At 40.4% G+C, this 72,089-nt stretch overlaps 2 protein-coding genes across 3 annotated transcripts; one reads left to right on the forward strand and one right to left on the reverse strand.

Moving 5' to 3' along the window:
* Window positions 1-1,659: 1,659 nt before the first annotated feature.
* VAMP4 (vesicle associated membrane protein 4) lies at window positions 1,660-31,855 on the reverse strand. 2 transcript variants are annotated; one of them, XM_082652821.1, is made up of 9 exons: window positions 31,714-31,855; window positions 30,948-31,182; window positions 28,789-28,908; window positions 22,860-22,906; window positions 19,285-19,335; window positions 10,895-10,995; window positions 8,876-8,955; window positions 5,933-5,984; window positions 1,660-3,885 (listed from the first exon to the last, which is right to left on the reverse strand). In XM_082652821.1, exons 3-9 carry the CDS (start codon window positions 28,852-28,854, stop codon window positions 3,857-3,859), a joined length of 426 nt encoding a protein of 141 aa, XP_082508947.1. In that variant the 5' UTR covers window positions 28,855-28,908; window positions 30,948-31,182; window positions 31,714-31,855; the 3' UTR covers window positions 1,660-3,856. The 2 variants fall into 2 exon arrangements, with proteins under 2 accessions (XP_082508947.1, XP_082508946.1); XM_082652820.1 differs by lacking the exon at window positions 30,948-31,182.
* An 11,830-nt stretch (window positions 31,856-43,685) lies between these two features.
* Window positions 43,686-57,561, forward strand: METTL13 (methyltransferase 13, eEF1A N-terminus and K55). Its single transcript, XM_082661170.1, has 8 exons — window positions 43,686-44,089; window positions 45,487-46,246; window positions 47,528-47,727; window positions 49,176-49,371; window positions 51,863-52,030; window positions 53,341-53,556; window positions 55,742-55,873; window positions 57,089-57,561. Exons 1-8 carry the CDS (start codon window positions 43,937-43,939, stop codon window positions 57,361-57,363), a joined length of 2,100 nt encoding a protein of 699 aa, XP_082517296.1. The 5' UTR covers window positions 43,686-43,936; the 3' UTR covers window positions 57,364-57,561.
* The last annotated feature ends 14,528 nt before the right edge of the window (window positions 57,562-72,089 follow it).

Genomic DNA, 72,089 nt, shown 5'->3' on the forward strand with positions numbered 1-72,089 from the left:
CTACTATCTCCTGGTAAAGGCAAAAGACCCACTATTATGTCAATCGTGCCATCTCTGCAGTGAGGAATATGGACACCAACACTCACTTTATGAGCAAGCACACCGGTGTCTTTGTGGTTTTCCTAGGCACACTCATCTGGCCAGGTGCACAGCACTATGCTGGGTTGGTCATGCTTTCAATTCCTACTGACCTGTCCCAAACAGCTCCTTAAATAAAACAGGAGCAGGAATAAAAGTTTGTGTCCCCCTATCCCTTATTCTACTTGATTTCCAGAAAGTCAGAGTAAGACAAACTTATACAGAAGGCTCAAGTCCCACATCAGTCTAAGAAATGGTTCCACTTTGTCTACAACATGGAAGAAACAGTGGATGGATTGAGAAGCAGGGCGCCTTCCAGCTCCTTCTGACTCAGTGTCTTTACGTTGCAGCAACTTCCTACAGAAACATCAGCACTACGCTGCATTCTGAAACAAGTGTATAAATGCTTCTGGACTGATCCATGCATGCTGTTACTCCCCACTCAGGGAAAAATAAAATTGACTCCAATCACATTTCCATGTGAAAACACAACCTTAGACTAATATGAGTTGGTTTTCCTAGACTTAGGAATACTGACGCAATACAGTTAGACATCTTCTAAAGGCATTCATTCTCAACATGAAAAGATAATTTCTTGCATATTTTCTAATTGTAGTATATACACATTTAGATGTAGATAGTGTGGGCAACAATGCTGACAGGCCATTAAGCATGTTTAAGATTGTTCTGATGAGAAATTTCCATTTTTTTTTCTTCTCAGTTTGTACACGTATAATCATTTCCAGGATACCCACATGCTACCCAGAATTGAAAGATGCTCAATTTTTCTATTAAAAAAATGAAGTTATAATTTTCTAGTGCAGAGTGACTGCACAGGAAGACTACCATAAGCAATCTACAGGAGCGCTAACGGAAGGTATTTCTGTATTTGATGTGTACTAATTACCCTTCTTCCATTTTAGATAACGTTCCATTTTCAACAATGAACTTTTCTTTAGTCAAGAAATCCCCACGTTTATAAAACCTGAGAGCAATTTCCAGTGAGCTTTATCAGGATAGAGGGGCCAAAAGACCACAGGTATTACTGGGTTATAATCAGTAGGAGGAACTAATTAATCAGCATTATCATGAAACTGCTGCAGGGCAATAGGTTTCAGTAATTAAACATAAATCACGAGGGTATGTTGCAGGCATTATAAAAATAGTGACCTGATTTCACTGGGTATCGACTAGTATTTACAAAGCTACCTGAATTTTTCTGTTGCTCTGCATTGCTGTTAAATAACGAGAGTTCTGATGGTGGGGAAACTTCATTTTTCAAGTGCAGGATGATCCGAGCTGAATAAGAATGATTAAGGGAGGGGAGGAAGGTAGGCCTGGCATCAATTTGAACAAATTTTTCTTTTTCTGAAGGCTCATGTCTCCAAGGTTATGATAATAAAGTCATAAACATGCCAGCCACTTCAAGGGTCTCAGGATTAATGAAGACCAAGAAAGATGAAATGACAAACTGTGAGCCAAGCCACCACTAGTGCAAAGCTCTAACAGAGTAACATATCCGCCACCAGTATTCTCAGCAGCAATATATTTAAATACAAAGAGAACTACGTATACATGGTATTGTCATATAAATATTTCCTTTATTTTTCATGGTTAAAAATTTTTTAAATTTTATTTCTTTATTTAAAAGCATACTTTATTAAAGAAACACTGGAAATGTGGATTCTTCTTGAGAAATAATCTTCCTCTTCACCGACAGATATGAAGAAACCAGATTTCTATACCAACAAATGGAAAATTAACCACTGGTGAGTCTAGTTCCAATCCCAAATCAAGGACACACATGTTAGTACTGATTCTGTCCACTCAGTTAAAACACTCCCATTCCTGAAGTACATTAGCTACTGAAATTCTAAAAATGCTCATTTTCCTGGGTATCCTCTTTTGTCAAAGGGTTTATTATTTATTATGTTATTTACAGTAATTGACATTTACGAAAAGTGGAGAGACCAGAGAAAACACTCCAGAGAATGTAAAACCTTTATCTCTTTTTAAATGTTCTTAGCAGACTATAATACTAAGCGATTATATTTAGCTCTTCATGACTTGAAGGTGTCTTCAATACCTCTTAATCTGCTTTCTCCCTTCAAATTCTTTCCATTCTAAAGAGAACATTTTTGCATCTTAGTACTAATCCTGTAGAATTAAAAAAAAAACAAAAAAACAAAGATTCTATGTTTCATACATTTTGAATTAAAATCACCAAAGCAATAAGGATCATTTTTTTTCTTATTTAAATACTGGTACTTTCTATTATCCCTATTTCAAATTTAGAGTTATATATACATTGTGAAGATGTCCATGTACACAAGTTTCTGCAGAACCTCCAATTTTATTATAAAACTTCTTCCTCACACATATTAGAGAACTATGTATGTTCACTTTCACATGTTTAAACAACCCAAGAAGGGTGGCATATTTTAAAGTTAACAACACTTTTTATCATAAAAACAGACTGAGATCAATGGTGACTCTAGCATTTGGTTACTCTGACTGACTGATTAGCTAGGCTCCTGACTTTTTATATTCATTATTGTTGGCTAATGTGACACTGGATTGTACATATCACATGCATTTTCCAGGAGATAAAGAGGGAATACAAAAAACGCAAATTCTAAGCAGATGATTTTGCTACTTTTAGCACTTCTGGTAAAAGGGCTAGTTGAAGTTAAACAAACAGGAAAGCTATTAACAAAAAGAAAAGTAGGGGACAAGATACCTGTGGATTTCATTTACTCACATTTGCACTGGTCCTCCTTATTGGAGGCTAACTGAAAACAGACCAGACCATGACTTCTAGCTTTATGTTGGTCACTTTCAAATACTCCAATGACACTCTCCAATAATTTTATTATTTCCAGTTTTATGACACCATACTATGCTTTTCACACTGTTTAAATTTCCCATTTCTATAATCCAAATGCCAAAAAATTACTACATTCCCTTATACAGTCAAAAATAGGTTTACTGGAATGTTGTTAGTTATAGCTGAAGGCAGCAACATTTACATTTAGCTTTTGTTACACCCATAAACATGTGAAAATTGCTTGCAAAGCAATTGTAATATGAGAAGAATCTTGCAAATATCAATGGAATGGTTACACACGTCTTTCGGCATAATGATTTGGTACTCTACAGAGGCTCCCTGATCACCAGCCTGACCCCCACCTTGATGCAACAAATGCAAGTCCTTATGCCATTAAAATAACAGTATGAAATATCATTATCATCAGTGTTTAACTATATATACAAATAATGAACTGGCAAGTATCTAGTTTCAAATTAGACCTTTGGAATATGGCAAAATCGAGGCTGGTTATCTTTGCCTTAAACATAATTTTTTTTTCTTTTTTTTTTTGCGGTACGTGGGCCTCTCACTGTTGTGGCCTCTCTCGTTGCGGAGCATAGGCTCCGGACGCGCAGGCTCATCGGCCATGGCTCACGGGCCCAGCAGCTCCACGGCATGTGGGATCCTCCCGGACCGGGGCACGAACCCGTGTCCCCTGCATCGGCAGGCGGACTCTCAACCACTGCGCCACCAGGGCAGCCCCGCCTTAAACATAATTATTAAAAGCACACTTTGTTGGAAGGGAAGAAGATAATGGGATTCTCAATGCTCCAATTTGAAGTGATACTTGCCTCTTAATTTCTTGAAAAAGAAGCTTTGAAAGTTATATACATGGGTTTCATTTAAATTATGCAGCAATCTTTTATTATTATTGTCCCAGATTTTGTTTAATGAAGATCTGTCATCAAATCAAGTACGGTATTTCACAACTATAAGAACTGCAAGAGAAAAAAATGAAAAAGAAACATCAAAGTCAGATTCATATGCTATGTTAGAAACAATACTCCTAAATGTAGCTGTGTCCATTTTGAAAATAGTTAATGAGGACAACTTTTATCTGAAATGATAGATAACAAATGGGAATGGAGAAGCAAAAATATGAAACAACCTAAATGTCTAACATTAGAATTTTGATCAAATAGATTAATATATAACCATAGATTAAAGCAGCTAAAATACTTTTTAAATATTTAATAACATGGGAAAATATTCACAATATATTTATTAGAAAGTATACATATGATCTTAGTTTTTGAAAAACATGTTTATATATTAATAGGAAAAGACTTAAAGTATATACAATAGTTATATTAATAGTAGCTATCTCTGTGTGATAAGAGAACAGTTGGATTTTATTTTCTTCTTTATGTTATTCAACATTCCATGGGTTGATTCTTGGTACTGGCAGTAGTTATGTTCTATAAAGTCATCACAAACACTGAATGAGTAAACACTGAACCACTGCTCTGAGGGGAAACACAGGCTTAAATCCCTGCCAGCCTCTGGCTACAACATTTTTGACAACCAATCCATACATAACCTTGTTTTACATGTTTCTGTGTGAAGACACCTTATTTACTATATACTGTTGGCTTATTAACACTGAACTCCTGTCCAACAGTGCTGTCACTCACGCCTGAACAAAGCTCATCTAACACGTGTATTTCCTCCATAAGACACATCACAGCCTTGCTGTGCTCAGCAACACTAGCCAGCACTGCAGCACCAGTATACTTGGGGGCCTTTTTAAACAGCAAAAGCATCAACAAGACACACAAAAATGTGAGAAACTGTGCACTAACATTCGCTTCTCTGACCGCATCTGCCAATGACTCTGAAAGCATTGGGGTAACTGATCAATGTTAGCTAGTAGGTGAAGTCACAAACACAGAATCCACAAATGATGAGGACTGACTTTTTCTTTAGAACAAAATCTTTTTTTCTGTTTAAAAAGAGTATCACCATGGAATTTTTCAAATGGCTATTCTGAGATACTTTCCAAATCTTTATAAAATCCCTGTAAACAGAGATAAAGAAGCTTTGGAGAAAAGGAGATATTAAAAATGATCTGACCAAAGAAAGACAAATATATGATATCACTTGTATGTGGAATCTAAAAAGTAATACATATGAATCCATATACAAAACAGAAACAGACTCACAGTCATAGAAAACAAACTTCTGGTTATCAAAGAGGAAAGGGGAGGGGGGAGGGACAGATTAGGAATATGGGATTAACAGATACAAGATACTATACTTAAAATAGATAAGCAACAAGGACCTACTATATAGCACAGAGAACTGTATTCAGTATCTTGTAATAACCTAAAATGGAAAATAATCTGAAATAATATATAACTGAATCATTTTGCTGTATACCTGAAACTAACACAACAATGTAAATCAACTACACTAAAAAAATTTTTTTTGAATGATCTGATTTTAAAAAGAATATTAAGGGGAAAAAGGAAGGGCAAGAGTTATGTTTCAATGACTGAAATGAAGCTCAAATCCAAAAGAAAAATTATCATCTGGAGAATTTATCTGGATTTTCCTTCAAACACAATATTATGAAATGCAAGCTGCCATATCTAAAAGTTAAAAATAAATAGAAAATGTGTGTTATGGTCCTGAGCGTTAATAGTAGCCATATTTGGCCTCAAACAAATCACTTAGCCCTGCCTTTGCAGGGGTAGGGGTGGAGGGTAGGACAGAGGTTCTCTTTGAGAATCTGATGAAAGATAGATATACTCTCACCATAAAACTGTACATATACACATTCACATAAAATTTTACATACAATTTATGTGCATTTTCAGAGAGCTACAGATTCTAGGTTAAGAGCTCCTTACTGGAGTCAGAAGTCATTACTCAATCCTGACATTAGTCATACTAGGTCAACTGAATATAAATTAAAAAGGAAATTTAAATGAACTTCAAAACAAATGACACCCCCTCCAAATTAATAATCCAGTAAATACTTACTGATAATCACTAACAAAACGATAACAGCAACCAAAGCCATGATGGCTTTTATCTACAACACACAAAAAGGCATGAGAAAGATTAATGTCTGACTTGTTAATAAAGACTATCTGTTGTGCTTTTTACCACATTACACTAACTCATCATTGGACAGGCTCATTCCTTGAAAGGTTTCCAAATTTTTTCTCATATGAACTTCTGACTATTTGCATCTTTCTGTAATAATCAGAGTTCCCCAAATTTGAGGGTTTTGGCTTGCCTAGATTTTATTGTTTAAGGCTGCAGAGTAAACAGTAATAATCAAAGCCTTTATGGGCCTGCTCTTTTTTGTCTATGATTTCTCACACATTTCTAATCTAAGACCAGGAAAAGAACAATATTTTATCAACTCTGTTCAGAAGTGTCAGGATATTATGAATAAGATTAGCATCCAATACAGATGGTTCAATATATATAGAATAAGGCAGCATTTTTTATAGCACTTATTCTCAAAGTATATTAGAATTCTGTTAGTTTTTGCTCCCCTTACTTTCTTCTTAGCATTTTTATCTTCATTTTGAGGAATATAGTTTATACTTTTCGTGAAGAACCTCATTTAATAAATAACTTGCCTAAGAGCATTCTGTGTGTCAGTTTCACAGTCGAGAAGAGAAACCTTAAGATTAGTCCTTAGCTAGTTAATATTTTAGGTCTACATCACCTCTCTCCATAAAATTGTCACATTCCTCATCTAATCCTAAAATGCATAAATTATAAATTGACTTGATTTTCCTGATGAATTCAAATGAGTCTTGTTTTCACCAAACATTTTCATAGATAATTGATTAAGATGGTTCATTCAGAAAAAAGATACCCAGTTATTATAAACACATAAAACACTCTGATGAATATCACAAACAGCAACTAGAAGTAGCTAATGAAATGTTTCTAAAATAAAACTACTGGCTGCATTTTAGTGGCATTACACTCATGATGAGAACAAAGTGACCAAGAGAATACATGGAGGCGTTCCAATTTGAATACCAGGTGCCTATTAAAATTATTAATTATGATAACCAAAAAATGTAGAAAGTACTTTACACTGTAAAGTACTTTAGTGACCAAGTGATCCAGAGAATATATGGAAGCTCTGCATCTTTTTTTTAAGCTGAAAACATTTCTAAAGTAATGTGGAATTTTACAATAGCTTTTCAACTTTACCAAAAATATATCTTAATTTGCCCTGTTAATTTGTGCTAGCCTTAACATTTAGAAGATTTAAATGGAAATATCAATACCAATTTTAAAATACCTAAATAAACGGAGTTTCTAACGCTGGCCAGGAAACGTTTACAACCAAAAATGGCAGCAATGTATTCATGCATGTCCAAAGTTCTCTTCTTCCAAACAACATAGACAAAAATCTGTTTCTCATTAAACACATAAGAGCCTCAGAGCCCCATAAGATACTTAAGAGAGGTGTCACTGATTCTCTCTCCTCACCCATTGGATAATTCTGTTCACTTACTTATTTTTAAAGTCAGGTTTATTAAAATATACTTTACATACAATAAAATTCACCCTCTTAAAGTTCATTTTGATGCGTTTTGACATACATACAGTTGTCAACCATCACCTTCATAGTCAAACATAAGACATTTTCATCACTCAAAAAGTTCCCTCATGCCCTGCTGTAGTCAATCTCCACCCCTCCATCCTTAGCCACTGGCAACCTCTGATCTCTTTTCTGTCCCTATATCCCTTTCCTTAGCTCTTCCCAAATAATCATTATGAAGTTAATCAAGAAAATGGTAGTGATATAGAGACTATTTAAAAATATAAATTAAAAATAGAATTCAATTTTTCCCCTTAAAAGCATACTATTACTTTGATGTGGACCCCGTAAAGTACAAAATGAAACTCTTTAGATATAGCTAAAAAAAAGCTAGGCAAAATGCACATTATCATTTTGTTAATGGCCACATGAATGAGTCATGTGGGGAGAGGAGGTAGCTCACGGACCTTTTGTTCTTCCAAACTAGTCTGCAGGATAGAAAATTTCTATAGAAATAGAAAATTTATTCATTAAAGAAAAACAGAAAATTTAAATTCTACATAAGGGAGCAATGAAACTTGTTTCTTTCCCTAAGTTCTACTTCTGAAAGTAAGAGGATTCAACAGGTCAACAGACAGAAATAAGCAAATCCAAGGCAACTCTTGAATGAAATCCTTGGCATATGTCCACATCAAGTTTTGAAAGTTATTGCTAAACTTGAAAATGAGAGACTAAAAACAATGTGGTATATCCAAGGTTTTCAACAAAGCCAAAAATGACAAATTTTTATTTTATATCTTATTTCTCCTATCCAAGTACTAACCAGGTCTGACCCTGCTTAGCTTCTGAGATCAGGCAGGTTGAGGGTGGTATGGCATAAGACTGTATCTTATTTCTCTGGAATAATGAGGGACAGTGGGATTTTCTTTTTAGCCCCATTTGCCATATGGATTCTGACACATTAAACTGCTTTTATTTTTTTCTCCATCCAACAGAAAATTGTATTTTTCTCTGGCTTGCTTTCTGTCTTTTAAATATCTCTATGTAATGCTATAGGTTGCTCCAAAGAGGTACTAAAAATAAATTACAAGTTAATATTTCTTACAAGATAAATCTAGAGGAAGCTAAATTATTAATAAAATGTGGATTACTCTCTAAGAAGAAATCCATGAAAACATCCTTTTAGGCACTGCTTGATTCCTTTAGTTATTTCTGACCCATAAGATATTAATTCAACAAATATTTACTGAGTTCCACCATGTCCCAGGTTCAGAAGATATAATAATAAGCAAGACAGCTGTAGTCCCGTTCCCCACAGAGCTTATCCCCTAGAGGCCCTTTTTTCTTCATGTCTTTGAATACCACTGGATATGCTGACAGACCTATCCAATATCTTCCAATTTACTTACTTTGCATCCACGCCACCACATTTGCCTTCGAAGTTGTTTGGATCTGTTGCTAAAAGCAGTTGCATTATCCGATAGGCTTTCTATATCACATAGAGGATGGAGAGAAGGATTAATCAACATAACAGCACTCTTATCTAGTCACACAAACATTAATTTCTACTTCTGCAAATCTATTCCCTTTTAAGCATGAAAACATCTTTCCTTTCCTCTATCCACAAACTCTGGCATTCTGTATTCTAAAAAAAAAAAACAAAAAGTAAAAAATGGCTGCAGGTCAGTTTGCTCAATCCACTTTTACAATAAGAGTAAGAGAAGTCTTCCCAGGGCCTCAATGCTTTCAAATAAACTTATGAATTCTGGTAGAAATACTCTGTAAAAATTCAAATACTTGGCACAACTATAGAAAAAAAAATTTACACATGGAGAAGGCTAGGTTCTTAGAAGATATCAAAAGTGACTGATTTTGAAGCAAAACAATATATTTTTTAAGTGTTTAAGTTTTTTGGTTAAAAAAGTCTGTCAAGGATTAATCAGATATTCACTCAGCCATTCATCATCTAAAAAATATGTGAGTGCCTAATAAGTGCCATGGACTGTTATAAGAACAGAGACTAACATTTGTCAGTAAAGAAATGTTACTAAATCATCAGAGAAAGCATAAGATAAAAATATTAGCTATGTGTGAAATAAGTTTGAAAAGAAGTGATTAGACCTATCCTCCCTGAGATCAGGAGAAATACAAAGCACATCAACGTAACAGGACAAAAGAAAAAAATAATCTAACTCTTCAACAATGAATTTTAATCTTTCCATTCTCAACTGATCAATTAAAGAAATAATACAACAATAAGATGATTCAAAGCAAAGGGAGCTACATACAACTCAATAACAAAAAAGCAAACAACCCAACTGAAAACTGGGCAGAAGACTTAAATAGACATTTCTCCAAAGAAGACATACAGATGGCCAACAGGCACATGAAAAGACGGTCAACATTTCTAATGATTAGAGAAATGCAAATCAAAACTACAATGAGGTACCACCTTGTATCGGTCAGAATGGCCATCATTAAAAAGTCTACAAATGACAAATGCTTAAGAGGGTGTGGAGAAAAGGGAATCCTCCTACACTGTTGGTGGGAATGTAAATTGTGCAGCCACTGTGGAAAACAGTATGGAGGTTCCTCAAAAAACTAAAAATAGAGTTGCCATATGATCCTGCAATCCCACTTCCAGGCATATATCTGGAGGAAACTATAATTGAAAAAGATACATGCACCCCAATGTTCACTGCAGCACTATTTCCAATAGCCAAGACATAGTAACAACTTAAATGTTCATCAACAGATGAATGGATAAAGAAGATGTGGTACATATTACAATGGAATACTATGCCAGAAAAAAGAGTGAAATAATGCCATTTGCAGCAACATGGATGGACCTAGAGATTATTATACTAAGTGAAGTAAGTCAGCAAGAGAAAGACAAATATCATAGGATATCACTTACATTTGGAATCTAAAATATGACACAAATGAACATATCTACGAAACAGAAACACTCACAGACATAGGAAACAGACTTGTGGTTGCCAAGGGTGGGGGGTGGCGGGGTGGGGGAAAGGATGGATTGGGAGTTTGGGATTAGCAGATGCAAACTATTATACACAGAATGAATAAACAACAAGGTCCTACTGTATAGCACAGGGAATTATATTCAATATCCTGTGATAAACCATAATGGAAAAGAATATGAAACAGAATATATATATATATATATGTATAACTGAATCACTTTACTGTACAGTAGAAATGAACACAACATTGTAAATCAACTATACTTGAATAAAATAAATTGTATATTAAAAAAATAAAGTAAAGAGAGCTAAAGTTAAAAACATTAAAACCATAAATGCCATTTTTCCTAAGTCAAGATTCCTAAACTTTGGCTAGAAAAATGCAAGAAGTAAACTATCAAAATACAGATTAATAACATCAAGAATTATATGAAGTATCTGTACCTGATTTGTCCTGTAGTTCATCTAGTCTCTCCCCTCTTTCTATTACCTTTGTAATATTTTCTTGCATGACATCAATGACTTCATCCACCTGGTTCTGAACACTAGTTTAAAAAAAAAGATTAAAAAATAATGCATTCTTCTTTTGAGAATTTTACAGTTTTTGAGACTTTCATTAGACATGATAGAAAACAGCAAGTTCTCAGAGTTATTCAACTCTAAAATGTTTAAGTTTAAGGCTTGTAGCAACAGTCCTTCCATTTGTGGGCTTGATTACTCAGGCAATTAAAAGACAACATGATACAAATAAAGTAATATTTAACTTATAGTTTATTCTTAACCCTGTTTCTTCAAATTAAATATACTGTCAGAATGCTCAGTAACTGCAGAATTTAGCCAAATAGCTTGACTCTATGTAATCCGTTTCATTTTCTTTTCAATAGGCCACTGAGGCATCACATAGACACAGCTATAAGCTACTTTTGCTATACATATAGTTCACACACTAAGGCTAACAAAAGTTTGCCCAGGTATGTTAAAAGCCTATGAAAAATATTCAGTTTCCAAAATGGAAAGGTACAGTATGCTCTAGGACACTAAGGCTCAGTGGGTATAACTCTTCACAGCTCATCAGTTTCCTCTTAAACAGGGTTTAAAACAATGAGCAACACTTGGGAGGGTTTTCAAGCACCCACGAAGGAGCAAAGAGGAAACATTTTTGGTTGTTCTTCAAAATGAAAATATGATTTTCTTCTTTATATCAAGTGATGAGAGCCTGTTCCAACCAAACTTCAGACTGTTCAGTGAAGATTTTTTTTTTAATAAATTTATTTATTTATGGCTGCGTTGGGTCTTTGTTGCTGCGTGCGGGCTTTCTAGTTGCAATGAGCAGGGGCTACGCTTCGTTGTGGTGCGTGGGCTTCTCATTGCAGTGGCTTCTCTTGTTGCAGAGCATGGGCTCTAGGTGCATGGGCTCAGTAGTTGTGGCGCATGGGCTTAGTTGCTCCGCGGCATGTGGGATCTTCCCGGACCAGGGCTCAAATCCGTGTCTCCTGCATTGGCAGGCGGATTCTTAACCACTGCGCCACCAGGGAAGTCCCATGTTCAATGAAGATTTAAACTAAATTCAAAAATTTAATAATTGGACCTCAGCTGCCTACTCTCACTCAGAAGTTACCCCCAGAGTACATAAACATAGAAATGATTAAGTGTCTAGTTTTCCTCTGTTGCTTCAATCATTTGACAAATGTCTAGTTTTCCCCTGTTACTTCAATCATTTGACAAAATGTTACCTTAAATTAGTTTATGGAATAAGTCATGCCAGAGCAATATTTAAAAGGAGAAATAAAATGAACTCACAGTTCTTATAACTCAAAAACTGTTTAAAATATAAAAACTGTTTAAAGTGAATTACTAGCAACTATAAGTAGATATATGTTTTAAATAAATAAGGATATGCAATTATTCTTTCTAGTCAGGGAAGTGTATCAATTTATCAAATATCACCTAGGAAGCTTTTAAAAAAATTTCACAATACACATCTCCTCACTGCCCCTCTACTCTATAGTGAGTTGGGAGTAAGGCAGGACATGTGTAATTTTGAAAAAGAGTTCTATCCCTTCCCTGCCACGAAGATATATCTTCAAAAAGTTTGCTTTAAAAACAAATGAAGGCCCATTTAGACACATACGGGTTCGTAAGAAGCATCCTCAGATTCAAGTAGAATTACTACGTTTGATGATAGTCACCCCCCCTCCCATGTTAAAAGCACCCACTGATTATCCACACATAGACTTCAGGGTTCATCATAGCTTCCTAGAGTTCTGTGCCTCTCACACAGTATTCTACTAAACTGTATAAAACTGAAGCACAACTAAAGTGGGACATGGAGAATTCCCTTCTGCCCACACAGAGCTGAAAGAGCCCCCACATGTCTAAGAGGTCTTGTTGCAACTCCTAAGCAGACAGCTAAAGATGTAAAATCTTATACAAGAACAATGGCACAAATACTGCAGCAATTTATTCAATAAATAATTAAGAAGAGCTTACTATGTACTGTTCTAGGCACTAGGAAAACAATACTGAACGAAGCAGACAATAATTCTGGCTCTCATGGAACGTATGCTTAAATGTGCAATGAATGCACTTCATTAACCTTCAGAGTTGTTTAACAGTCTGTGTCTAACCCATTACTGTATATTGTTTACAGCATTTAACACTAAGCGAAAGTATTTATTTATTTACATGCTTATTTCCTGTCTCTCCCCATTAGAAGGTAAGTTCAACAAATGCAGAGACCTTGCCTACTTTGTTCACTTTTGTAGCCCCAGTACCTGTAACATTGCTTGGGAAAGAGTATGCACTTAATACTTAACAGCTGAATAAGTGAACAGTTTGGGTATAAGTCCTGCAAAGCACATCCAGCTACTTAAGAAAGAGTTATAAGGCAGATATAAGAATGTAGAGGTCTCCATTTAACTATAATGGAAGCAGAGCTATTGTTTATCAAGGGCCAATCTTGAAATTCCTAGGTAGTTATTTTCCATCATATGCAAGAGATAATAGCCTAAAGTAAGGTGCAGCACAGTGGAAATGGACAGAATGTACGGCAGCACCTACACATAATCAGATTATAGCTATTATGGATATTAATATACCTATACTACATGTGATTTTAAAACAAAACCAAAATAACTGAAGGAATCATTATGGTCCCAGAATCCCTATAAGCAAGACTCCATGAATAATACAGGCAGATTAATTGGAATAGAATTCATAAAATTACAGATTAAGTCTTACTAGATTATGATAAACCTAGGGGTATTACCTCAACAACATGACACACATGTAATCTCTATGGCTAATGGAAACCACCCAACATTTTAATTTTTCCTGCCAAGTGATTAATAAATTATTGTTACTTTCTCCTTCACATATTACTATCCACTGGTATAACCCTCTTAATCCAGCTACTGTATAACTGTCATTCAATCTTAAGATAACGGAACATCTCATGACTGTGCTTCTATATTTCAAGATATTTTCATGCCCAGAACACAACTTTTATAGGAAAAAAAAGGAAGAAAATCATCTACTTATTTACTTTAATATAAAGGATAATTTTTAAAAAAACAAGTGGAAGGGGACCTCTCTGGTGGTCCAGTGGTTAAGACTCCACGTTCCCAATGCAGGGGGCCCAGGTTCGATCCCTAGTCAGGGAACTAGATCCCACATGCCACAACTAAGAGCCCGCATGCCACAACCAAAGATCCAGCAAGTTGCAACTAAAGATCCTGCATGTGACAATGAAGATCCCACGTGACGCAACTGAGACCCGGCACAGCCAAATAAATAAATAAATATTTTTTTTAAAAGTGAAAACATATTTCCCCATGATTTCTTACATTTTCATAGTAGTTACAATACTTTGATTTCTACTTTATGTTGGTCTTATCCTCACTATTATACTGTAAATGCCTTAAAAACAGAGATTGTCCCACTCATCTGTTTCCCAGGTCATGTGAAATGTGCCTAGTAGAAAATAGGCATTCAACAAATATTTTCTGATCTGAATTAAGTATTTCATTTATTCAAAAATATATATTAAGGAGTTATTATTATCCTACGCATTGAGGATACTGATGTGAATGTTTTGATCCTCAGCAAGATTACAGTCTAGTGGGGAGCACTGGTAGCTACGATTATATTACCATATGTCAAGTGCCATAATGGAAGGAAACACATGGTATCAGTCGTGCAGCCTAGATGAATCCAGCCTGGACCAGAGATGGCATCAAGATCCTGCTGCTGAATTTTGAGAGGTTAAGAGTGAACTGGGCAGAGTAAAAAAGGTGATGGATGGTGGGAAAGTTCTAGGCTAAAGGAATAACAGGAGGGGATATTTCAGGAACCAATGATTACCTGGATATGGGTGATGGAGCTGGGGCAAGAAAAGGGTAGAGAACTTCTAGATTTATAATTTGAGCAACTGAGTAGATGATGGTCATTAACTGAAATAGAAAATTAAGAACTCAAAGAAAAAGCAAGTTTTTGAAGGAGGGGGTGGAGATTTATTTCCTGTTAGAGTCATATAGTAGAAGAAAGGACACAAGAGAGAACATACTCAGGAAAATATCAAGACATGTAGAGAAAAGACATTTTAACATTGTTTTAGTAATTTATTTATTTATTTTTGCTGTGTTGGGTCTTTGTTTCTGTGCGAGTGCTTTCTCTAGTTGTGGCAAGCGGGGGCCACTCTTCACCGCGGTGCACAGGCCTCTCACTATCGCAGCCTCTCTTGTTGTGGACCACAGGCTCCAGACGTGCAGGCTCAGTAGTTGTGGCTCACGGGCCTAGTTGCTCCGCGGCATGTGGGATCCTCCCAGACCAACTCGTGTCCCCTGCATTATTAGGCAGATTCTCAACCACTGCGCCACCAGGGAAGCCCTTAACATTGTTTTAAATCCTGCTTAGAGTCTGACAGCACTTGTGTTCCTGAGATGTCTCTATTCTAATTATCACCACTACAGGGAAGCCGCGTGGTATAGTGTAGAGAGGCCAGGCTCTGGACACAGACAGATCTGGGTTTGCAATTCAGCGTTATCACTTACTATGTATGTGGCTTTGCAAGTCATTTTGCAAGCCTCTTTGAGCCTCATATTTTCTCACCTTTGAAATGAAGATGATAATCTTTCCCTTATGAGAATTAGATGTGACAAGTGTGTTTTAAACACTTAGCACGGTTCCTAACACTTAGCATGTGTTTAATGTCAGTGTTCTTCCATTAAGGAAAAAAAAAGCTCATGCTCTGCAACACACACTCATCTGTTATTTTATAAAGAAAATATTTATTTTCACAGTTAACACCCCCATCTTGTGGCCTCTTAAGGTACTGTTGACAAAAAGTTTTAAATATGTGCTGTATTTTTGCACATATATATATACACACACACACATACATATATACTATATGTAGTATATATGCTGTATTTTTGCAATTATATATATACACATATAGTATATATGTACATATATACGTATATATGTACATATATACGTATATATGTGTATATATGTGTATCTGTTCATCATAGAACATTCCTTGGGGGAATAAAGTTAAACTTGCTGGACCAAGGCTATAGATAGGAGATTTCCTACTTGTGGCAGAGAATGTCTACAATTCATTGGAGTGGCATTTATAATGCTACTATTTAATTTAAAAGCAAAGGAAACATTCCAAAGAGAATCATAAATTTTTTATATAGGCATGTGACTATTTAAAATCTTTCCCAAAAATCTTCCCTGAAAAGTGACATTGGAATACTAAAGAACCCATTAAAAGGACCTACTGTATCAGCACAGGGAACTATATTCAATATCTTGTAACAACCTATAATGGAAAAGAATCTGAAAAAGAATACATATATATGTACAACTGAATCACTGTGCTGTACACCTGAAATTAAACATTGTAAATCAACTTATACTTCAATTAAAAAAAGAAAGTGACACTGGGCATTTTTGTGGGATTAATCTGCTATCAACATGTCAGTCAAATGCAGACAAAGCAACAATGTTGCTGATCCACACATCAAAAAAACACCCTGGGGCTTCCCTGGTGGCGCAGTGGTTGGGAGTCTGCCTGCCGATGCAGGGGACGCGGGTTCGTGCCCCGGTCCGGGGGGATCCCACGTGCCGCGGAGCGGCTGGGCCAGTGAGCCATGGCCGCTGGGCCTGCGCGTGCGAAGCCTGTGCTCTGCAACGGGAGAGACTGCGGCAGAGAGGCCCGCGTACCGGGAAGAAAAAAAAAAACCACCTTGTATGGAAACGTTACACATTAAGCGGTGACAACACACCTTAAAGAAACTCACCAGTGCTCCCAATTTTAGTTACTAAACAAATGCCAGGAATCTGTCCTTGGGCAAGTAGCGTAGCAGGTTGTGCTCCACCATTTGGGGCCACTTTGGGCACATGCCTGAGTCATGCCCTGGTTAGATAAACACTCATGGGGTTGTGCCAAAGGTTAATTTGTGTGTTTTGATGACTGACCATTTTCTGAGTACGTATGATAAGCCTTCAGCTCTAGAGTAAGAGCCATTACACTTCCTCAATAGTGCCTTACTGTTCTAAAATTCTGTGATCACCAACGTTATTATGGTAATTTAATATGCACATATACACATTCACGTGCATGTGTGCTTGGCACTTACTAACACAGACATATCCTGCAATGCCCACTCTGTACAACTGGCACTGGTTTTGTACAGCTGTACAAAACTGTACAGCTGGAAAGTCAGCTGACTTTCTGTACAGCTGGAAAGTCATACTCAAAAGACTCACTGGGCCACACTCAGTACCAGGCTCACTCTGCAGAGGATGTCAGACAGGAAATGAAGCACATTGGCAGGGAAAAAAACAGGTGTGTCATCAGTGGAGTCCTCTTCTCCTGTGGCAGCTGAGGTATATATGTGGGTGGATAGAGAAGTCACTCTGGCTCAGAAGGGCAACCGTTCTGCCATGGCATCCTCGCAAACTTGAATGCCTTGTGATCCTTCCAAAGATGAGGATGAGTGGCTTCTGAGGCCATCTCCCACTCACCTCCCCATCTCCCCTAGGAGACTGTCATGAGACAGTTTCTTATCACCTCCCAGGTTCTGATGACATATAAGGCTTTCGGCAGGATATACCTGCAGACTATAAAACCACTTAGCTGCAGGCAAGAACTGGCTCCTTTGTAATAGGGCATCTCACTTTTCATACTGTAGCCACCTGGACCCCTCTATTTTGGTATCATCATTTTTGGTGTTTAGGACAAGAACCCAGGGAGCTGGCACCTTTGGCTACTCTTCCTTTGACAATCTATGTGAGTAATAAACTGTCTGAATCTCAGTGGCTCATTGTATCTTTACTGGCTGAATCAGACACTTGAAGCAGCAGAGACTCTCTTCTGCTGGCCTTGAAGAAGCAAGCACTGTGGGTTGTACAGGTGCAGGGAAGTGCATCCTGTCAACAACTACCTGAGCTTACTCAGGAGCTTCAGATGAGATCAAAGCCCTGGCAACACCTCAATTTCAGCCTTGTGAGACCCTGCAGAGGGCCCACCTAAGCAGTGACTGAACGCCTGACCCATGGAAAACGTGAGATGATGAATGTTTGCTGTTTTAGGCTGCTAGGTTCAGGGTAACTTGTTATACAGCAATAGAAAATGAAAACATCCCATTTAGTAGTCAAATCAATTTGTTGGTACCTTGCTTCTGTATTACAGAATCCATTAGCTAGGATCAGGATAAATGTGGACCTATTTCTTCACAACAACCACTACCTGACTAAAGCCCAAGTATCTAATGAATAACTTTTTTCTTTTTTAAACTGTGGTTTATTATTTATTTATTTATTTTTGTCACATCACGCAGCATGAGGGATCTTAGTTCCCCCAAGAGGGATCGAACCCATGCTTCCTGCAGTGGAAGCGTGGAGTCTTAACCACTGGACCACCAGGAAAGTCCCTCATCAATAACTTGATATCCCATTACAGTACCCTTCCCACTATGTGCCATCTATATCCAGACTTAGGGTAGCAACTACCCCTCCTTAGATCCTGAACCTGGGCCATTCAGTTTATCTTCCAGTTTATCTTTTATAGCTCGGTACGTTTCCGGGCCTATTTCACTGCTCCATTCATTCCTTCTCCCTTCTTGCCAGGACTCATATGATTCTAATGTTAGATACATTCACTACAGCATTATCCACCAGCTACCATCAACAATATATACAGAAAAGCTCTAAACTGAAAATTAATGAGCCATAAAACTTAGATCAATAAATGGATTAGGATAAGTAATAGATATGAACAAATTCTGGAAGTATATAAACAAGATACTGTACTTCAGAAAACTAAATCTATTATATTACTTTTATTATCATGCTGAAAATGGGAATCAAGCTATAGATTTAAAACCAAAATAGACCTTGAGATTATGCTAAATAAATGAATTTGATATATAATAATTAAATTAAGAAAACCAACAACCAGGAATTGCATCTCCTTAGCTATAATTAAGAGGTAAATTTGTGAAAATGAAAAGAATGACTGGGTTTTTACAACCTAGTAGTAATATTAGTCTACATCAAGGCTCAGCAAATTTTTCTGTAAAGGGCCAGACAGATAATAGAGAGTTTAGATTTTGTGGGCCATAAGGTCTCTGTCACAACTACTCAAATCTGTCACTGTAGTTTGAAAGCAGCCAATATATCTATAGGAATGGCTGTGTTTCAATAAAACTTTACAAAAACAGGTGGCAGCCAGATTTGGCTCATATGCTGTAGTTTGCCAACCCCTGGTCCTTGTAGAAATATGATAATCATTTAAACAAATGAGTGTCTCACAAACTTACTGCTTAATTTTTTCATTTCTAGGTCCAAATCTTGGTCCAGATGGTCCCCTTCTGAAAACAAAACACCAAGTACATATTAATGAGAGCATTAAAACAAACCCCAAAACAGAAAACACACACACTTGCTGAATTCTAAACATGGATCATTTATCATAAGGAACCACATATTACTGGTACTGATGGAACCTAATGATATTTAATCATGTCTGTACTTCACTGGTACTTAGTGCAGGCCATCACAACTTAATTCTTCTGAATGTTATCACTTTTAATATAATTGTTAGTTATACACAGGTAGTTTTAATCATTAAACTCTGAAATACCATAAAACTAAAGTGCCAGTGACTATGAATAACTTTATGATCAATTATAGAACACTAGAAGTCCAACTACCTTGAATTTAGGCTCTAATGAAATGCTGATTTGGGGGATGGATGTAGAGAAAAATCCATTCAAAACACTAAAATTTTTCAAGTATGTTTTTTGATTACTCATCTTAAAACTTAGCAACATAACTAAAGGGAAATTTAAGAGTCTATGTAAATATTAACATTTCTCAAATTATTATCTCTCCATTATAGTCGAGTGTTGTATCATTTAAACCAATCCATTTTAATAATCTAAAAATTAAAATTTTTTGATGTTTTAAGTAATTTTCCATCTTCTGATGATAGAAAATAAGGTATAAACCATAAAACTCAAAAAAGAATAGGTTCTGTACCAATTAAACACTAATTTCCCATTTCCCCCTCCTCCCAGCCCTTGGCAACCTCCGTTCTACTTTGTGTCTCTATGAATTTGATTACTCTAGGCCTCAGATAAGAAGAATCATGTAAAATGTATCCTTTTGTGACCAGCTTCTTTCACTTAGCATAATTAATGTCTTCAAGGTTCATCCATGTTGTAGCATGTGTCAGAATTTCCTTCCTTTTTAATACTGAGTACTATGCCATTGTATGTACATACCATATTTTGTTTATCTATCTTTCCACTGACGGACACTTGGGTTACTTCTACCTTTTGGCAATTATGAATAATCCTGCTATGAACAGGATTATTGTTCATAATAATCAACAGGTGTTAATTAATTTTTTTTTTTTTTTTTTTGCGGTATGTGGGCCTCTCACTGTTGTGGCCTCTCCCGTTGCGGAGCACAGGCTCCTAACACACAGGCTCAGCGGCCATGGCTCACAGGCCCAGCCGCTCTGCGGCATGTGGGATTTTCCCGGACCAGGGCACGAACCCGCGTCCCCTGCATCGGCAGGCGGACTCTCAACCACTGTGCCACCAGGGAAGCCCGTGTTGATTAATTTTTTAAAAATTATTTCAGAAATTTTATTAGCTCTGTCTCCCTTTCAATACATAGACAGAAACACAGGGTGTGGTAGTGTGCCGGTTTTGTCGTCAGGCCCTTTGGAAGATGTACAGCATTATTTGGGAGTGAACCTCCAGTGTACAGTTAGACTGAAAAGTTTTTGTTTCTCACTTACATTCGCGTGATCACTTGTTTAGCCAAAGCATCTGACCTTTTCAATACTGAGTCCTTTGTTGACAGGTAGCTGTTGCTCTAGTCTAAGGCTTCTCACTGTAATTGGCACTATGAGCAATTAGCTTTTTGACTCTGGAAACCTTGTTACCTGTAGGAAATTATCTTCCCACTTCATCTGACTTTCCTGCCAAAAATGATACTATTTCCTGTTATTGGATTTGATTTCCATCCTGCAGTCTCTTTTTGCCAATTGCTTCATGGCTGTCAATTACTTTTTATAAAATGTTTTATACAATGTTTTTTATTTGGGGAAAAAAAGCCTCTATAAAAAACTCCACAACATTATAGCAAAGTGGGAGGTAAATGTTTCCTCCCAGGCATACCCTTCTGGAGGTATGAGCCTCCAGAGAAAACTCCTGCAACAATATGTCATCCTTCCTGATTTTGCAAATAAAACCAAGGTCCTTTCTAATCAAAACTGCAAAGGACTGACCAGGTTAATTAATTCTGACAGAGCATCAAGACAATCCAACAGGGAAAAGATAATCTTTCCATCAAATGGTGGTGGAACAGTTGGATATCCATATGCTCCCTGGCCCCCCCAAAATGATCCTTCACCCTTAACTCAACCATATATAAAAAAATTAACTTATAATAGATTATAGACCTAAATGTCAAAGTCAAAACAATAAAACTTTTGGAAGAAAACAAAGAAGAAAATCTTAGAACCTTTAGGTTTGGCAAAGATTTCTTAAATAAAAACAATGAAAGGAAAAATTTAATAAACTAATTTCATCAAAATCAAAACTCTGCTCTTCAAAAGACACAGTTATGAAAATGAAAAGATTCAATTACAGACTGGGAGTAAATATCTGTAAAACATATATCTGACAAAGAACTTGTATCTTGAATATGTAAAAAACTCACAACTTAATAAGACAAACTTAGAAATGGGCAAAAGATTTTTAACATGTACATCATCAAAGAAGATATAAGGGGCTTCCCTGGTGGCACAGTGGTTAAGAATCCGCCTGCCAACGCAGGGGACATGGGTTCGAGCCCTGGCCCGGGAAGATCCCACATGCCACGGAGCAACTAGGCCCTTGAGCCACAACTACTAAGCCTGTGCTCTAGAGCCCACGAGCCATAACTACTGAGCCCATGTGCCACAACTACTGGATGCTGCGCGCCTAGTCCCCATGCTCCACAACAAGAGAAGCCACTGAAACAACAAAGAGTAGCCTCCGCTCGCCGCAACTAGAGAATGCCCGCACACAGCAATGAAGACCCAACATAGCCAAAAGTAAATAAATAAAAAGAAGATATAAGGATGGCAAATACACACAAAAGATGTTCAGCATAATTTGTAATTATGGAAATGCAAATTAAAACTGTATGGGATACCACTATACACCCACAAGAGTGGCTAAAATTAAAAGACTGACCACATGCAGTGCTGATGAGGATCTGGAGCAACTAGAACCCCCATACAGTACTGGTAGGAATATAAAATGGTACACAACTTTGGGAAACATACACCAGCCATTCCACTCCTATTTACCCAAGAGAAATGAAAGCATAAGTCCACACAAAACCTGTACATGAGTGTTTATGGCAGCTTTATTTGTAACAGCTAAAAACTAGAAACACCCCAAATATCCATCAATAAGTGAATGTGTGAATGAATTGCAGTATGTTCATACAATGGACCACTACTCAGAAATAAAAAGAAACAAACTATTGATGCATGCGACAACATGGGTGAATCTCAAAATAATTATGCAAAGTGAACGAAGCCAGTAAAAAAGGCATACTGTATGACTCCACTTCCAAAAAAAAATCTAGGCAATACAAACCACAGTGATAGAGAGCAGATCAGTGGCTGCCTGGGACTGGGAGAGTGACAGATTACCAAGAGGTTTGAGGAAACTTTTGAGGTGATGGCTATGTTCACTATTTGAATTTCATGATGATTTCACAGGTGTACAGTGGATATGCCAAAACTCTTATTGTACACTTTATATGTATTTTATTGTATGCCAGTTACACCTCAATAAAGCTGTAAAAAGAAAAACAAAAAACTTACAGAAAAAAGTCCTCTTCTTCATCTGAATCATCTTCCAAAAGATTTCTCTGTCAAAAAAAGAAAAAGACTTGAGTTTTTAGATTCCAAGGGGCTTACAAACTGTCAGGGGCAGAGTAATGAAACAAGTTCTATCCTGGTGAAATTTCTTAACTCCAAGCTTCCAGACACAGGAAAGAGTAATTACAGGTGCTTCACTGGAAGCTAAAAGATATGGAACCACACTGCAGACTTTCTAAGAAAATGCTTATAAGCCTGGAATCCTTTGACTGACCACAAGGTAGAGAGGTCACTGAAGCTGGCATGGGAGTAAGGGATGCAGGCAATCAGGGAGGGGCAAGTCCTTCCTCCTCCCCCTGCTTTCCAGTCTCTCTCTATCAGCAGAACCTAAGAAGAAGCTGGGGGCAAAGGAGAAATGTAGCTGCAGAGTCCAACCCTAGCATCAGAGAGAAGAGTATAGAAGGTAGGTTTGGAGCTGAGAGACAAGGGTTTATTAACTGGCACAGTCCACCTAACAGCTACTCGGCCTATGAATAGCCCTCTACACATATTTGAACTTCCAAACAAAAACAACTTTATACTTTTACCTTATAAGATACAACTGTTTTTATTAAAATGAGGAATGTCTCACCTTCTACCCAAAAGGGGAAGAGATAAAGTTCCAAAAGGAGGCTGAAGAAGAGCAAAACCCAGACCTTTTCAGCATGCAAGAACTCAAACAGTATACAACTTGTAGGCCGAATAATGGCTCCCCATAGATGTCGACATCCTAATCCCCGAAACCTGTGAATATGTTTCCTTGAATGGTAAAAGGAACTTTGCAGAAGTTATTAAATCAAGGATCTTGAGGTTGGAAGATCAATATAGTGGGCCCAAAGTCATCACAAAAGTACTTAAAAAAGAGAGAGGCAGAAGTGTGTGTGTGTGTGTGTGTGTGTGTGTGTGTGTGTGTGAGGGGGGGGGAGGGAGGGAGGGACAGAGGTTGGAAGATGTCACCCTGTTGGATTTAAAGATATAGGAAGGGGCATGAGCAAGGAGGTCAGGCAACCTCTAAAAGTTGGGAAAGGCAAGGAAAGAGCTTCTTCCCTATAGTCTCCAGAAGGAACATGGCCCTGCCAGTGCCTTAATTTTATCCCAGCAAGATCCATTTTGGACTTCTCGTCACCAGAACTGTAAGATAATAAATATGTGTTGTTTTAAGTTTGTGGTAATTTGTTAAAGCAGCAACAGGAAGCAAATACAACACCCATGTACCTTTTCTGAAGTAACTACTTAAGGACTTACACCAGCTAAAAAGAAAATTAAATCAGAACAAAGATCTTAAGATGGAGATTGACATACTCAGTACATCTAATAAAATGTGTGGTCAAATCTAGATGGAAGGGCTTCCCTGGTGGCGCAGTGGTTGAGAGTCCGCCTGCTGATGCAGGGGACACGGGTTCGTGCCCCGGTCCGGGAAGATCCCACATGCCACGGAGTGGTTGGGCCCATGAGCCATGGCCGCTGAGCCTGCGCGTCTGGAGCCTGTGCTCCGCAACGGGAGAGGCCACAACAGTGAGAGGCCCGCATACCGCAAAAAAGAAAAAAAAAAATCTAAATGGAAGATGATTGTGAACTATAACTTGAAAGAGAAAAATGCACAATATAAAGAAAAATTCTACAAGAATCTAAAACTTTTCTCACAAAACCCAAAAGCAGGAAGTGGAGAGTAAAATGAGGAAGTTAAAAGCAAAGTAACATGCTCATCTTGGTGGGGAGAGGAGTGGAGAAGTGGGAAGAGGCCTAGAATGAAAAAGTAGTGTGGAGGGGCATAGTTTTTGGCATGTTGAGAGAGAACACAAATTTAAACATTATTGTTAACATATAAAGTTAATTAAAAATAGAGCGGGAAAGAGAAAGAAAGGGAGGAAATTTTTAACTGCCTAGTGGTCCTGGGGGCAGGGAAAAAGTGAGGAAAAATAATCCATCTAGCTAAATAAGTTAGGGAAAATAGGGAAAACATAAGAAATACAATGAATATCATTATCTCTATATATTATAACAAATAATACACGAAGAGTAAGAAAATGAAAAGAGAATGTGTTCAATATTCATTTAACAACTATGTCTGAGCATCTTCTATGTACTAGGCACTGTTCTAAGTACCAAGCATCAGCTTTGGACAAGACAGACAAGGTCTGAACTCTTACAGAAAAACACCTGATGGTGATGAATGTTATGCAGAGAATTAAAACAGTGATGGGATAAAAAGTGACAGGGTGACTAAATAAGATTAGGCTGTCAAGGAAAATCATTCTTAAAAGGTGAAATTTAGGCTGAGATCCAAACAATAACAAAGAGCCAACCAAAGATCAGGGTGAAGAGCATTCACTGCCAGCAGAGGGACTAGCAAGTGCAGAAAAAGTCCAAATATATCAGTTACCTTAATAGATGTGAATGGTTTGAATGCTCCTACTCAAAGTAAAAACTATACATGATTAGAGTTCAAAAAAATTGCAGCCAATATGTTTATAAGAAATTTACCTAAAATAAATGTCAAATAAAGGATGAAAGAAAAAAGAGAGATGAAAGAGATATATTATCAAATTCTAACAAAAAGAATGTTAGAGTTAGCAAAAGTAATATAAAGAGATTATTTTAGGACAAGCATTAAACAATCAAATAAGATTTTACAATGACAAAATGCACAATCCACCAAGATTTAATAGCAACGAATGTTTATGTGTAACAATATAGTTTCAAAATACATAAAGCAAAAGCTGCTCAAATTATAAGAAGAAATGGATACATTCAAAAATCATAGGAAAAAAAAAATCATAGGAAAGCTTTAACATATCCTTCAAAGATGGAGAAACCAGGAAGACAAAAAAATAAATAATCCAGAACTGTGTACTCAGCAAATGTTATTTTCAAATATCCAAGAAATGAATAAGCAATAAAAGAATTTTAATAAATAGCCCAAACTAGAAATTACACAGGCCACATTCTCTGGACATAATGCAATGGAAATTAAAACAAATAAAAGGAAATTTTAAAACACTCTTCTGTTAAAATGTTAAAAGGTAAATGCAAACCTAACAAACTACTTAGAAATCAATGACACTGGGGACATTACAAGACAAAATCTGTAGAGTATGGTCACAGCAGTACCTAAAGGAAAATGTGACCTTAAATCCATTTATTTATGAAATTACAAAGCCTGAAAATATATAAAATAAGTATTTAACTATTAAGATGAGTAAATTATTCCTAAGTCACAAACAACCCCAGAATTTCTAAAGAAAAAAAATTCATGAATTTGATTACATAAAAATTTAAAACATAAAGAACATACAATATCATACACAAGGTTAAATGGCAAGTAACAGGCTGGGAAAGAAATCTGCAACATACTTTCAGACTAAAGGGTCTGGTATCTCTCTTATATAAAGATCACTGACAAATTAGTAAGAAAAAGACACATTATAGAAAAATCATCAAAGAAGAGAACTAGACAATTCCTAACAGAAAAAGAAATGGCCAATGACCACATGAAAACATGTTCAAAGTCAATAATATTCAGGAAGATACATTACTTCCTTCAACAAATATTTCTAGCTAATAAGTAACAATCATTACATTTACAATACAGTTTATTTGCCTTAGAGGATGATGATACTAAAGTGTGTTTATTATAGTTGCCCAATGAGAAACACAATGAAAACGAGTGTCTTTACACTTATTCACTGAACAAAAAAACACAAGAGCTAGGGATACATTATCAAAAAAGGGTAATGAGATACAATGAGATGTCATTTCACACCCACTAGGCAGATAATAACAAGTGTTGGTGAGGAGAAATTGGTGGTGAGGAGAAATGTGGAGAAATTAGAACTCTCATACACAGCTGGACGGGAATATAAAAATTGTGCAGCCACTCTGGAAAACAGTTTGGCAATTCTTCAAAAGGTTGAACATAGAGTTACTATAATACCCAGTAATTCTACTACTAGGTATTTACCCAAGAGAAATGAAAACATATGTAATGAAATGAAATGAAAATAAAAACTTGTATGTGAACATTCATAGCAGTGGTATTCATAGTAGCCAAAAAGTGTAAATAATCCTAAATGTCTATCAACTGATGAATGAATAAAGAAAGTGTAGTATATTCATATAGTGGAATATTATTCAGCAATAAAAAAGAATGAAGTACTGATACATACTACAACATGGATGAACTTTGAAAACATTATGCTAAGAAGCCATTTACAAAAGACAACATAGTGTATGCTTCCATTTATATAAAATGTCCAGAATAGACAAATCTATAGATTTGTGGTTGCCTAGGGCTGAAGGGATGAGGAGGACGGGGGATGATTGCTAAAAAGTACAGAGTTTCTTCCTGGAATGATGAAAGTGTCCTAAAATTGATGGTGGTGATGGTTGCACAATTTGGTACTAAATACTAGTTACTAAAATCCACTGAATTGTACACTTTTAATGAGTGAATTGTATGGCATGTTAATTATATCTCAATAAAGCTGTTATCAGAAAATGTTACAGGAAAGAGGAACAAAATTTTTAAAAGTTTTATAAAAGTAATTTATAAATTCTTAGAACCAATCAGTTATCAAATTTCATGATCTGATAAACATTCAAAAGGAGGACTCTATTTAAACAGCCAATTTTTTTTTCAATTCTGCTATCTAATATCCTATTTTTACAATAAATTGCAGTAGTATTCAACCAACAATGTAAAAAGAAAGTGCCACAGTTATGGTCTTAGAAGTAGAACTGATTGAAACTGTATATTTTATATTTTTGAGTAAATGAAGCTTATTCTAAAAAGTTTACTAGCAGTTAGTCTGTTGGTGGATTGTATCCCCCTTCAAGCAAAACAAAAACAGACACTGAATAAAGAGTTAGAATAAAGGGATGACAAATGATTCCTGTACTGTATTTCAAGATACTCCTAAATCATAAGATGTTAGACAGAGGTTCTAAGGTTGTGCAGAAAAGGAGCATGTAAAATGAAGTCAAACAGACTATCTGCTGTTTAAGGGCAGAGACCATGCCCTCTAGTTTTTAGCACAATGCCTAGCACATAGTAGGTAGTCAATAAACATTCGTTGCATGAATCAGAAAATAAAGAATGGCAAGAAGATAGGAAGTGAGGGAGGGCTTTAGGTTGCTGGATGAAAAAGAATAGCTCTAGTTCCTTCCCTCAATAAATACTTATTGATTACTTATTCTAAAAGTAGCCTATCTACAATACTCATATCAATGTTATCTTGCAAAATGCTGCATAATTTCTAGATTTATACGATCCTGCACAGAATGTTCTGAAATAAACTAAAAATTGAACATTATATAAAAGCTACTCTGGACTCTGTGGCAACTGCAGGACAAGAATCCTTTATCTGCCATTCCAAAATCTAAAAAGTTCTGAAAACCAAGAGATTTTATAAGCTTTGGAGTGAAAACTCATTTGGAGGAAAATCTTACCTGAATTGATGTCAGCTAATTTATATACTTAATTAGAATAATCAGACATTCCACTGAGAAATATTAATATGTTTGGAGGTGCTGCTCTAGACCCCCAAAAGGCTCTTGTATAATGTGCACTAACTAGCTTTGTAAAATCTGAAAATTTCTGAGGAACTCCAACCACATTTGGCTCCAGAGTACTAAATAAGATATTGTGTATTTGTACAAAATTCCCTTTGAAAGACTAGAAAGAAGCTGGGAACATAATTTGGTCAATAATGGAAATAGAATTTGGTTGAGTCCCAATCTAAGTAACATATATTTTTTGATGTTTACTATGAAGAAAACAAATAGGATTCGAATATAGCCACAAATATTAGATTATTCTAAAACAAATTATTTACAAAGGAAAGAAAAGATATTTTGAATCTTTCTTTTTTAAAGATTAAGATTCTGAACTTACCCTTTCACTTTTCACAGAACCAGTGACATCATCATCATTTAGGTGGCGCTTAAACTTGGGAGGCATCTTTTTTAGTGAAGAAGTACGCTTTTACTTCTCAGCAGAATAAGTCTTCACCACCTTAAGGAGAAAATAAATTTCATCAGATTTGAGACTTTGGGGTATAAGCTAAAGTACTGAAAACAGCGTACAAGGCCCTATATGGTGGGGCCCCTCCACTTCTCTGACTGCAGCTGCTCCCTCTCACCTGCTCCACTCCAGTGACCCTGGCCTCCAAGCTAGGCCTCAAAACACAACAGTTAAAAAGAGAAAATGGAGGTAACTTGTAGAGAACACGTGGGGGAAATTAGCGAAAATATTTTTATAAAATCAAAGAGCAGCTTGTACAGGAGATGGGGAAAATTAGGAGGTTGTCCCCTTGCAAGTGAGACATCAAATGCTTAAAGATTTTAACTTGGAGTCAGAAGACGGCAGAACACTTCTAATTCTCTCACTTTTAGGGAGTTGCTTAAACAATGATTCTGTGTCCTCATCTGTAAAATAGTGATTTCTAGGCTTCTGCATGGAGTTGGGATGGTCAAATGAGATTAATACACACATGCAAAAACATTCTGTCAATTACAACGTCCTGTTCTAATGCAAACACTAGGTGCTCCAGGAAAAGGGGTAAGTTTGGAAAGTACTGGGTTAAACAAAGCCAGGTTTTTTGTTTAATTGGTTTGCTACAGAAAGTCTCACAGTCTTTTATATACTAATTTGCATTATGATTTTCCAGGAAAATGCTTGAATACGCAACATATTCAAAATTTTCTTGAGAAAAAGCTGACAAGCAAATACGAGTTTTCAGCATCTTGGACTAGAAGATGGATGAATAATAAGAATAGCTAAGGTGTACTGAATGTTTTACTATGTGTCAGGCACTATGCTCAGCGATTTACACACATTTTCTTTTACTCACTACAACACTCCTTCAAAGTAACCACAAAGAAACTAAGAGAAAACTAAGGCTTGGTAAAAGATAAGTAACTAATAGTGTTAGTCACTCTACTGATTGAAATATCAGAAACATAGGCCTAAATTATTAATGGCTGTGCATGATCCATTTTAATATTTATCCAATTAGTTGTCTATCAGGTTATACAGTTCTGTTCTAGAAAGACCACTTCCCTGTAACAATCCAGCAGTCCTCTTTCCCTTTCCACGAGAAGAACCTCTAAGATTTTTAAGTGTAATTAGACATTTGTTGGTTAATATCATACACTTAAAAAAGAATAAACAAGCCCAGAGTCCAGTTTCATAAACAAAATAAAGTAAAATTTTAAGTTGACTTCCCATCAAAACAAATTGATACACTTTGATAAGAAATAATTTTCCAAACCAGAAACTTAACCACTTGTAACAAAAACCAAATACTTGCTACCTAAGTAACAGCTCTAGAGTTCTTCATTCTACAATATTTCTGTCACGTACATCCAGCATCTGACCCATTTTATTCCTCATACTTTGATTTCAGAATAATTCATTCATGCAGAAATGTTACAGAATGCATGGAGAAACAGATGACAAAGTAAGCAACCGAAGAACTAGAGCTTTTAATTATACCTGTATTTTATGTATATTTTAAACCCTACAAAGGGTCTGCTTCAATATCCAAAAGCAAATAACAGGCCAACTTACATAACATCTTTATGAAATATACAGTAAAGTTACAAGTTTAATGATGAGCAAACCCAAATTCAGGTCCCATAATCCAAGAATCAGCTTCATGAAGGCAAGAAATCACTGTCTGACAAACATAAAAGCCATCAGCAAAGCAGCAGGCAGATTAATTAACTGTGCTTGAGGAAGCACAGGGTAAATGATGGTATTTGCACCAAATGACTAGTAGAAATAAACAATGCTCAGAAATTAGATTTATACATATTCTACCTAAGAGTTCTCCTGTACAAAATACATATGAATTCAGGTGTTTGTGTCTAGGTATATATGTAAATAAGAGAACCTTCATGATGTATTTCAACATCACCAATACATTTTTAAAATGTCACACACCATACGCTTTTTATGCCATCATCATACGTTTACAATTTCATGTATGTATTTTTTGAAGAGGCAGTACGTTCTGAATTCAATGGCTTTACAAGTAATAAACTTCTAACCTGTTGTTTAGCAAATGTTGGCTTCTTTTTTGCTTTATGCAAACAACAAGCACACCAACCCCCCTAGTATTTCATTTCACAAAAAGCTTGAATCTGGGCAGAGGCTTCCCTTTTCCCAGCCTGCGTTCCCTTTCTGACTCCTCTTCCTCATCTCTCATCAGCAGTCTTGGTTGGTGCAGTTTCACGGAAATAAGTGACTTGGATGGACACAGCCTGGAGATGTTATTCACAAAACCTGTCAAAGTGTAATGATTCACCTCACCTTCCGGTCATTATAAACACAGCGGGGTTGGTGCTCTCTCCCCCAAACCTTTTCATGGTGAAACAAATCCATCCCTCCAGCAAGCAGCTCCGTTCACACCCCCCCTCCCACCCCATCTGTCGCACCAGGCCACGTCCCCCGACATCTCCTAACTCTAGTCCTTTCTGTCCCAAGATCCCCACTCGCAGTCCGGGCTGCCTCCCACTCTTCTCCAATCTTCCCCAGCCCCGCCACTATTCTCTTCCCATTTCCCCAGAGCACCCTACAATTTCCATTCTTCTCCCCCTTAACCGCTCCCCATCGCACACCCCTGTCCTGGTCGCCCTTCCTCTGGGAACCCCCGGTCCGACCCCAGCCTCTTCCCACTCTGGGCTCCCTCCACTGCCCCCGAGGCCGGTCCCCCTGCCCGACGCGGACGTTGGGGGCGGCGGGGCAGGGACTTCGTCTCCGTTTCCTTTCTCCGCACATCACCCTTTCCCGTCGGGAACAGGCGGGCGGCCGTACCTGAGTCTCCCGGGGAGCTCCGGGCAGCTCTCCGGGGCGGGCAGGACTGGGCGGGCGGAGGAAGGAGTGGGAAGCGGAGGAAGAAAGCGGGGAGAGGGAAGACAGTAGGCGCGGACCCGGCGCCTGCCGCTCCGCCGCAGCTGCACCCCCGCTCATCGAGCCGCTCGGCGCTCCGCAGCCTGGCGCCAGGCGGAGGGAGCGGGTCCAGGCCGCAGAGATCGTCGAGGGAGTCGATTCCCCCCTCCGCTCTCTACCTAGAGGCCCTAGCGGACGCGAAGTTTGGATCCCCGGGATGATTTTGTGCTTTAAGGGAGGGACGACAGCCGCGGGCTCCCGAGGTCCCAAGCGGAGGTCGGAAGTTCAGGGGAGGTGGTGGAAGCTCTGAGAAGTCACGCAGGGTGGGGCGCCTTAGGGCTTGCTCCTGGCTGGGGTTGATGAGGCCTTAATAACGTGGTGCTTTGTGCCTGGTCCATTCCCCGGGCTAAGGAAGCCTAGCAGAAAAATGAGGATGGCTCGAAGCCTGACGACCGGCTTCAGCTCGTCTTGGGCCTTTTCTGAAGTAAGGAGATGTGTGTGATCCCTTGTTTATAGCATCAGAGTTAGACTGATGAGAGATCTTCAGGAGAGAGATCTTCAGGGTTACTAATCCAGGCTCTTTATTTTAGACATTAGGAATCTCTCGTCCAAAGAGATTTACTTGACGTTGCACAGCTAGTTGGACAGGTTTGGGACAAGGACTCATTCTTTCCCCTGTATGCAGTAGAGTTCTAACCCAAAATAACCGGGTCCAGACACCACGCAGACACCAGAGCCTTCAGATTTCAGGTGGGAATTCACTCTTGCACGTCCATTCCACTGTTCTCTTGACACCGCCTACCTCCCCTCCCCCCAAGTTAGTAGCATATTTAAGCCTGCAGTGGCTGGGCATAGTAATCCAAAACAATTCCAGTTTCGTTTTTGCTTTCTCTTGTTTCTCTTATTTATCCATTCCTCCCACACACGCCCCAGCTGGATTGTTTTATCATTTTTTTCCTATCCATTTTTTTGCTACATGTCATTTCTACTAAATATCTTTGGGTCCTTTGTTTAATACAGTGTTTTGATTTAGTGCATATTTAAGCCAAACAAACACTAATTGAATGATACCTTGGCTAGGGCAATGACTCTCAAGTTAATTACATAGAGTTGAACCACCTGGAAAGCTTTAGAAATGGATGCCCCCGCACTACTCTGAGATTCTGATTTAACTGGCCTGCGATGTTGAGAAACAGTAAGCCATAGGTTGTCAATTGAAGCTTCTGAAAGCCTGATGTTAGACTCGCTCATCATCTGTGAGTCCACTACTCGGATCCAGGTTGACTTGGACTGAAATAGTCCACCTGGAAGGGAAGTTGCTTATAGTATGTTTCTCTGCTTGGGCATGATGATGAGACTACCCATCCACAGATAACCCAGAAGTTTTTTGGTTTGTGTTTTCCTGTCCACAGTTGACTTTATATCTGCATATCTGCTTGCTATGGCTGCTTCCCTGCATTGGTGCCTTAGCCAGTTAGAGCTTTAGCCAGTTACAGCCTCTGCCCTTCTTACAGAACAACTTAAGGCAATATGATTATTGAGCTGTACTGGCATGTCATTGCATAGCTTGCATGAATAAACCATTCTTTTTGTTTTTTTTAACCATAGTTCTTTAGTTCTGCCAAATATTTCGGTATAATTGGTTTGGGGAGGGCTAATGCAAGCCTCACCCTTTAATCACCTGAACAAAGTCTCTGACTATCCCCAACATTTCTGAAAGCTTAGAAAATATCCTTTTACAGTTAATATGAATCAGATATACCAGCTATCCTGAAAGAATATAAATAGCACTGGATGTAAGGTCAGAATGGGGTTCCAGTCTCACCAATTTGAATTATTTGATTATCTCCTACCCTATTTTCTTTCTTAAGCTCCAATTATTCAGATGTTGGTCCTCTAATTTTCTTATTCTCTTTCAATTTTAGACCTTCACCCTTAGTGGGGCCTAATATCGTCCTCGCCAGAGATCCTTTGTTCTTTCTTTTCAGAGATCCTTTCTTCGAGGACTAAATCTCTGGACTTCTGATTGATTCTTAAATAGGCTTTCTATTATTCCTTCTGTTTTTAGCCCACACCATGCTCAGAGGTATCTGGTGCTTTCAATTCCCTTATGTGGGGTTTAGCTGTGTGAATTAGGTTGCTTCATGACCTGCTTAGGATTCCTGTCTCTCAAGTTGGCTAAGATAATTGCCACTAATTCATATACTTTCCAGGTTTCAATATTTTGTTGCTATTATCTTCTCTCCCATGAGGCAGAAAAAAAATACAAATCAGTTATAAGCCTGTGAACAATTGTTCAACATCAGTCAAAATGTAAATCAAAATAAACAATGAAATATCATTTTTAATCTATCTATTTTAATCTTCCTTCCTCCTGGGAAGGAAGGAGTTAAGCAGCAGATCTACAATCAGTGCTCTCCCTTTAGAGGGAAATACTCCTAGGAGAGCAAGCAAGCATGCAAATCTTAAAAGTATGGTAATAACAGACTTCCTGGCTACAAACTAGTATTTACTAGCAGGAGAGTTTGTATCTATTGAATTCCTTTAGCAAGATGTCCTTGGGCTGGGATTGATTATAGAGACCAATTGTTGATCAGTTAATTTAAAAAGTCAGTTAAAGCAATAGGTCATAAAAATGGCAGATATACTTTCACTTTTAAATTTTTGACTCAAATGTGTAATTATACATTCACTCACTAATCTTTGAAGTAGGACTAAGACCTTTTATCTGAGCCTGAATCTGTTTGTTGGAGCACCTCATTGTTTTTATTATAAATTACTTTGTTTACATTTTTTTTCTTCAAAGCAGAGCAAGAACTTAAAGACACATTTGAAGCAATTTGAGTGCCAAGTCAATCTAGATTTTGTACAATTTTTTCCCAAAGTTTTACAGATTTTTCTTACCCATATCTTGTTCTATAGTAATTTATTTGTTGTTCACCTTCATCAATTTAGTTTTCATGGAAACAACTTTTTATTGGTATTTCATTGGTTTGAATATTTAAATTCCATAAGTATAATAAGAGGCATAAATATTTTAGGTTACAAATACAAATTGACTCTTTTGCGGTACGCGGCCCTCTCGCTGCTGTGGCCTCTCCCATTGCGGAGCACAGGCTCCGGACGCGCAGGCTCAGCGGCCATGGCTCACGGGCCCAGCCGCTCCACGGCATGTGGTATTCTCCCGGACCGGGGCACGAACCCGTATCCCCTGCATCGGCAGGCGGACTCTCAACCACTGTGCCACCAGGGAAGCCCCAAATTGACTCTTGATAAGCATACAGCTCAACTGTTTTGGTGAGGAAGTACACAGGTATATCATATAGCTAACCTGTTAGCCTCTAACCTGTTAGTGCTCAGAGGGCCTTGGTGTTATGTAAATATAATTAGCTTGTTTTACTTTTGATTTTGAAAGAATCTCAGACTTACCAAAGAATAAATACACAGAACTCTTGCAAACACTTTATTCAGATTCACTGGTTAACATTTTCTGATGCCAGGCTCCATTCCTCATTGAATTTCATGGCTCACAGTGTGAATAATAGTGAAAGAGTTCTCTCTCCTAGTAGATGAAGGAACAGAGGGCCAGAAAGTATACTCGACTTAACTCAAGGGGGTTGTTAACATTTCACTTCATTTGCTTTATTCTCTCCCCACCTCTTTCCCCACCTAAGTATTTAAAAGTTACATAATCATGCATCCTTACCCCTAAATACTTCAGTGACTATTCCTAATAACAAGAACATTCTCTTCATAACTATGATTCAATTTTCAAATTCAGATAATTTAACATCAATACAATACTATTTTCTAATAAAGCTTCCATATTCAAAGTTTGCCAATAGTGCCAGTTGTGTCCTTTGTGGCAACAGTGAGTACAGTTCACAGAGAGAATGTACAGTAATGAGTAACAGAGCAAGTGGGTTAAGTGGAGTCTGGTTTTTAAAGATAGACTATGGTAGTTTAATTTTTGTTAAAAAATATGTAATAAAATGGAATGTCCCCTATGCTTTCCTCATGGAATGTTAGATCTAACATTATAAGATAGACTCATAGAGATGCTTTGTTCCTCTCCTAACCTCTTGTTTATTGATGTGACATGTTATAAGCATTTTATCTCGGAGAAGTTGCCTCCCACAAAGATGGCAACAACAGAGACCTGTGTAGTAATATGCTCTAATTGTATTATAAATTTACTTGCTATTTCTCTGAAAGTTAAACGTGGCTACCACTTATTAAATGCTCATTTTGTTAAACACTATGTTCAGTGATTAGCATATGTTATTTCAGCACAACAACCCTCTGATAACAAGTATCATTTTTTTCATTTTATCAATGTGGAAACCAAGGCTTTGAGATGAATTATGTAATTTGTCCAAGGTAAGAGTACGGTAAAATTGGGCACATTAGTAAATATTGCAGAGCTATAAGTTTAAATTAAGATGAGATAAATATTTTATTGAAATGGGTTGCATGCTTTGCCCTTAAAATAGAAATTAGACAATTTATTCTTAAAGCATGGTAAAGGTGGAATCTGTCAGGCTTAATGTCTTATGATGATCTTATATGACTAAGGAGGCTTTAGTCTGTTGAAGGTCAAACACAACTTTAATTTCTTGCTGAAGATAGTAATATTAATCTTGGGTGTTATATCAAAGTGAATAAATTCATCTATCAGCTATGTAACAAGTATTCTGTTAAAGTCTGGTGATATAAGGATGGTAAACAGTGTTTTTTGTCCTCCAAGAACCCACATTCTTACATAGAAACACAAGACTAAGCAACTATTGAAAACTGAGTAAAGTTAATTATAGATTCAAGTGAACAATGGAATATATACTTATATGTACACACACATATATGGATATCTTAGCAAACAGAATTGCCTAAGGTGAACTGTAATATCAAAACTGAATTACTTGTAGGAGTCTAACAGTAAATTAAAACCACAAATGGAATCAAGCAGACATGCTGATACACCTCAGGACAAGCAAGAGGAGGAATCCATTACTATTCCCAGGTACGAAAAGGCAAGAGAAGGGTCAACAGAACAAAGCAAGAGCCATAGTTGTAGGAGAGGGGCTATCTGGCAGGAGCCATGGTCCTAGATAGAGGAATCTTAGCCATTGCTAAGACAGCTCTGACCTATTCGCCTCCCACTTCTCTTGCCAACTAAGTGAACCCCATGGAAAGGCAAAAGGAAGGTGATAAAGTCTGCCCCTTCCCTTAAATGCACTTTTCTTTGGGGAAAGTGTTTTAGCATTCCCAGAGCATGGGAATCCTCAGCTTCAATTATTAGCTCTATGAAGAAGAATCCAAAGAAGAGTGTATATAAGGAAGAAAAGCAGAATTTAGGAGAATGTCTGTGTTTAGGGGTGAGAGGATGAGGGGTGTTCAATAAGAAGTGGCCAGAGCAGTACACAGAAAAACAGTAGAGACAGGACAGTGTAAAAGAAGGAGGAATGGTCATTAGCACCAAAGACTTCAGAGAAATTGGGGATGGGGAGGGAGTGGGGAGAGGGCAGGGGTCGGGAGAATGAAGGCTAGAAAAAGCCATCAGATTTATTGACTCGCAGACCACTATTGATCTTCAGGAAGTGTTTCAGTAATGTTGTGGAAGTGGAAGCCATATTGTAAGATTTGAGTTTTAGGGGAAATGCAGATTATATATTCCTCTTTCAAGGAATTCAGTTGTAAAGAGAAGTTGCAACTCAAAGCAGCAATAGGGTTAAGGTACCATCAGAAATAACTATGTTATATTTAGGAATGGGGAATAAGGAGCCAGTGTGAGAATGAGATTGAAAATGCAAATCAAAAAAAGAAAAAACACCAACGGACATTGGAGTGATATCTCTGAATAGGTGGGGGATCAGTGTTTGAGAGTAGCAGAGGGGAGTTCTGGGCCAGATGGAGAGAGAATACCTTCTTGCAGGCAAGGGGGAAAGAAGTGACTGATGATGACGATAAAGAGATTTTGAAATGGAAAAGAGAGAAGTTAAGGAAACTCATAGACTCAAAATGATCAGCAAAAGGCAAGCAAGGTCTTATGTGAAGGGTCAAGAAAGCAGTGTTGGAGTTGGAAGCTTAAAGAAAATGGAGACGGTTTGGAATAGCTGCTTTAACCATGGTGAAATGGTGAACAAAAGGAAATTCTCAGCAGCTGTGAAGATCAGGCTAGAATCGTGATTTTGACTGCTTTAAATCAAGGACTCTGTCTTAGATTCCTTCTTATCCTCCGTGGTACCTTGCACAGAGGAAGCACACAATAAATATTTATTGATGATTCTAATTTTTAAAGTTTGCTTTTGAATGAGAAGAAAAGACAAGAGAAAAAAGAAAATAAGGGAAGTGAAAGCATGAGAGAATGTTTTATATTGCCAGTGCGTGGGATTCCTAGAAGCACTTTGCCTGCTTACTGACCTTCACAAAGTCACTTACTTTCAATAGTACTGGTTTCATTTCCCAGGCTGCAAAAGAATGAGTAATCTCCACCTCCTATTGTCTTCCAAGAATATCACAAGCTCTTAGTAAAATAATATTTACATATTCTTTTGTTCACCTTATAAACAAGATAATATACAATTTCTCCATTTTTAAAGATTTCCTGCTCTTTTGTCTGTACTGTTTTATTATTATTAAAAGTTAGCTAGTGAGAGTTTGGCCTATTGCCATTGATTTTCTTTTGGCATTTCAAGAAAACAGAAGTGAGAAAAAAGAGTATGAAAAATGGGCTTCCCTGGTGGCGCAGTGGTTGAGAGTCTGCCTGCCGATGCAGGGGATGCAGGTTCGTGCCCCGGTCCGGGAAGATCCCACATGCCGTGGAGCGGCCGGGCCTGTGAGCCAAGGCCGCTGAGCCTGCACGTCCGGAGCCTGTGCTCCGCAACGGGAGGAGGCCACAACAGTGAGAGGCCCGCGTACTGCAAAACAAAACAAAAAGTATGAAAAATGAAAATTTGTGACTTACAAAAATAAATTGAAGAAAGGAAACAGAGGCAATTTGATTCCAAGTCTAATTAGTCAATAGCACTGTCTTTAAGTATTTAAATAAATGTTTATGTTGGGATTCCATAGTCATTTCACCTTATCAGTTTACCTGAAGTACACTTTAATTTCATAATCTGGACTTCCCTGGTGGCACAGTCGTTAAGAATCTGCCTGCCAATGCAGGGGACACGGGTTCAAGCCCTGGTCCGGGAAGATCCCACATGCCGCAGAGCAACTACCCACATGTCGCAGAACAACTAAGCCCGCGTGCCACGACTACTAAGCCTGGGCTCTAAGCCCGCGAGCCACAACTACTGAAGCCCGCGTGCCTAGAGCCCATGTTCCACAACAAGAAAAGTCACCGCAATGAGAGGCACGTGCACTGCAACAAAGACTAGCCCCTGATCTCTGCAACTAGAGAAAGCCCACACGCAGCAATGAAGACCCAGTGCAGCCAAAAATAAATTTAAAAAAAAACATAATCTATTTCTAGGAGGCACTCTCTCTTTGTATTTTACTCATAAAGTGTAAACAAGCAAAATGCTTTAATTTAAAAAAAAAAGTTAACTGGAAAACACCTTTCTAAGTCATCCATAGCTTGCTGTATCATATTCAGTTTTTCCCTATGTTGTAGTAGATCACGTCTCTTTTAATAATTAATAATAGAACAGTTTTCCTTCCAGCTCTGGTTATGTTGTTATTTTGAGTTTATTAAGCATCCAACATTCCCTCACTTTAAAAGAAAAACAATTATTTAACCAGAAAACTTCATAGCATCTTTTCTGTGACTCTGAATTCATCATGTTAGCTTACATTACAGTGAATGCCTCAATGTCAGGCAGGTCCAGGTCTGAACCATGGCATATGAGATTAACTGCGGGAAATCTAACTGGCCTCAAGCTCAATGACAATCATCCCTATGGAATAATTTTAAGAAAAGTTTTTGGCAATCACCGTGCTGCCTTTCTCCCTCAATCCTTTACAGATAAATAACAAGTTTTGCAACTATTTTCTAAAATGTCATGGTAGTAAATTTAATAATGGACCTGTGCTTAGAATTATTTTGAGAGAATTCTTGAGGACGTTTTTGTGACCAAAGAACTCATCATTATGTTTTGAAACTTGTTTACTGCAACACAGTTCTAAGAGTATACTCTTGAAGAAAAATGTGTTTACATTTTAAAAGTTTTTCTTTTTTTTTAAACGTGTGTGCAAATCCTTTGAGTCTGCACTAGATCTCAGGGTTCCGGCACTGACAGAGGGCTCCAGAGATGCAACTGAGTCACATCCCGAGCCTGTGTCAGCATCTATGTGCACAGACATATTTCCCTACCTGCTCTTGATTTTCAGGCTACTCTTGATTTCAGTTATTGTATTTTTTGGTTCCAGAATTTCCATTAAAAATAGATCTAATTCTCTGGGGAAATTCTCTATCTTTTTATCATATTTTTAAAATATTTTAATCAAAGTCCTTGTCTGCTAATCTAATACCTGAATTACTGGCTTCTATTATCTATTTTTTTCTTGGATTTTGGTGATATGACTCTTATCTCTTGGTATGCCTAATAGTTTTTGATATTCATTCGATATTGACTATTGAATATAAAATAACCAAGTATTAAAAATTGAGTAGAGGGAATTCCCTGGCCATCCAGCAGTTAGGACTGCGCTTTCACTGCTAAGGGTGTGGGTTCAATCCGTGATGGGAGAACTAAGATTCCACAAGCTGCACGGTGTAGCAAAAAAAAAAAGAAAAAAGAAAAATTGAGTATGAGAAAGAACATCTATGTGATGTTATCCCTCTCCAAAGTGGAATCACTCTCATCTCTGCTGGATAGATAAAGATGCTAAGCAGAAAGCTTCTGAAAAACAGTGATTTTCTCATCCTAACCTCCCACCCCAAGCAGCTTCAGCATTCAGCAAAATTTTGTGGGGAAACCATCTGTGTCGCTCAGTTATTCTCTCTTCTCTTCTCCCTGAAATCCTGGCTCTCCAAGATTTCAGCTTTGTCTCTTCAGTCCTATGAGAACCCAAAATGTAAGTGCTTTGTTTGTTTTGTTCCCCAACAATGACCCTTGACCCAGGCGAAGCCCCGATGCTCAGCATCTTGCCTTGTACCCAGAATCTATAAGCACCTCCAACTGGCAAAGGAAAAAGCTCACCATTTTGCAGTTCCTCCTCTGGAATCTTGGTTCCTCTAGTCTTGTTGCTCCAACAGCACTTGGATTGCTTTATAGAGATGCTTTTGGTACTTATCTGGCTTTTCCATTTATTCCTAGAGGGAGAATTGGTGTGGCTCAATTTACTCCGTCAGACCTGAAAGTAGAACTATATTCAAGCTACTCTTAAACTACTATAAAGAGACAAGCTCACTTGCAGTGACTACACAAGAAAATGGGAGGGAGGGGTTTCTGAAAGGGAGAGTTTCTTAAGTCCTCCCACATACAAGCGGGTAGTTAGAGTGCATTACTTATTATAGGCTCTGGCTGGGTGGTGAGCCAGAGTGAGAAGATCCTGGTTTCTTCAGGCAATGAAGGCACATTCAATCAGCATCGTTTATTCAGAAATACTTGGGTCAGCTCCCCTTTGGCCACATATTACAGAGTTGGTAGAAAGAAAACTAGGGTCTCCTTTTACTTTATATTTCTCTTTATATATAGGCTGTATCTAAACCTTTTTATGCATGATACATACACATTTATCATTCCTATTTTCCTTTATTACAGCAGTGAATTATTCGTTTTTCATTTTTAATCTTTTTTTTAAGCAAAGAAATGATCACATCCTCCGTTCACACTCATTTCAAAGCCTATAACACAATCCATAAAGTTGGTCTCAGAGTCACAGTCACACTTCACTGACATCGCAAATCACAAGGGCTCCATTATCATAGTTCCCTGCTTTAGGTTCTATGGTCACAAATGGCATATGAGCAGTTACTTAGAAGGAATGAAATTATGTCATCAAAATACCTTAAATAGATACATTTCAAACTTTCTTCAGAGGATGAAAAAAAGTGAAATAATAAATCTTTCCCTAACAATGTTTTTTAAAAATGTAGTCAAGTTTTCTCTATGGACTAAGCCGGCCTCTGTGGTTTATTCTTTACGTAATGATAGATTTAAGGCAGCACCAAAAGCACAGGAAAAATTCTCGTGACCATGAAGCATCCTTCATGGCCCTCCTATTAAGTGACAGGCACTGTGCATACACATTATGTACCAAGAACCTTGGCAATCTAGTGAAATCTAGGAACCTCTTATTAAAATAATATCTCTAAATGCATCAAAATACAGAATTACAAAGGAAGGAAATTTATAATGCTATAAAATATTTTAAAAGAAAATTTGTGATACACTAAGATATATTAACTCATTAAATAAAATCTAGCGCCAGGCCTAACATCTACCATGATTTTGAATTAGTAATAGCATAAACAATATTTCAAGATATCTATGGTTGTAATGTGATATGAAAATCTTAGTGATTCCCATCACTAGAACTGCTGAGGGTTTTGGGGGGCTCCATTTTATAGTTGAAGAAAATGCTAATATCTGTTAGAGATTACTGAAAATAAAGATGTAATTTCTTTCCCATCCAAGTTCACAGACCCTCTGAATTCTATCCATGGTCTTCAAGAGTTCCCTGATTTAAGTATTTCATCCTCTTCGCCAAACAGTGGATGGCCCCAAGGATACTAGGAGGTTTCTTTCTTTTTTTAAAAAAATTAATTTATTTTTTGGCTGCTTTGGGTCTTCGTTGCTGCGCGCAGGCTTTCCCTAGTTGCAGTGAGCGGGGGCTACTCTTCATTGTGGTGCGCGGGCTTCTCATTGCAGTGGGTTCTCTTGTTGCAGAGCATGGGCTCTAGGCACACAGGCTTCAGTAGTTGTGGCTCGCGGGCTTAGTTGTTCCACGGCATGTGGGATCTTCCCGGACCAGGGCTCGAACCCGTGTCCCCTGCATTGGCAGGCGGATTCTTAACCACTGCACTACCAGGGAAGTCCCAAGTACTACTTTCAGATGACATCCAAATGACAACCTGAGGAGGCCAATTACCAAAATGAGCCTTAAGTTTTGCACACTGTGCTTTGAGGCAAGGAGGAAGAGGGAGAGGACGCACTTCTGAATAACTGGTTGTTATTCTTTTCCCCTGAATTTCCATGTTGTTACATTATTAACCGTGAAACCCTGGGAATTCTCTGGCAGTCCAGTGGTTAGGACTAGGCGCTCTCACTGCTGGGGTCCCAGCTTAAATCCCTGCTCGGGAAACTAAGATCCTAAAAGCTGAGCACAGCTAAGTGCTACTTTCCTCCAAATTAAACCTGAATTGTACAAGTAAAGTGGTTAAAGTAAGACGGGGGTGGGGCGGGATATGCAGAAGATAGAGCTGGGTTGGGCAGCTTTCTTCTGCTATGGACTGGCTCTACTCATCCCTTGCCTCACTTCCTTCTAATCTACAAGTTTTCCTTTTCCGAGGCCCCCCTCCTCCAGTGTGCCCACCGCCGTCAGCGTTCAGACCTTATGTGGCTCGTGATCAGAATGGGAGCTCAGAGACGAAAGGAACAAACAGCCTGGGACCCGGGAGCTCTCTTCCAAGGCTGAAAGCCCAGAGCTGAGAAGGCTGCCCCCGCTCGGTGCTCCGACGTAAGCCTGGGACCGGGACAGCCCAGCTCCCGCCCTGCCTCCGGCCCTTGGCGCCGCCCCTCTCCGCTCCGGCTCATGTAAATAAAAGCGCGGCGCCTGCGACGAAGCCACCGGCGTGAGGCGAGCGCGTTGCAGCCAGTGACGTGCCAGGACGAAAATCACTGACCAATGAGCTGCTGAGATGATGTGGACAGCCAACCAATCGCGAAGCCTCGCACCCGGATATAATTGCCGGTTCTGAAACCGAGCTCAGAAAAAGTGTGAGGGCCTCCCCACATGGGTCTGGGGCTTTTAGATGGAATAGGGGGTGAGCGTTTATTAGGTTCAGTGCCTTACGTGTGCGGTGGGCGTGTAAGGATCATCTCTTTGGGTTTTGAGTGAGGGACAAGTCAATGTGGCTGTTTGTCCGTGGAAAGAATTCCCGCTGCGGTGTTCCAGAACCAGCGCGTGGGGAAACCCCTCGGATGGTACCGCACAGGGAGTAGGAGAGTCTTGAAGACGCAGCTCGAGCAGTGGGAATATGAATCTCTTACCTAAAAGCCCTAAGGAGTTTGGCTCCATTGACTATTGGGAGAAGTTCTTCCAGCAGCGGGGAAAGAAAGCTTTCGAGTGGTATGGAACCTACCTGGAACTGTGCGGGTTGCTGCACAAATATATCAAGCCCAGGGAAAAGGTAAGCGCGGCCTGGCAGCCCTGTGTGTGCCCTGGAAAGTAGGAACTGATAACAGAAATCCTGCACTTGGTAGACGGTGACAGGCGTGGGGGGCCCTAAACAGGCCCATATTTTCAGGATTCCATGCAACATTCTAGCTAAAAGGTAATTACAAAATATCCTTTTAAAGGTTTTCAGATAACAGAGCTTCCACCCCCAGATCATTTCTTGAATTAGTAACCTCACTGGAAGAATGAGTGAGGTTATTAAGAATAACCTCACTTCTTTAGTAGTGCAACCTAGACATCTCCTCCTAGTGAGGAAAGTGTGCTTTTCTGTCACTGTGCATCCTCGTGGAGCTGGCAGCACCCGTGGCTTTACTGATAAATGAATCTGTTATCAAATAGTTGTTGTGGGCCCACTGACTTTGAGGCACTGTGTTCAGCCCTTAAGCCACACGAGCATCAACATATAAATCCTGGGCAAGTTCCAGAAGTGAAAAGTGCCAAGTACAGTAATAGGAGGTTTGATAGAGGTGGAAGTAGGGAAGGAAGAAGGGTAGAAAACGAAGATTTGAGGAAGAAGCTTTTAAGAGTCAAACCTTATGCTGTGTGTGTGTGTGTGTGTGTGTGTGTGTGTGTTTGCTCAGTCATTGAGTTCTCATAATAAACCTTGAGGTGAGTGGTAATACACGAATTCTACAGATGAGGAAACTGAGGCTCTGAGAGCCAGTTTCTTGCCCAAGATCATACATGTAGTAAGTGGTCGCGTGGGGATTTAAACTTAGATCCACCTAGCTCCAAAGCTTATGCACTTGTCATTGTACGATGCTTTTCCAGAGATGGTGATATCAGGGCAGAATTTTGAAGGATCAATGGGAGATTCCTCCACAGAGAGGGAGGCAGCAACCTGTGTTTTAAGTTTGGCTTCAGAAAATAGCAGAATATCGTGAGTTGGAGCCAAAGGCATGAGTGGAATAGGATTATGCCAGACCTAGGTTTTCAACAGTAAAACAAATAGGAGATTTCAGTTATAACTACTGTATTTGGATTCTGTGACTTCCTATCAATTCTTAAATAATAAATTCTTGATTAAGAGAAAAGAACAACCATGATTAGTTTGTTCCTGCAGTTGATTAATAAACGCTTGATTCAGAGAAAAGAACAACCCCGGTTAGTTTGTTTCTGCATAACTTGCATTGTTATAGTGGAATGTGCTTTGTTACTAGTGAGTTCTTCTAATCGGTGGTGTTTCAAGATGGAGCCTAGAATCCACTTTGTAATGGTGCGCTCTCATGGCATAGCATCTTCGCCCTCTGAAAACATACAGCAGCCAGGGTGAGACTTGATTCCTTGAAGTGTCTGAAGCTCATTCCTTTGCCTTGATGACCTCCATCTTGTTTTCTTTCCCCCTGCTAGGTGCTGGTGATTGGGTGTGGAAACTCAGAGCTAAGCGAGCAGCTGTATGACGTGGGCTATCAGGATATAGTGAACATTGACATCAGTGAGGTCGTCATCAAGCAAATGAAGGAACGCAATGCCAGCCGACGGCCCCAGATGAGCTTCTTGAAGATGGACATGACAGAGATGGAGTTTCCCGATGCCTCATTCCAGGTGGTGTTGGACAAGGGCACCCTGGACGCAGTCCTGACAGATGAGGAGGAGAAGACCCTGCAGCAGGTGGACAGGATGCTGGCTGAGGTTGGCCGTGTCCTGCAGGTGGGCGGTCGCTACCTCTGCATCTCCCTGGCTCAGGCTCACGTCCTGAAGAAAGCAGTGGGTCACTTCTCTCGGGAGGGGTGGATGGTGAGGGTGCACCAGGTGGCCAACAGCCAAGACCAGCTGTTGGAAGCAGAGCCTCGGTTCTCCTTGCCTGTCTTTGCCTTCATCATGACCAAGTTCAGGCCGGTCCCTGGCTCTGCCCTTCAGATCTTTGAGCTGTGTGCTCAGGAGCAGGGCAAGCCTGTGCGGCTGGAGAGTGCCGAGCGGCTGGCTGAGGCGGTGCGGGAGCGGCAGCAGTATGCCTGGCTGTGCAGCCAGCTGTACCGCAAGGCCGGGCTGGGGAGTGTGTCTCTGGACTTGTGCAGTGGGGACACGGGGGAGCCACGCTACACCCTCCACGTGGTGGACAGCCCCACTGTGAAACCATCGCGGGACAGTCATTTTGCCATTTTCATCAGTGAGTTGGGATTGCTCCCTCTCTTCCCTGGAGGGGGCTGGCTTGCAGGGGCTGGGGCTGGGGCTTTGGCGGATGGGTATGCCTTGGCTGGTTTTATCTTGCAGGGGGCGGTGCTTGAAGAGGTTAGACTGGCCAAGGCATGAGGAAGGGGGAGCTGCCTGCTTGGATTTGAGGTTTATTTCTTCTCATCTTCCATTGCAAAGGCTTGAAGTAATATAGATACATTTAGGCAGGTCACGCATTTGTAGAGATGTTATTTAGTCACTTTGTAACAAGGAGTAGTGGAAGCAACCGGGAGTCCCAGCCTTGTAGCCTGTAAGCTGTGTGACCTGGGGAAGTTTCTGTGCGTCTCTGCTGAATTCAGAGGCAGTACAGAGTAGTAGCTAAAAAAGTGAGCTCTGGAACCAGACTCTTTTGTTTCCAGTCCTGGCTCAGTCGCTTCCTGGTGGTATTGGACAAGTTAGTGTTCTTTCTGTGCCTCTGTTTCTTCATCTAGAAAGTGAGATCTTAACTGTGTAATTGTGAGAAGTGTAAAAGCTCTTTGAATGGTGCCTGGCACATGATAAGTTTTACAGATGTTAGTGTTATTATTGAAAGGGGTAAATGATACCAGATTCACCTTAGTAATGATCAAAAGAGGTAGTATGAGGAAATGCTTTCAAAAGTAGAATATTCTAGACAAACGTGAGGTGGTGATACATCATGCTGGTAATTTGTTCCCTGACATCGAATCCATTTTTCCAAGTATTGCCTTATCCTAACTGTGCACCTGTTAGAACTAATAGCACAGAGGATACGAACATGGAGTCTGGGGCTGGACTGCCTGGGGTTGAGCCCTAGCTTCGCCAGTTACGAGCTCTGTGAACGTGGGCAAATAATGTAACTTCTGTGTCTTAATTTCCTCATTTATAAAATGGGAATAATAATAATACTCCCTGCATCTTGGGCTGTTGTGAGGATTTGATTAGTTTCTGTTTGTGAACTGCTTGTAATAATGCCTGGCATTAAGAAGTGTTAGCATTATTGCTATTTTTCTTGCACTAGGTACTTGCCTCCCTCCCCTTACATACACGCTCACACTTTTCCACGCTGGGTCCTGCCACGGGTCTGATGGCCACTTTGCTGTGGACATTGTTGACTGGGGATTGATAGCCCCTCAGTAGGTCACAGTTGGAAGGGTTGCTGGGCTTGGGTAGGGGCTGGCTCTCTGCCACGTAGGGCATATTGGTTGTGGGCTTGAACTTTTCCCAGGACTCCCTGTCAACAAATGCCTCTTTCCAGTCCCCCAGGGTCGGGAGACCGAGTGGCTCTTTGGCATGGAGGAGGGCCGGAAGCAGCTGGCAGCCAGTGCGGGCTTCAGGAGGCTGATCACAGTGGCCCTTCACCGAGGTCAGCAGTACGAAGGCATGGACAGCATCCAGGCCGAGCTGTCAGCCAGAGTCATGGAGCTGGCCCCGGCCGGGATGCCCGCCCAGCAGCAGGTAACAAAGCTTTGGTAGCAGTTTTCAGGGTCTCTGGAGAAGTCATATTAGTAGCCAGGAAGGCAGAGGGTATCTTAGCAGAAGCTAGGACTAGGGTCTGTGACCCTAGTCTGTTCCTAGAGGGCATGTCAGCAGCTGAGAGCTAAGTGAGCAGAAGTTATGTCCCAGGCAGTGAGTGGAAGGTGAGCGGTTGCCCTTATTGAGAACCCCAGTAGCATCTGTGCCTGTGGGGCCACTCGGATGGCATGAAGGAAGTGCTCTCCACCCTGCAGGCTCCAGCTCTGCACACTGCAGCTTACTCAGGCTGTATTTCTCCTAACTCACTTTGTGCAGGATTTCCTTGGCCATTTTGCTTCTTAGAACCATCATTATATGAGGTAGAATGGGAAAGGGCCAAAACAGCTCAGCTTAATTTTCAGGATATTAACATTGCTGGTCTGATGTTCCACTGGGAAGGAAACTGAAGGTCTTTGCCAAAATGGTGATATGGTATTATCAGTTGACACCATCTGTCTTGTACTATCCTGCTCACGAGACAGGGTAATTGATAGGTGACTTTATTGCAGGGGCTTTATAGAAAGGAGTTTATCCTTCTTGATAGGTGGGAAAGACAAGGTACCTGGAAGCTTGATGCTGTAGTAACAGAACTGAAAAGAAGAACCAAGGCTCCTGGGTTCCCAGCCTGTGGTTCTGCCCACTAGGCTGGCTTGTGCTTACAGATGAATATGTATTTGATGCTTTCTGGAAGACTTTGGGGTTGGTGTCCCATCAGAGAGACCCAGATCCTGTGGGGAGGCTCGTTTGTGACTTTCTCTCAACAGTGCCTACATCTCCGCAAAGTCAGGAGTCCCTCATGATTATTAAATACTCTTGTAACTCTTTAAAAATAAATAAATGTGAAGGTTGGGAAGGGAGTGGAAAAGTTTAGGGGAAAATGTATTTTTTCCTCCTAATTTTTTCTTCTGTTTAGAAGAATGCAGAAAAAAGTTGAGAATAACTGGGGGAAAGGAGACACTTCGCCAAATTTGGAGTGGTTACTTTCCCCATGGATTTTGATATCTTTATCCCTATTCAGATTCCTTCTCTCATGATTCTAGTCCCTTCATGAGGCTTCCTTCTAGCTTTCATTGTCTTGGACTGTTGAAAGTCCTTTTAAGGATTACTGTTGACAAACTCATATTTTTCTTGTGGAGAACCAACTGCATTTCATGAATGGTTTGGGGAATCTTTAGTTGTTCAGTTGGTTTTCAAAAAGGTCAGTTAAACCTTTTGAGATCTAGTCAAACGCCCCAGAAGAATACTTTAACGAAATGGCAAATCTTCGGAGTTGTTGCTGCTCAGAACCTTGGTGCGGGGATTCTTCACATACAGACAAAGGGAAGGGATTATAATTTCTCGTATTTCTCAGTTGAGCTGGTGTTTTCACCACATCTCTGCTCTTCCTTCAGGTACCCTTCCTGTCTGTTGGTGGGGACATCGGGGTCCGGACCGTTCAGCACCAAGACTGCAGCCCTTTGAGTGGTGACTACGTCATCGAGGATGTGCAGGGGGATGACAAGCGCTACTTTCGGCGGCTGATCTTCCTCAGCAACAGGAACGTGGTGCAGTCAGAAGCCAGGCTGCTGAAGGATGTGTCTCACAGAGGTGAGGTGTCGTGGGCACAGTGGTGGGGCCCACGTGGATGTGGTATGGACAATTTGGGGTGGTCAGAAAGACCTGGGAGCTTGGCGGAGCTGTAGGACAGACCCGGATACCTGTGACCAGAGGCACACGGCTCTGTGGGTGGTCCTCTTATCATCTGGGCTCTTAGGGTGTGAGTGGCGATGAACAGAAGGGAGGTCGATGTTCTGTTCTTGAGCAAAGCCTGACTCTGCAGTGATAAGGAGCCGGGGTGGTGGTTTACCAGACAAATGTGATAATCACTTTAACGCCTGCAGTTCAAAGACCACGTGTTTTACAAGTTGCTCCATATACGTCTGTATATTAATTCAGTAGGCCTGCCCTCCTCCATGGGACCACCTCCTAGCACCTGTTTTAGAGGGTTGTACAGTTGGTGGGTGCCCTAGAGGTCACCTAGTCTGGTAGAACTTTCTGCAGTGAAGGAAATGTTTAATACCCAGTTAGCTGCCCAGGGTGGCAGCCATGAACCATATGTGGCTACCGAGCACTAGGAACATGGCCGGTGTGACTAAGGAACTGAATCTTTAATCTTTTTTAATTCTGATGAACTTACATTTAAATTTAAATGGCCACAAGTGGTGCGTGGCTACAGGCGTCAACAGGGTAGATCTCTACCATGTTCTCTCTTTTTTTTAAATTAATTAATTAATTTATTATTTTTGGCTGTGTTGGGTCCTCGTTGCTGTGCGTGGGCTTTCTCTAGCTGTGGTGAGCGGGGGCTACTCTTCGTTGTGGTGCCTGGGCTTCTCATTGCGGTGGCCTCTCTTGATGCAGAGCACGGGCTTTAGGCGTGCGGGCTCTAGAGTGCAAGGCTCAGTAGTTGTGGCACACGGGCTTAGTTGCTCCGCGGCATGTGGGATCTTCCCGGACCAGGGATCAAACCTGTGTCCCCTGCATTGGCAGGCGGATTCTTAACCACTGTGCCACCAGGTAAGCCCCCCACCATGTTCTCTTTTAAGTGGTCTCCCAGGTGCTGCTCAGAAACACCCACTAATGGGGAGAGCAATCGTTTGTTTATTTTCTTGGGGCATTATATGTTTGTATTATAAAAGTAATACTTACTCATTGTAATCAATCACAGATCACATGTATAGAGTAGAAAAATATTCCTCCCTACCGCTTCTCCAGTATAACTTCCCTTTAGAGGCACAGAGAGTCAGGCTTGGAATCTGAAATCGGCTCTCCTGATTGCCGGTCATTCCCTTTGCCTGATGATGCTGTCCTGTTGGCAAGGCCATCTGGAAGGAGGGTGAAAAGAGAGAATTCACAACCTCACGAGGTCATGGGTTTGCCCACAGCTCAGGATCAGGTTATTCTCAGCAGGATGGTCTCCTCTTGAGGGGTGTCCCCTGGTCATGTGCACCCGTATTTGTTGGGTTCCTGTGCTGTCATTGGGTCACTTGGGCTGCAGGTTGGTTCAGTTTCATCTCACTGAGAGCTCAGTAAAAGTGCTTCAAAGAACATTTTGCCCTCCAATTTGGGTTTTGGTTTTTTTCCCCACTGTTATCAAGCCTTCTTAGTATCACTTAATTCTTAGGGGAATGATTTCCCTCATGGAAGTATTGGTGAGCAAGAAGAAGAATGTGTTAAAAAGCAATTTAACATCTCTGAAAAGCATGCTGCCACTTACATTACAGTGCCCAATGGTGCAGCTGGTCCCTAGGGAAACCCCAGAGCCATCTGTTCACTCTCTCCTGGAGCAGTTGAGGAGTAGGTAGAGGGAGAATAGAGGGGCCTTTTGTACGATTTCCCCCCTTCTGTGAACATTTGTGATGTCCTTGTCCAATGGGGTGGTATGAATTACTGTCTGTGTGATGTAGTAGAAAGGTGATAGCTGCTGCAGACAGGTAGTCCCAGGTTCAAATCCTGGCTGCATTGCCTACTGATTTGGGCCTAATTAATAACTCTTCAGATCTTCAGTCTTTCCATCTGCCAAGAATTAGAATAAGAGCATTGATATAGGGTTGTTTCAAAGCTACAAGAGTAAAAGTCCTAGTATAGTAATTGGCATAGAGGAGGTAGTTGGAAACTAAGTCCTTTTTCCCCTAAAAGAACTGATGAATAAACTTCTCACCTGTTAGTGGCTTTATATTTCCCAGAGGAGAGGTACTAGTACTCCTCACTTGAGTTTTCCCAATGTTCTGAGTTTTGGGGTGTTTCTTTGCCACTTCCCTTTTCTGACTCTCTGGTGTATGTTAAATATTTAACAACCGTCTCTTTGGGGAAAAAAGCCATGATATGCACTGTTTGCCAATTTCTGTGGCATAAAAATGGCCACCATGGCCAGATTTCAAGCCACCAACATGTCAACCAGTTCACAAAATTCCTGCATATTTCACAATTGGGTTCTCGAGTCTCATCAAACCAGTTGCAACATACTGCTGCTGGTGTGCCTTACTTTCCAAGGAGTAGTGTACCACGCATATGACTTCATTCATCTCTGTCTGTGATCTAGCCCAGAAGAAACGGAAAAAGGACAGGAAGAAGCAGCGGCCTGCTGATACTCCAGAAGACCTCCCTGCAGCTCCGGGGCAGTCCATTGATAAGAGTTACCTGTGCTGTGAACACCATAAAGCCATGATTGCCGGCCTTGCCCTGCTGAGAAACCCGGAGCTGCTCCTAGGTGAGGGGGTCGCCACTGCCTTCCACAGGAGGGAACATGTAAGATTACAGAGGTAATCAGTGTCAGCTGCCTTGCAGTTTAAGAACCATGATTATAGACCAACAGATGCACATATAGTCATGTCTTTCTTATTCCCAACCATCTTCTACATTCATGAACATCCAAATAACTTTTCCTTCAAACTCAAATTGTTTGAAACACCTACATGTGCTGATACCTAAATTTTTTTCCTCTGTTCATTTATTTAAAAAATCAGTGTAAATAAACTATACTCAGTTTAAAAAGTTAATGTATAAAATACATTCAATGAGATCTGTAAAGTATACAGATCTTAAGTTGTTCAGCTTCATGAATTTTTGCACATGCATTTACCCATGTAACCAGATGGAATATTTAAAAATCACATCTCTGGAGAAATATACCTGTGCACTTTAGGGGAATTTCTGGCTTTTCGGTGATGCATTATTTGAGTACTAGATGTAATTCTATCTTGAATTTCTACTTAAAAAAAAACAAAACATAGTATAGGTAGTACTGTCATAGCCTTATCACTAATAATAGGTTTGGATCTGACAACAGTAGCAAAAATGTTCATGATTCTGTCTACTCTTGTAACTGTCTTCACCCAAAGTCCCTAAGTATGTCCTACTGGAACACGCTGTACATTTGATCTATCTTGGTGTTGATGTATGTCCCTAGAGTCTCAGGTCTTCCATTTAATCCTCAGGGTCTGTCTCCTTTTGGTGATTCTTTCTTTTTTCTTAACCTTCCTTTCATCCCCTGTGGTTGCTGTGGTTTTTCTGTGCTTGTGTGTAGGATTTGGGCCTTTGTTTTCCTGTGGTTTCTGGAACTTGGGTGGATTGCCCTCACTTGGTGGCTGTGTCTGAGAAGGCAGTGTGTCCTTTGAGTTGAAAGCTGAGCAGAGGGCATCACATCTACATTCCCTGTGATCATAAACAAGATGTTGGCCATTGTCCCTCCCGTTTTCTAGGGGGGTTTAATAATGCTTATGGTGGGGGTTATTGCTATAATGTCAGCTGAGTGCTTTGGGATCTTTAAGGGCCCATAATAATAATACACTGGTTCATCTTCTGGATCTAGTAGAGGAAGGATTGTGAGGCCCGGGTTGAGTTTTCAGATGTTAAATTGACTCCCGAGTTTCTAGAAAGAGACAAGGGAGGCCAGGTCTCTAAATCTTGTTTCCCCTGGGCAGCACCAACAATCTGACTCCCTCTTTCGCCCTCCCCAAGTGTGGTACAAAACTTTACAGTGAGCAGGTAGTAAAACGATGCTTTTATTCTTTATTACAGAAACCCCACTGGGATTGTTGGTGGTAGGCCTGGGTGGGGGCAGCCTCCCCCTTTTTGTCCACGATCATTTCCCAAAGTCCTGCATCGATGCTGTGGAGATCGACCCCTCCATGTTGCAAGTGGCCACTCAGTGGTTTGGCTTCTCCCAGAGCGACCGTATGAAGGTCCACATCGCAGATGGCCTGGACTATATTACCAGCCTGGCAGAAGAAGAAGGTACTGCTATTGGAGAATTTGGAGGGGTGTTGAGGGAGGATTGATCCAAGGTTGTCAGGCCTGCAAGGGCCTCTAGAACTCATCTCTGAGAGGGCAGCATCCACATCATCCCAGTTCGTTTGTTCATTCATTTGTTGATAGTTATTCAGTAAATATAGAGTGTCAACCACATGCTCAGTACTCTTAGGGGTTGGGCTATGGCAACAAGCAAAACAGACCGTTTCCTGCCCTAATGACGCTAACAAACAAGTGGGCTTCCCTTCTGAATCTCTTCTGACCCTGCCACTTTCTCATCATCCCAAGAAACCCAGAATCTGTATCTGAGTGAGGAAAAGGGGAAGACACGTTGGGGGTGTGTGTTGGGAAGTTGTTTTGTAAATCTTTCAGCTAGAGGTGAAGCCAGAAACAGAGCAAAACAGCATTCATGTAGATGAGTGCTTCTAAACCTCAGGGACAATGTCCGCAGGCACTTTTTTGTTGTAACCATTAGGTACGAGTGTTTCTGGCATCTAGTGGGTCGAGACCAAGGGTGCTGCTCAACATCCTACAATGCATAGGACAGCCACTGATGATAAAGAATTATCTAGCCCAAATGTCAATAGTGCTGAGGTTAAACCATAATGCAGGTGTTAGTGGGAATTCCAGTAGCCTTGCTGCTACTGGAATTAAGGCTCCATTTTGCTATAATAATTTGTATCCCAGACTTGGACAAAAGGCATATTAATGTTTTACAATAGCTCCCCTGATCCTTCTGCAGCTTAATATGTAGGCTTCTGATGACTGATGCTTTGAAGAACATGAGCCCCCAGGGAGAATTCAGTTAGGTTGGTTCAGTCCTACGTGAACCTGGGGAGCCCAGGCCACACACCCTTCCAGGCCTGCTCATTCTATAATAGATGCTCTGGTTCTCGCTGGGTTAGAGTATCTTCCAGGAAGGGTGTGGCAAAACGGGTTGCCTGGGGTAAGTGTTTTGGTGCTGGGATGGACAGATGCTGTCTTATGTAATAGCAAACTGAACTTAACTCTATCAGAGTTTCACAGGTTCACTCTCTGAGGCTGGGACCAGTCTGGGGGCCCAGGGCTGATACATGTGAAGCTCATAAAACAGTGCCAGGCACATGGTAGGTACTCAATCCATGATGTGCTGCTGTTGTTATTACCTCTAAGTCAGTTTTGAACAGCCCTGGCCTTCGTCTTAACAACAACCTTTCAGATTGTTGGAGGGCTCAGTGCCACAAATGTGGGCCTTGGTTGTCCTTGGACTTTGATGAGCCAACATGTTCTGCTCTTGAAGAAACCAAAATCAGATCTGTGCTGTGAACAGTGATGAACATGCTGTAGTCCTAAGTAAATACGTATTGAATAATCATTAGCACTGTCTCGAAGTTTGCCCAAAACACATCATTAGTATCGCAGGCCTACCCCTTGTAAAAACTAACATTATAGTAAGGAGTGGATCAGATTCATGGTCAGTTCTTTCTCACTCATTGAGCAAAATCAGTTCTTTCTTGAGCCAGTAATTGTTCAAGCAGCTAGAAAAGATATGCTAACTTTAATTGAGAACACTTTCTCCTAGGAGGCAACATATGCTGTTTCCAGAGTTAAGTTAAAGTTACCATTTGCAGGGTCAGCCCTTAAAGGCAGAGGCAGCTGCTTTGTCTAGATCAATGGTTCTCAACTCTGACTATATTTCGAATCACCTGGGGAGCTTAAGAAAAGTACACCGGAGGCTTCCCATCTCCCCTCTCATCTGTTCCTTACCACCCCAGGGTTTTAACTCTGTTGATTAGGAGTGGAGCCCAGGTTCTCTGAATCTTCAGAATTTTCCCATTTGACTCTAATGGTCTGTCAGGATTGAAAATCATTGGTATAGATTGACTCTTAACCAAGCAGTTCTCCTGCTGGAGTGGACCCCAGTAATGTGTGTCTGTGGAAAGGGCTTTAAAATGTGGAGGAAGAAGGTGAGATGAAGGCTCCATCTCAGACGTGGAGTACTCACGGCAGAACGCTGATGACGTGTCTCCTCTGGACTGTGACATTAGTGCCCTTATAAGCAAACCACATCCTCCATGCCATCCTTCTGACTTAGCCACCTGTGTCCACCACGGAGGAGATGTGGTGGAGGAATGTAAATGGTGTTATTTTATCCAGCAGAGACAAAGACTCGTTTGCTTCTCTTTCCCAGCACGACGTCACTACGATGTCATAATGTTTGATGTGGACAGTAAGGACCCAACCCTGGGAATGAGTTGTCCACCCCCAGCGTTTGTGGCCCAGCCTTTCCTGCAGAAGGTCAAAAGCATCTTGACTCCTGAAGGTATGAAGAACAGAAGGTTGGGGAGGGAGAAGGGATGGGCCCTTTAAGGAAATTTTTCTTTTTAATGAAAAATGCACGTATCATAAGTGTGTACCTTGATCGATTTCCCCAAATTGAACATATTCATTTACCAGCACCAAACACCAAACATTTCCAGTGCCCCAGAAGTCCACCTCTTACCTCCTTTCAGTAACTTGTCCTCTCAAGGATAACCACTGTCTTCACTTCTATCAGCACAGCTTAGTTTTGCCCATACGGAATGTTCTCTGTTTCTTTCACTCAGCATGATGTTTGTGAGATTCACCCATAGTGTTGTGTTGACACTGGGTGATACACAATTTATTTCTCCATTCTGCTTTTGGCATTTGGGTTGTTTCCTATTTGGGGCTTTTATAAGAAGTGTTGCCATTAACGTTCTAGTAGATGCTTTTTGGTGAAATGTGTGTGCAGGTCTGTTGGACATAGATGTAGGGCTATAATTGCTGGATCACAGATTATGCATATGTTCAGTTTTTGTAGATGCTGCCACACAGTTACAAAGTAGTCATAGCAATTCACATCCCCACCAGCATGGGGCGCTAGTGACCATTTGAATTCTTCCCACGTGCCCTGGACTGGGCAGTATGTGATTTCATCTTCATAGCAGCCTGTTTTCAGATGAGGAAACTGAAGTAGAGACTTGCCAAGGTGACACAAGATAAGAGCTAGGGCTCCAACCCTGATCCTTGTGATTTGAAAGCTGGAGCTCTTAATCCTTATGTTCACTGCCTCCCAGGTATTTTTATTTGGCTAAGGTACTGTGGTGAACAGAGTTGATTTAGAACCCTTAATTGTCACCAGTGAAGGCATGTGATATATATGTCAAGTACATAATCTCTCTGTGGAATTGCTACATTCTTACTTGGGGGTATTAATTACTTCTTTCTCAAAGCCATCCTTTGTGAAACTGAAGCATGGAGAATGGTAACATTTGTTAGCAGCACAAAAGAGCAAGAAATTAGCTTGAAGTTTTCTCATGGTTCACACATCCCCCACGCTTTTCTCTTCCTGCCTTTGTATGCTGTGTGTTCTCTGCAAAGTCACTGCCGCTGTAGGTGTGTTCTTTGGTCCACCAGCCTCCCTGGGGCAGGAATGGCTGTATTCCTCAGAGCTGAACCCTGTCTCCAACGTGTCCCCTGAACCAGTCATTCTGACCCTTTCCTCCCCACCCTACAGGTGTCTTTATCCTCAACCTCGTGTGCCGAGACCTAGGGCTAAAGGACTCAGTGCTGGCTGGGCTCAAGGCGGTGTTCCCCCTCCTGTATGTCCGGCGAATTGAGGGTGAAGTAAACGAGATCCTGTTCTGTCAGCCACACCCTGAGCGGAAACTTGCCACGCCAGAGCTGCTGGAAATGGCCCAGGCCTTGGAGCAAACCCTGAGGAAGCCTGGAAAGGGCTGGGATGACACATACGTCCTGTCAGACATGCTCAAAACTGTGAAGATTGTGTGATTGTCAGGACCAGGCAGTCCTCTCAGCTTCCTGCCAGACTGACCTTGGGCTCCTGGCCTATCAGAGATTGAAGAAATATAATGCACAATACTTTTTAAGCCTTGTATTTTTCTTAGTTTCATACTCACCTGCATGCGACCTCCTGCTTGGTGAGGTTGCCTGAAGATCTGGGAAAATAAAAAAGTCCTTTCCATCCTGTCTTCTTCAGTACTGCTTGGGTTGATTGCCTTCACTTCCTTTACTGTGTCCTTGAGTAGGAGTTCCTGCTGGAGCCCCCATCAGGTGTTATGCCTTAACGAGCATGCCCCAAGCTCCTTAGGACCGGAGACAATCAAATGCGATTGCTGGTTTGCTTTGCTTTCTCCTTCTCTTGGTCCTAAAGGAACAATCTCAAGTGAGGTAGCAGAACATTCTGTGCCAAAAGACTATAAATAGAGTAGGATCATTTAAGAGAACATCTACGCTGTCTCCCTACAGATGGAACAGCTGCTGACACGGTCCCAAGTTTTTTTTTATATAAATTTATTTATTTATTTATTTCTGGCTGTGTTGGGTCTTCCATGCGGCCAGCAGAGGCTACTCTTCGTTGCAGTGTGTGGGCTTCTCATTGCAGTGGCTTCTCCTGTTGCAGAGCATGGGCTCTAGGCGTGCGGGCTTCAGTAGTTGTGGCACGTGGGCTCAGTAGTTGTGGCTCACGGGCTCTGGAGCGTAGGCTCAGTAGCTGTGGCACGCAGGCTTAGTTGCTCTGTGGCATGTGGGATCTTCCTGGACCAGGGCTCGAACCCGTGTCCCCTGAATTGGCAGGCGGATTCTCAACCACTGCGCCACCAGAGAAGCCCAGTGGTCCCAAGTTTTAAGAATCTGCTAACCCACTCCTCTGCTTAACAACTTTCCTTGTAGCCTAAGCCATCTGTTCTGTTCCAGTGGAGGGAGTGGATGTAACTGGCCCCATGACTGCATGTGTCAGAGACTTAGCAGGCTGAAGTCTCCAGTATTGGTTTACTCACATTTACTGAGTGGCAGCTACATGCCAGAGCCACTGTAAAGAGCTGTAGTGGAAGTAAAGATGTTTAAGAATTGCCCAAAACCACGAATTAGTGATAAAAATTAACATGTTCCAGGAACTTTTCTAAGTAATTCAGTACACTGTCTCATTTGATCTGAGGTAAAGGATAGTTAAACCAAAACTGCATCTAACCCCAAATCTCACTTGGCCAGAAGTATCAATCTTACCTATTGAAACTGTTATGCCAGCAGTTCAGAAATTGGCTGGAATTTCACCTCTCCTAATAGTAGTAAGCCAAGGCTGACTTAATGAGCAGCACCATGGAAAATCCACCACCCCAGCACCTCTCTCCACAGGCCCTTAAAATGAACTCTAACCTCGAGGTGAAGCATATTTCAAAACTAGGTTGTCATCCTTACAAAATTTGCAGCCCGTTGAGGAGAAGGCTGTGTAATGATTTTAGATGGTATCCATTAGAAATACTGGGTCTTCTTCAGCGGCGGGGGGGCCTTCCCTGGAACTGTGTAAAGGGAAGCTAACGTAAAGCTTAGCATGCCCTGCACCCCAAGGACCTCAGCTTGGGAATCCTCCGTTGTTTTCTAATTTGTAAACTTATGCAGTGTTAGGATAGGTTATAGAGGCACAGGGTCTGAGTTGGAGGATCTAGTGCTGTGCAGACTTTGAAACAGCGTACTTGGTGGTATAGCCAAGCTAGAGAATTACCAGAATGCTGACAAGGTCTCAACTGTGTCTCTTATGAGGAGTAGTTGAAGGAATTAGGTTCACTGCAGAGAAGCCTTTGGATGTAGGAAGAGGCACTCAGGGGTGATGATAATTGTCTTAAAATTTTTGAAAGACTGTGGGTATGTAAGAAGAGTGAGGTTGGTTACACGTGCCTCCAAAGGCTGAAGAAAGACCGATGGGCAGAAATTACAGTTGGGCAGCTTTCAGCTTAATTTCCTACAAAGAGGTTTATGCTGATAGAGACCATTGTGTTTACCAGGACACATGGCGATTCAGGCTTTTACTCAAACCCTAGTCTAACTGCTCGGTGTGCTCACTTGTGAGGAAAGGGTTTTGTGTGTGTACAAGGCAATGCCATTGGCCTGTATACCATCTTTCCTACTGGAGAACTATTAACTTTTTCTTTTTTGGGGGGGTGGGGGATTTCATTTTATTTCATATTTTTAAAAACTGAGGTGTAATTGACACAACATTATATTAGTTTCAGGTGTACAACACAGTGATTCAATTGTATATATTGTGAAATGATCACAGTATGCTATTCACTTTTGCATTGATGACAGGCAAATGGCTCTTCATGAGAATTTTGCCTGACTTTAGGCATATGAACTCTGGAGGATAGGGAAGCTTGTAAAGTCATATTCCTTCTAGACCAGGCAAGTAACAAAAGAGTGAAGTGAGCCAGGTGTGAAACAGAAAGGCTAGGATAAAGCCTGCCGTAAACCAGAGAATATATGCCCCGTAGAAAAGCAGCAGCTCTTCTTCCAGTGGAGAGTTGTTCTGCAGGAGTGCTAGATTTTTTTAAGAGAAGCCAGAAATCCCAAGTGGATGTGTGTGTGTGTGTGTGTGTGTGTGTGTGAATATTAAAGTGTTAGCCAATCAGAACACCTCTTCAAGCCATATTCAACCAGTTGGCCAGTCATCTTCCACTACAGGGGACAGCCTTCAGAACACTTGAGAATCTGGCATACACCCAGGCTCCAAATGAGCATAAAACAAGGAACAAGCTGATAGCTACCAATCTCAAAAGTCTGGAAAAGTTCCATCTTGTGTTATGACTTACATTTTCTGTAATGGCTATCCTTGAGTGGGGATTGTCCCACCACCTTTGGGATAGTGTACAATTTAACTTCCCAGGACTGTCAGAGAACTGAATGAAAATATATCACACGACCCACCCCCCCACCACCAAGACACGTTCTGCAACAATGTAGAACTGGTGAGACTGGTTATTGTTCCTCCCCCTCCCCCCTCACACCAGTTTTTCACTGTGTGTCTCCAATCTGCCTTCATGGCTCAGCTCGCTAACTGGGCTGCTGCTTGAGTCCATCTTCTTACAGGTAGACCAGTAGTTCTCAGCTGCATGTTGGCGTCATCCGATATGATAAGCAAAATAATGGTCCCCAAAGATGTCCACATCCCAGTCCCAGCAACCTGTGAATATGTTACATTACATGGCAGAGGGGAATTAAGGTAGCAGAAGGAGTTGAGGTTGCTAACCAGCTGACTCTGATATGGAGATTATCCTAGAGTATCCAGGTGGACCCAACATAATCACGAGAGTCTTTAAATGTGGGAGAGAGAGGCAGAACAGCCAGTGTCAGAGTGATGTGATGTGAGAAATTTTCGACTAGCTTTGAAGATGGAAGGAACTCAGGCAGCCTCTAAAAGCTGTAAAGGTAAGAAAACCGTTTCTCCAATAGAGCCTCCAGTGAGAAATGCAAATCAGCCAATAACTTAATTTTAGCCCAGTGAAATTTCTGACTTCTGCACTATAGACATATATAATCAGTTTGTGTTTTTTGAGCCACTAAAATTGTGGTAAATTGTTACAGCAGCAATAGAAAACTAATATACAGGGGAAAGGTGTGTGATAAGAACTTTTAAAATCTCGTTTGGCAACTTTCAAATATGCAGTACAGTATTATTAACTATGGGTCACCATGTTGTACATTACATACCCATGACCTGCTTTTTTTTTTTTTTTTTTTTCGGTTGCGTTGGGTCTTCGTTGCTTGTGTGCAGGCTTTCTGTAGTTGCTGCGAGCGGGAGCTATGCTTCGTTGTGGTGCGCGGGCTTCTCATTGCGGTGACTTCTCTTGTTGCGGAGCACGGGCTCTAGGCACGTGGGCTTCAGTAGTCATGGCTCGTGGGCTCTAGAGCGCAGGTTCAGTAGTTATGGTTTACAGGCTTAGGTGCTCTGCGGCATGTGGGATCTCCCCGGACCAGGCTTGAACACGTGTCCCCTCCATTGGCAGGCGGATTCTTAACCACTACACCACAAAGTCCCAAAACCTGCTTATTTTTTAACTGGAAGTTTATATCTTTTGACCCCCATTTTACTATCACTGCCACCAACCCCCCTCTTCCCCCATCCCTCTGCCTTTGGCATCCACCAGTCTGCTCTCTGTATCTATGAGTTAGGTTTTCCCCTTTTTAGACTGCACATATAAATGAGATTATATGGTGTTTATCTTTCTTTGCCTGACTTTTAGCTTAGCGTAATGCCCTCAAGTTCCATCCTTGTTGTTGCAAATGGCACCACTTCATTCTTTTTTTTAACGTCTGAATGATATTCCATTTTGTGTGTGTGTGTATGTATATATCTCACATCTTCTTTATCTGTTCATTCATTGATGAACACTTAGGTCGTTTCCATATGTTAGTTATTATAAATAACGCTGCAGTGGACATGGTGGTGCATATATTTTTGAGTTAGTGTTTTCATTTTCTTCAGATAAGTACCCAGAAGTGGAATTGCTGAACTGTATGGTAGTTCTATTTTAATTTTTTTTGAGGAAATTCCATACTGTTTTCCATAGTGGCTGCACCAATTCACGTTCCCACCAACAGTGCACTACCTGGGAAATTTTAAAAAATACTTGAGCCTGGAAATTCCCTGGCAGTCCAGTGGTTAGGACTCAGTGCTTTCACTGCCATGGCCCAGGTTCAATCCCCAGTCAGGAAACTAAGATCCTGCAAGCTGTGCGTTGCGGCCAAACAAAACAAAACAAAAAAACAAAAAAACTTAGGCCTGGGCCTAAGTTAAATCAGAGATTCTGATTTAATTGGTCTGGGATTCAGCCTATGCCTCAAAATTTTAAAAAGCTTTCTAGGTAATAATGTTGTGCAGCCAAAGTTGAGGCCCACTGAGGGAGAGGTTCTATGGTAGCTGTGTTATTGTAACTGAAAGTGGGGTCTGGCTGCTCACCGCTCAAAAGCCAGTAAAGAGGCAAGGTTGGTGGAAAGGAAAGTTTGCTTTATTTTGGGTGCCGGCAACTTGGGGGCGGGGAGGGTGGACACCTGTCCAAAGGCCGACTCTCCCCCACTGACAATCAGTGGGCAAGGGCTTTTATAGACGGACGGAGGGAGCTATATGTAGACACAGCACAGTCAGCTCTGACAGTCATCTTGAAATTGGTCATCGGTAGTCTGGCCAGTGTCGTCTTGATTGTTTTAGGTACAGTTAATCTTCAGTTCCAGGGTCGGTTTGTTCCCATTTCCTTGAGGCCAATTCTCAGAATTGTGGCAGCTTATGTCTTGGCTAAAGTATGGTCCTCATGTAGTTAACTTCTTCTACCTAATGGGGGTTTCAGTATCTGCAAGACAGTTCACAGGATATGGCTCAGAATATTATCTATAGCCCTTGAGCAGGAGCTAAAAGTCCTTGACTTTACTTAATGACTAAACTATTATTACTTGGTCTCTTTTGACTGTTTTCCTTTGTTTCTGCATTTTCTCCCTTCTCTGATTGAACTTATTCTTTGGCTAAAGTTTTTCCACAGACAAAAGGCAGGCGAAGGACATGGTTTGTGTGTGGGGGGAACCATAGGGTCCTGGTCCCTTTCATTATGAGATGGGGGGAAGGAGCTGTTATTCCCATCAGTGAATATCAGTTTAGCTCTGAGATGCAAGCAGCAACAGTCACTTGATAATTGGAATATGCTCTCCCACCTTGTCTAGGAAAAACACACTGTGTTTGCCTTTACTCACAGAATACTCTGATATCAGATGTGTGGGTTCTTTCTCCTCCACCCTGAGCAATTCTCCACCTCTCTCTGGCACCAACTAGGGCTCATACAATTCAATTCAGATCTGACACTCTCTTGCTGGGGTTAGTGCAGACCACACAAGACTGCCCCCAAACCCTGCTTCAGACGCCAGTCTCCCCACTGCAAGTCCAGGTTGTTGCCCGTGCTTCTGACCAACTGGCTGTAAATCCAAGGTTTCCATGACCCTCTCCTCGGGTTTGATAATTTGTCAGTGACTCACAGAACTCGGGAGAACAGTTTACTTAGGTTACCGGTTTATTATAAAAGGATACAACTCAGAACAGCCAGATAAAAGAAGTACATGGCAAGCTATGTGGGAAGGGGTGTGGAGCTTTCATGTCTTCTCTGGGCGTGCCACCCTCCTCGTACCTCCATGTGTTCACCCACCCGGAAGCTCTCAAAACCCTGTGCTCGTGGGAGCTTTATGGAGGCTTTATCATGTAGATATGATTGATGATTAACTCTCTGTCCAGCCCTTCTCCCTTCCCCAGAGAATGGGGGTGGGTGGTGGGGATGAAAGCCCGTAGATTCTAATCATGGCTTTGTGAGCGACCCAGGTTCTTGGACTCTTTAATCAATAGAAATTGGTAAGAGGCCAGATGAGGAATTCAGGCAAGGCTTTATTGGGACTAGTGCTGCGGCATGAGGGAGCCAGAACAAGTAACAGGTGCCCTTGCTCGCTCCCTGTGGCGGGGCGCTGGGGCAAGGCGCTCCCTTAAAGAGGGTGAGGTTGGGGCAGATCCGTGGGTGGGGCCGTAGGGGCAGCTTAGGTGGTCTGCCCGTCTCCTTGGTGGTGCTGTGTGCAGGCATCATGCGCAGTACCCTGCTTTTGCTCCTGGCACCTCAGAAGTGGCAGCTGGGTTTTGGTCTTTTTGTATCTTGTTAATAATTTGCCCCAACTGCTCATGCAGGCAGTTACTTTTAGTTCCTTATAGTTTCTTTGTAGTCTGTTGCTTGAGGAGCTGTTTGTCCAGGTGCAAGCACTGCAGTGAGGGGTCCCAGGTCTCAGCCTGTCTCAGCTTGGTCTTTCTGACGGCCAGCTTTCATCCAGGGAGCCTACCAAGAGTGACCACTTAGAACAAAAGATGTTTTGCAGGAGTTTTAGGAGCTCTATGTCAGGAACTGGGGTCAGAGACCTATACACACATAATTATTTCGCACACCTATGCGCTGCTGCACACGCCAGCCCCCTGCCCTTTAAGTGGATGGCAGCAGGGTGGGGAGGTCAGCTTGTGGTATGGGGTGATCTCCTCCATGGCGCACCGTGGACACACTCGCGCCATAACTGGGCCCTGGTGTGCATCCTAACGACTGCTCAGTGAAGGCCAAATACTTCAGAGTAAATCACAGGTAATCCACTTTCCCTCTTGTGGGTTGGCTTGCCATTTCATTTCTACAAATTTGTCAATAAGTAATGGTCAATAAGAAGCAGAATTCTTTGGTTTTTTAAAAATATTCAACAGGCAAAAAAGTATATATATATATTCAACAGGCATTTTTTTGAGAGTGTGTTATGTGCCAGACACCATGCTTGTGTTGAGGATAGATGCAGGAAAGAGAGACAGTTCCTGCTGTTACAGGACTCACTGACAAACTGCAACACCTGGATGAGTTCTGGAACCACCGCCTCTCCCCCCATGTTAATTGTGAGGAATGCACAGAAGATGGTCAGGTGTTTGCTAGGAGTCTTCTTAGATCCTGTTAGAACAGACAGGAAAGGGTCAAGTCTCAATAAAAAATGGCTCCCTTAAAGTGACTCAAGGTGTGACGAACTGTTTTGTTTTTCTGGCTCAGGTCTGACCTGGTTCCTATGTTTCCCGGTAGATGGCACTAGAAAACGCATTTAAGTGCTGGGGTTTCTACAAAATTTCCTTGGGAGAGGCAGAAAGAACTCTTTCAATGACTTGTTTCACCTGAACCATACTTCCTGCTTTTTTCTCTCATGTCTGAGGACAGACTCCTTTTTTCTCTCTCTTTACCCAATATCCTACCCCCTCTGCTCTTTCATCATCATTCTTTTGTCCTTCCCATGCATATAAAAAGAGTATGCTTTTTCTCCAATCAAACCTCTACAATGGCTTGCCTCACATCCCTGATTTTAGAAACACTGGCTGGAAGTAGAGCAATGGGATAATTCTAATAGAGCTTAAAGCTAGGAAGCGTATAAGAAAGAAAAATGTAACAACATGCATCTGGGCCTGAGTCAAATTTTCTGTCAGATGTAAGTCATTTCTATCATAGTAAATTAGAAGATAAGAGAAAGGTTGGTAAAAGTAAAATTTGATTGAAATAATGGATTTTGATATTTTTTCATGTAAGCCTGCCTGTAGTGCGTTGAACAGTGGCTCCCAAAAAGAAATATCCAAGTCTTAACCCCTGGAACCTACACATGTGATCTTATTCAGAAAAGGGTCTTTGCAGTTGTAATTAAGAATCTCGAGATGAGATTATTCTGGATTGGGGCAGTTCTAAATCCTATGACAAGGCCTTAGAGTAGATGGGGAAACAGACTGAGACAGGGGAGACACACAGGGTAGAAGGCCATGTGAGGACCGAGGCAGATTGGAGAGATGTAACCACAAGCCAAGGGATGCCAAGGGTCACTAACAGCCACCAAAAGCAAGGAAAGAGGCATGAAACCATTCTCCCTCAGCCTCCAGAAGGAACCAACAATGCCGACACCTTGATTGAGGACGTCTGGCTCATAACTGCGAGAGGATGAATTTCTGTAGTTTAGCCACCTAGTTTGTGGTCATTTGTTTTGGCAGCCTCAGTAAATGAATACCACTGCCTGTCCACGCCACTCCACAGAATCAGAGGTTGTATGGTCTCTGAGCAACGTGCTACCCACAGGTGCGTTTAGTTTAGCCCTCACAGGACAGTTTATATAAAATCTGGATTTCTGGCTTCTTTGGAAAACTTAGAAGCTCTGGCGATGTCAGGCTCACATTTACACTTGGCTAGAACTGGTAAACATCTGTCCATTTTAGATCAATCATATTTGCTGCAGTCCCCACTGCTCCCTGTCTGCCTCCTTCATGCATTTGTTACACACCTGGTCCTGTAGGCATTTGAGGTTGTAGATTCTATATATGCATCAGGATTGGTAGGTTAAAAGACTCAATCCTCTCCTTTAGAATAAGAGGAAAGAAGCCCCTGATTTTGCAGTCAGTAGTTTTGGAGGGTTTTTATAAAGCAGAACAGTGTAAGAGGTAGTTCTGAGATCTGGTTGCTTAATAAAACTACCTGGAGACCATTTTCCATATACAGATTCTGGACCGTATCCCAGACCAACTGCATCAGAATCTTGGATATATGTATGGGGTGATAGAGGACAGGGGTAGAGACTAGAAATCTCCATTTTTAAAAGCTCCCAAGTGATTCTGATAATAAACAGGCCATAGAACAGCTGCTACAGGATATTATCTTCTAGAACTAAAAAATGGAGTGTGAATTTCTTATCCCAGTGGAGATCTTTGAAGCATGTTGTTTTTAAAAAGTCTTTTCTCAATAAAATTGGAATGATTTGCAATATTTTGCAGACCTAAGGGTTTGAATTTGTTAAATTCTTTGTATTTAAGTATCTACAAATGAAAAGTGGCCAAACAAGGTAGCTCCTTTTAATAAGAGCAGAGAAACAGACAACTAATTAATATTATAGTGATATATTTTATCCAGGCAATATATTCATAAAACCTTTTTTCTCTCTGTCTTGGTCATCAGTGGGAACAAGCTGAGAAGATGCTCCATAGGGCTTGTTGACCTGCTGATGGGGCCTGCAGAGTACCATTTTCCAGGGATAGTACTGGTTAGGTTGAGACGTAATCTACAGCTCTGAAACAGATATTTCCAGCTTCTCTTCTTTAATATAAGACCCAGATGTCTACGAGGCTCCTGGGGTTGCTCGTAGACCATCTGAAGGAATGAATAAGGAAATACGAGGGTATTTAAAGGAAGTCGTTACCACAATTTTGATCAAGGAAGGTTACATTTGACGATTCTCCAAAGCATTGCATACAAATTCAACTCACAAATATCTTATTAAATGATTCTTTTATTCGATAAACATTGAGTGCCTACTATGTGCCAGGCACTGTTCTATTGCCCTAGAAATACTGCAGTGAATAAAAATAAAAGTCCCTATTCTCATGAGCCTTGTATTTGATGATGAAAACTAAAAAGAGAGCTTTGTTAATATGTGGCAGGTGCTTTTCATAGAAAGCATGTTTGTTATATGGATTATATTAATTTATTAATTTTAAAGGCACCTATGCCAAAATGTCCTGCCGAGAACCCAAGCTGACCCCTCCCTGAAACATAATAGTTCACAGAAGCCAGCAAGTGCAATTTTCAAGCTAATTTCTCTCAGCAATGTTTTATAACTTTTAATCCACAATTATTGTACACCTTTGTCAGATATTTGTCTAAATACTTTATAATTTTAATGCTATTGTAAATTGATCCTGTGCAGAAATGGGGAGGATTCCTGTCTTTCTCCTGTTCTCAGCTGTATTTCTTCATCTTCTAAAACAATGCTGCTGGGGTCCAGGCCAGGCCTTTCAGGGGCTCATCACCTTCTGCCTGGAATGCCCTCAGGTGGCACCAACTTCACCCTCACAGACCTACTCTCCCCTCACAAGCAAAGCAATGTCTGCAGCCTTGAGCTCCACACCTTTATCAGACATACTCAGGTTCCTCAGTATCCTCTTTATTGACGTTATTCCGGGACCTATACTAGACTGGGGAGCCAGAAGTCACCATGCAGGCACACAAGAACAGGAATAGAAACTTTGATCTTTTCCTTAATATCTTCCTCCTTTCAGCGTTTATCAAGCACTAGCCACATAACAAACACTGTGCTGGGGCAGTAGGGTACAAAAATCAAGAACTTCACATTTTGATAAGCTACCAAATTGGGTTAGATTGCCAAAGATGATGGCCCTGCGAGGTGAGGGTGGAGAGGAATGAAGGTAGGCTAGCCTTTCTCACTTCCTGGCTCTCCGGGGGCATTGCCGATACAGAGCTGCTAGCTTAGGAAGATTGAAAGCAAAGGTGACTGAGCAGTTTAGTTTTTCAGAAATTGTTTCTGCCCTTTTTCTGGTGAGAGAAGAGCTCCCCTAGCCAGGAATTAAGATCCTATTAGTTCATAGCTGTAAAACATAGTTGTTAACATAAAGAGAACTAACATTTACTTATGACTTACTATGTGTGGGGTACCATACAAATATTGTATATTTTTTAAGAAGTAGCTTTATTGAGGTATGATTGACAAACAACAAACTGCACATGTGTAACTTATCATACACTGATAAGTTTTAAAATTTGTATATACCCATGAAACAATCAAGCCATCACCCTCAAAAACTTCCTTCTGTCTCTTTGTAATCCCTTGGCCCTATTTCTTCCCACCCCAAGTCTTATCTTCAAGCAACCAATGGTCTGTTTTCTGTCACTATAGATTAGCTTACATTTTCTAGAATTTTATATTATCAGAGTCATACAGTATGTACTCTTTTTTGTTTGACTACTTTCACTCAGCATCCTTTGAGATTCATCATATTGTGTGTATCAATAGTTCATTCATTTTCATTACTGAAGGAGATTCCATTGTTTGGATATACCACAAGTTTATCCATTCATCTGTTGATTAATATTTTTTTGGCTGTGCTGTGGGACCTGTGGGACCTTAGTTCCCCAACCAGGGATTGAACCCAGGTCCACGGCAGTGAAAGCACAGAGTCCTAACCACTGGACCGCCAGAGAATTCCCTGTTGATGAATCTTTAAGTCATTTACAGTTTTAGTGATTAAAAATAAAGCTGCTATGTTCAAGTTCTTTAACGGCTGTGTACTTTCATTTCTCTTAGGTAAATACCTAAGAGTGGAATGGCTGTGTCCTATGGTAGGTGTATATTTCACTTTTTAGGAAACTACTAAACTGTTTTCCAAACTGATTGTATCATCTTACATTTTTGCCAGCAGTGTATGAGCCTCCAATTTCTCCATGTTTTTGCTAACACTTAAGTCTGGCCAGTCTTTTTAATTACAGACATTGTAATATGTGTGTAGTGGTAATAGCTAATGGTATTGAGCATCTTTTCATGTGTTTATTTGCCATGCATGTATCTTCTTTGGTGAAGTATCTTTTCAAATCCTTTGCCTGTTCAAAAAATTAAATAGTTTTCTTATTCAGTTTTGAGAGTTCTTTATATATTCTATACTTTGTGTTACTTGTGTCTTTTATCAGATAAGAGATTTGCAAATATTCTTTGTGCCTTATCTTTTCATTTTCTTAACAGTATCTTTTAAAAAGTAGACATTTTGATGAAGTCCAGTTTATCAATTCTTTTATGGATTGTGTTTTTGATCCATATCTAAAAAATCTTTGGCAGCTAGCCCAAGGTCACAAAGATTGTTTTCCCCTTTTCTTCTAGAAGTTTTATAGTTTTTGATTTTATATGTAGGTCTAGGGTTCATTTCAATTTAATTTGGTGTATGGTATGAAGTATAGATCAATTTGAAATATATATATATATAAATATCCAATTACCAGCACCATTTGCTGAAAAGACTATCTTTTTCTCGCTAAATTGCCTTTGCACTTTTGTCAAAATCAGTTGTTCAGATGTGTGTGGGTCTATTTCTGGACTCTGTTCCATTAAACTGTCCATCTTTATGCCAATATTAGTCTTGATGACTATAACTTTATAGTAAATCTTTTTAAACAATCGTTTATTTATCTTTGGCTGTTGGGTCTTCCATGCTGTGTGTGCGCTTTCTCTAGTTGCGGCGAGTGGGGGCTACTCCGTGTTGCAGTGTGCAGGCTTCTCATTGCAGTGACTTCCCTTGTTGCGGAGCACGGACTCTAGGCACACGGGCTTCAGTAATTGCAGCACGTGGGCTCACTAGTTGTGGCTCGAGGGCTCTAGAGCACAGGCTCAGTAGTTGAGGTGCACGGGTTTAGTTGCTCCGTGGCATGTGGGATCTTCCCAGACCAGGGCTTGAACCTGTGTCCCCTGCATTGGCAGGCAGATTCTTGACCACTGCACCACCAGGGAAGTCTAGTGCTATTGTAAATAGTGTTTCAAATTTTCAATTTCAGATTGTTTGTTGCCAGCATATGGAAATACAAGGCCAATATACAAAAGTCAACGTATCCTGAAACTTTGCTAAACTCTTTTACTCTAGTATCAATAGCTTTTTTTTTTTCCAGATTTCATAGGATTTTGTTCATAGATAGTCATGTCACCCTGGGTAAACAGCTTTATTTCTTCCCTTCCAATTTAAAATTTTTAAGTGTTTTTATTGCCTTATTGGACTGGCTAGACTCTCCATTACAATACTGAACAGAAAAGGTGAGAGCAGACATCCTTACCTTGTTCATACTTAGGGGAAAGCATTCTGTCTTTCACCATTATGTATGATGTTGGCTGTAAGTTTCTCATAGATACCCCTTATCAGGTTGAGGAATTTGCCTTCTACTCAAGTTTACTGAGATTTTTAAAAAAATCATAAATGGATGTTGGATTTTATCAAATACTTTTTCATGATTTCTTTTCCTTTTTGGTCTGTTAATATGGTGAAGTATATTAGTTAATTAAAAAAAACAACCTTGCATTTCTGGGATAAAGCCCACTTTACTGTGATGGATTATCCTCTTAAAATATTGTTTGACTGGTTTTGCTAAAATTTTCTTAAGAATTTTTACATTGATGTTCGTGAAAAATGAGTTAATAATTTTCCTTTCTTGAAATGTCTTTGCTGGTTTTGGTTTCAGTGTAATGCTCATTTTGTAGAATGAATTAGGAAGTACTCCCCCCTTTCTAACTATCTGGAAGCATTTGTGCAGCATTGGAATTCTTTCTTCCTTTAGTATACCTCACTGGTGAATTCGTCTGGGTCTGGAATTTCCTCTGTGGAAGGGTTTTTAACTACAAATTAATTCCATTTTTTGGATCGATATAGGGATATTCAGGCTTCAAAAAAAGTTCTTGAGTGAGCTTTGGTAGTTTCTGTCTTTAAAGGAATTTCTCTCCCCTACTTTGGTGACTCCAATTACATACATCTTAGGATTCATGAGATTGTTCTACAGCTCAATGATGCTCTATTTATTTTTTTCATTCTCTTTCTGTTTTATTTTTGATAATTTCTATTGTTAGGTCTTCAAATTCACTTATTTTTTTTTCTGCCATGTTTAATCTGCCATTAATCGCATCCATTGTATTTTTTATCCCAGATCTGTGGTTTTCATCTCTCGAAGTTTGATTTGGGTCTTTTTATATCATACATATCTCAAACATATTTAATGTTCCTCTAAGTTCTTAAATGCGTGAAATGCAGTTATAATTGTTTTAATGTCCTTGTCTACTAATTGTATCAGCTGTCTTTTTTCGTGGTTGATTTTGGTTGACTTTTTTTCTCATTATGGGTTGTGTTGCTCTGCTTCTCGGAGTGCTTGTTAATATTTGATTGGATGCTGCACATTGTGAATTTTATGTTTTTAGAGTGCTGGGTATATATGTATACTTATAAATATTCTTAAGCTTTGTTTCAGGACATAGTGAAGTTATGTGGGAACAATGTGATACTTTTGTCTTGCTTTTAAGTTTTGTTAATCAGAAACACAGAAGTGTTTAGTGTAAGGTTGATTTTTGCCTTACTTTGAGGCAAAATCCTTCTGAATACCCTACCTAATGCCCCAGAAATCATGAAGTTTTCTACTCAGCATGAAAGAACTATTCCAGATCCTGTGTGTACTCTGGGTATTATTTTCCCTAATCTTTACAGTCCTTTACTGAATACTTGAAGGGACCCTCTGCCTGGCAAACTCTGGCCACTTGATCTCTCTGGAGTCTCATCTGTGTGTCTTCAGCTCAGAGTTGACCAGGCTTCATGTTGATTCCATGGCTTGGGAACTCTCTTATGG

This window comes from Grampus griseus (genome assembly GCF_964374135.1).
Source record: "Grampus griseus genome assembly, chromosome: 1".
NCBI classification, from domain to species: Eukaryota; Metazoa; Chordata; class Mammalia; order Artiodactyla; family Delphinidae; genus Grampus; species Grampus griseus.

Bases quoted from the DNA above. Each gene is read 5' to 3' on its own strand.
- VAMP4 (XM_082652820.1), bottom strand. From the start codon at position 28,854: ATGCCTCCCAAGTTTAAGCGCCACCTAAATGATGATGATGTCACTGGT. The intron at 19,336-22,859 runs GTAAGTTTTTTG...TTTTGTTTTCAG, and splicing joins GAAGAAGAGGACTTTTTTCT to AAGGGGACCATCTGGACCAA. The intron at 5,985-8,875 runs GTAAGTAAATTG...TGTGTGTTGTAG, and splicing joins TGTGGTGGCGTGGATGCAAA to ATAAAAGCCATCATGGCTTT.
- METTL13 (XM_082661170.1), top strand. From the start codon at position 43,937: ATGAATCTCTTACCTAAAAGCCCTAAGGAGTTTGGCTCCATTGACTAT. The intron at 46,247-47,527 runs GTGAGTTGGGAT...GCCTCTTTCCAG, and splicing joins TCATTTTGCCATTTTCATCA to TCCCCCAGGGTCGGGAGACC. The intron at 49,372-51,862 runs GTGAGGTGTCGT...TCTGTGATCTAG, and splicing joins GAAGGATGTGTCTCACAGAG to CCCAGAAGAAACGGAAAAAG.